This window comes from Equus quagga, chromosome 17, assembly GCF_021613505.1.
Source record: "Equus quagga isolate Etosha38 chromosome 17, UCLA_HA_Equagga_1.0, whole genome shotgun sequence".
NCBI classification, from domain to species: Eukaryota; Metazoa; Chordata; class Mammalia; order Perissodactyla; family Equidae; genus Equus; species Equus quagga.
Genome location: NC_060283.1, coordinates 13,303,813 through 13,360,811, shown reverse-complemented (window position 1 = coordinate 13,360,811; position 56,999 = coordinate 13,303,813). Strand labels below are relative to the sequence as shown.

At 38.2% G+C, this 56,999-nt stretch overlaps 2 protein-coding genes across 2 annotated transcripts; both read right to left on the bottom strand.

Moving 5' to 3' along the window:
• Positions 1 to 5,698: 5,698 nt before the first annotated feature.
• GLYAT (glycine-N-acyltransferase) lies at positions 5,699 to 18,443 on the bottom strand. The gene is made up of 6 exons (XM_046644818.1): positions 18,289 to 18,443; positions 13,336 to 13,431; positions 9,949 to 10,056; positions 8,390 to 8,516; positions 6,574 to 6,745; positions 5,699 to 6,204 (listed from the first exon to the last, which is right to left on the bottom strand). The coding sequence occupies exons 2-6, from the start codon at positions 13,414 to 13,416 to the stop codon at positions 5,802 to 5,804; spliced, it is 891 nt and encodes a 296-aa protein (XP_046500774.1). The 5' UTR covers positions 13,417 to 13,431; positions 18,289 to 18,443; the 3' UTR covers positions 5,699 to 5,801.
• Positions 18,444 to 28,670: 10,227 nt separating this feature from the next.
• Positions 28,671 to 49,419, bottom strand: LOC124229548 (glycine N-phenylacetyltransferase-like). The gene is made up of 6 exons (XM_046644817.1): positions 49,271 to 49,419; positions 43,629 to 43,723; positions 34,249 to 34,356; positions 32,662 to 32,788; positions 31,662 to 31,833; positions 28,671 to 29,964 (listed from the first exon to the last, which is right to left on the bottom strand). The coding sequence occupies exons 2-6, from the start codon at positions 43,704 to 43,706 to the stop codon at positions 29,556 to 29,558; spliced, it is 894 nt and encodes a 297-aa protein (XP_046500773.1). The 5' UTR covers positions 43,707 to 43,723; positions 49,271 to 49,419; the 3' UTR covers positions 28,671 to 29,555.
• Positions 49,420 to 56,999: the final 7,580 nt, after the last annotated feature.

Genomic DNA, 56,999 nt, shown 5'->3' with positions numbered 1-56,999 from the left:
GCAGCTGTGTAATCTGCCCCAACCAGGATCACTGTCCTCTGTTTCTGATCAAGCCTGGGCCCCTCCTTGTGATCACAGTGGCCCTGTGGGGTCTCTCATCAGCTGTGGGGACAATCACGAGAGGGCCTCTGTTTGCTGGTGCCTACTCTCACAGACCACCTAGACATGCTCCCTCCTTAGGGTCTGCAGTGGTGTTATGGGCTTTCTCAGTGGTCGGGAGCAGGTTCACCTAGACTCTCAGCTCTGCCACCGTCAGGTCCCACAAGATCTCACTTGTCCACTCTGGGCCACGGCAGAGCTATGGGTATCTGCTACAGTCTGTGGTTAGCTCACCCAGCTGTGCCACTTATTCCCCAGGGCCTTTCAGCCTTATGAGTACTGGGTGGGGCCTCTCCACTACCACTGAACAGAGGCTTTCCCTGTGGCTGCTGTGGGCCTATGGATTTTCCCCCTGGACCAGGGAGCAGTCAGACTGGGGCCCCAAACTATCACCACCTACTCATGCAGTCCCCCTGGGTCTCCCTTGCCCTCTCTGGGCTACAGCAGGGTGGTGTGTATTAAATGTAGCCAAGGGTTGCTCAGCTGGCAGTGCCCTTTTTTGCCCCAGGGCCTCCCAGACTTCTGATTGCTAGACAGGGACTCCCCACTAATGCTGGGCAGAGGCTTTCCCTGTGGCTGCTATGGGACCATGGATTTTCCCCTTGAAACAGGGAGCAGTCAGGCTGGGGCTCCAACTTGTCACCACCCACTTGTGCCATCCCACTGGGTCTCCCTTGCCTCCTTGGGGCTGCAGCTGGGCTTTGTTTGTTATCTGTGGCTGGTGGGTTGCTCAGCTGGCCAGGCCCCTTTTGCCCCAGGGCCTCCCAGTGGTCTGATTGCTGGTCAGGGCCTCTCTGCTATGGCCGAGTGGAGGCTTTCCCTGTGGCTGCTGTGGGGCTGTGGATTTTCCCCCTGGACCAAGGAGCAGTATCACTGGGGCTCCAAATTATCACCACCCACTCACATGGTCCCTCTGGGTCTCCCTTGCCCCCTAGGAGTCTCAGCAGGGCTTTGTTTGTTATCTGTGACTGGTGGGTTGCTTAGCTGGCAGAGCCCCTTTTTGTCTCAGGGCCTCCCAGTGGTCTGATTGCTGGGTGGGGCCTCTCAGCTAAGGCCAAGTAGAGGCTTTCCCTGCAGCTGCTGTGGGACCACGGATTTTCCCACTGGGCTAAGGAGCAATGGGAGGGGCTTAGGGCTGTAGTCACCTGTTTCCACAGTTGTGCCGCCGATGCATGTGCATGCCCACCCTTGGTGCCATGGTGATGCTATGGGCATGTCAGCTGGTAGAAAGTCTCTTGTAGGTAATAGGCTGTCTGGGAGTCGGAGAGTTTTCACCCATCTCCACTTCCTCCTAGGGGAAGCCTGTCCACCTTCCAATGTATAGCAGCATGGATCTCTCAGGCGTCCTGAAGTACTGTGTGGATATCTTTTGTTGACCAATGAATGTCCAATTAGTTGTAGTTCAAAGGGGGAGAGACAAAGAAAACTGCTCACTCCACCATGTTGCTGATGTCACTCCTCAAATCGCTTTTAACTGTCATAATTTTTAGATTCAATTATCTGGAGAAATTCTTCAACTTTTCTTATTCTTTATGATGTTAAGAATTTTTATGTGTACATGTCAGTTGTATCCTAGAATGTCCCTCAATTTCAGTTTGTTTCGTTCTCTTCAGAAATGTTTAATTTTTTCTTAGTGACCAGATTCAGGTTATGCATTTTGGATAGAAATATTATATTATGATGTTGTTTTTTCTTCAGTGAATCACATCCAGAGACACATGACGTGTCCCATTATTTGCAATGTTAATTTTGATCACTCAGTTAAAGAGGCCTTTTTTAAAACTCATAGGTTGTATCTGAAAGCTCCAAAGCCACATGAAATCTCCAAATTTCAATTGGATATCATTTAAAATATTCTTAGGACTTGTAATGTCAAGGATACAAAGGCATACAAGTGTCCCTCAGTTACCAAAGTCTTAGAATGCCATCAAGTTCAAACGTCTCCGATTTATAGTTTTGCATCTGAAAACTCCAAAACCCAACTAGTTAATTGACCAGGATGGAAGATATAGAATTCTATGAGTAGATAGAAAAATGAACACATGAATATAACTCTAATTCAGGGAAGAGGGTTAAATGGTTCCCCTCCTCTAGAAGTTATGAAATTATTGACATAATATTAAAAATATTGTTCAATCCATTCTATCAGTTTCCTGAAAAATAATCTAGTCAATCTAACTAGTTTTCTGGTAGGAAATACTTTCAAATACCTGGGATGGTATGCATCTTCTTCAAGAAGGTAAGTATTGTTAAGCATTTGGAAGAGTGAGAATTGAATATACAAATGTTTAGAGCAGAGTTTCTCAACTTTGGCACCATGAATATTTTGGACAAGATAATTCTTTGTTTTCAGGGGCTGCCCTGTGCATTGTAGGATGTTTAAAAGCATCCTCCTACCCACTAGATGCCGGGAGCACCACCTCCCCAAGTTGTATCTACCAAAATGTCTCCAGACATTTCCAAATGTCCTCTGGAGTATAAAATTCCCTCTGTTTTAGGGGAATAAAAATATTTTTGAGTTAAGGAGGAAGTTGTCACTATTTAGTATTTCACACACTTTTAATGTGTGAAAGAATTTTCCTGTTAGAGTAATAACCTTTAAATCCAACTTAAAAGGTATAATTGGGTAATTGATTTATATTTATGACTTTTTATAGTTGAAGTCTTCTTGAGGTTCTGCTTCAATATTAGAGGAGCCAATAAAGGTTTAGATTTCCTGTATGTGTAATTTTAAATGGTCAGTTTATTGGAATTACAAGAATCACTTAGTATTTAAGAATAGTTCATTTGTTGCCAGAAACTAAAGTCCTTAAAAGAGAAATTAAATTTACACATATAGCTTAAACTGTTTAGTTAATTTTGTTTATAATATAAATAGTCACAAACATAATATGTCTCCTTAGAGTTAATTGTTAAAAACTGTAGACTTTAAAGGATTTGTAAATAAAATAATAATAGAATTCACTAGCCAAATTTGAGGCACGAATGGAATCCATTGTTTCTCACCATCCTGTCTCAGCTATAGCCTAGAGCAGAAGTCACCCTGCATCATCAACAGAAGAGGAAGTGGAGTCCTCAAAGAGTCCTTGAAGACTACATGGATGTGTGGAATCAATAACCTCATGATTTGTAGTAGGATGCTATCAGAAGCAGAAAAACTCCTCCTCTCTACACCTACTGTGTCCACCTCCCTCAAGGGTCCCCTGCAGCAATGGTAAACAAGACCATCCCCAGAAGACATTTTTGTAGCCTAGAGGATAATAAATATAAATAAATGTATAGATCATATCTCTACAGAGGAGGAATTTTATGAGGGAATCAGCCACCCAATAATAAAACAGCACTACATATCAGTAGACAAAGAAAGATTCAGTGAATTGAAGTATAACTTCATTCTCCTTTGAATGCCTATATTGTTGGTATCCCTTTCAAGAAGCCTTTTAGAAGTTGGCTGACTTATGATACAAAGTCCACTCTCTCTTTGCCTGCTCTGTTCCACAGCATACCCTCTTGGTTTCATGAATATCATGAGATCTCGTCTCTTGTGCTGAAGTGTGTTTTCCTTTACCTCAGCCTGAGGTCTCTCTCCTTATTTCAGTGTCAAAAGCCTTTTTCCCCTTGCTGACCACAGAGAATTCTTAGAGGGGAGTCTTAGCTTGTACTCATGTAGAAAGGAAAGCCTGTTGTTTTAATGTTTTAAGGAATTGGGCTATGGACCCCCATTGTCCATTTGGTGACTAACACTCACTTCTTTCCTTCTTGCAATACAATTGCCTGAAATGCCAAAGTCTTAAATGCTGAAACTGCTGTGCTTCCACCCCCGCCCCCCAACCAACAGCGTTTATGGAGATCTTGATTCAGTTGGATACGTAGTAAGGTGTAGCTAAAATATAAGGAATATAATCTTTCCTACTTGTGACAAAGGTGCTAAAAAAGAGACGTGTAAGAGACAGCTTCCATGTGCTGAGGTCCCTAGCTTAGTTCTCAAAGAATTTTGAAGAATGCCAGATTGTAGACGTAACTGACCTTGGAGTGATATGAAGGAGGCTCAAGACAAGGAACTGGGGAGCTGTGCTGGTGCTGAGCAGTGTAGATGGAGAGTGTGCCCCTGAATGTGGGGCCATGGAGGACAGTCAAGATGTCACTCTGAACATAAAATGTCCTTCAGATCAGATTTCAAATAACCCAGGTGACTATTCATGCTGGGCAATTTTTAGCACTCAAAGGTCTCTGTTTTTCCTCCATACAACACTCAATAGCTGAAGATGCTCTTTTCCTTTATTAAAAGAAAATCTCTAGTGTTGTCTAGTCAGCAGGTTTTATAGGGAAGTAGTGAAAGGATAGTTTAGTGTCTGCCTATTGCCCTGTTTACTGATGTTTATAGAAGCTTCAGAACTTTTTAATGAAATAATATCATGAATCTTTAGAGCACAAATTTACATTATAATACAAAAATAAAACAATATATCCAAGTAACATGGGATAAGAAGTTTCATCTTTAGTTCTAGGGAATAAAATATGTTCTATTACTTCACTAAACCAGTGGTTCTCAAAGCATGGTCCCTGGACCAGCAGTATCAGGATCACCTGGAAACTTGTCAGAAATGTAAATTCTGAGACTCTACCCAAGATCTACTGAATCAGAAAATTTAGGGGTGAGTCCTCACAATCTTTTTAAACAAACCTGCTAAGTGATTCTGATGCATTCTCAAGTTTGAGAACCACTACTCTAAATCTCAAGCAGTGGTGAGTCTCCAGGGGATATTTACCAATATCTGGAGGCATTTTTAGTTGTCATTTCTGGGATAAAGGGTGCTACTGGTGTCTAGTGGGTAGAGGCCAGCGTTCCTGCTAAACATTCTACAAATGCACGGGACAGTCTTACAACAAAGAATTGTCCAGTCTAAAATGTCCATGGTGCCAGGGTTGAGAAACTTGCTCTCAACTGAGCCTCCACACTCTCTACTGGTCAAGAAATTAAACCTTGGTAATTTTTGGGTGTATGTGTGTGGAAGGGTTTCATCTCCAATTTCATAGTCTAATTCTAGGCCTAGATGACTGGAAGGGAATAAGTTCTTAATCCAGGTGACCATCTTCATTTCAGTGCTCACTTTGCTGCCCAGTACTGGTATTTAGGGATGTTTCTCTTGAAGTGATGGGGCAGGAAACTCTCTGAGCTAAGCCATCCCAACCAGGGAGAACATCCCTCCGCACCACCAACTAGATTCTCCTATGAGACAAGTATCTGACCTGCGTAGAATTCAAGCATCCTGAAGCAACGTGCTGAAGTCAAGTGGAACAGTAGGTGTCCATGCTGTAATGCCCTCCCCCTCAACTTCTACCTCTTCTCAATAAATATCCACCAGATAAGAGTTCCAGGAGAAGCCATGTGGGGCAATATGTAGCTAATGAAGGAGTGTCACAGAGATCCTGGTAGTGTGGGGAATCAAACCATGTGGGACACTGGAGGGGTACCTGGAGGTGCTTTGTACAGAAATATCTAAGGGAAACCCATCAGGGATTTGAGTGCAGGGACAGTGATGGGCCTGCTGACCATTCACACTGCTTCCCCAGAGCCCAAACAGCATGCACACCTTTACTGATGATTATAATTACAGTTTATTCTTTTTCTCCCTCCACTTATCTGCTCCTCCAGCCACATGCCCAGGCCCATCCCACACTGTCTTGTGTTTAGGGCTGCTTCACAGAGGGATACAGTTCCACTGGTTCCAGTCACAGGGCATAGGGATATGACACAGACTGAGACTCATTTTCTGCATAATTATGTTACTCTTGTCTGTGTGCGAATAGATGGGGAAGTCGAGTTTGTCAAGAGCCTGCGTATGGTAATAGATGACATACGAGACGAGGCCCTGGGCCCGGTACTCAGGCGTGGTGCCTGCCATCCGTATCTCTGCTGTCTGGTCCATCAGGCACCAGGACACAGGGGTCCCCTCAGGTCCCAGCAGGCATTTGTTAGGGAAGTTCCGGACACAGCGCTCGATGAATCTCTGGCTCCTCTCGTTGCCACCAAAATGCCAGAATTTATTCACCAAGGCAGCGTGGGTAACGTCCAGTGATGAGAGTCTAAACATCTCTTGGTTGCTATGGAGGTTCCAAGAGAAAAGGAAAGTCCATGAGTATGGAGGTTTATATTTGTTCTTACCTCCATTATCTCGAGAGACAGAGTAAGCAGAGGAAAGAGCAGACACAAAGTCCTGGAGTATGGGTGACCTTGTGGTGACAGAAGAACAGAATGAAAGCCAGTGTTGTTGGAGCGAGGGAGTAGGAAGTGGTAGAGTATTTTAAGCAGAGGAGGAACATGGTCTGAATTTCACTTTTAAAAAAGAGTATTCTGGCTGCTTTGAAGAATATTGATTATAGAGAGCCAGCATGAGAGCAGGGAGAGAAGCTGAGAGGCCACCTCGGCAGTGAGAGGTATGGGTAATGCAGAGTGGCTTTTATCAAACTCACATGTCAGTGGGTTTGCCATCATCAGGTGATAAATTCTTTCCATCTAGCAGGGAAGGAGCCAGTTTCTTTGCCATCTCAGGTGTCATATATAGAAGGCATTGTGTTTGCTTGACTTTGAAAGATTTCATGGCTGCAAGATTTTGTATTACCTCATTAAGGCTGGACTGTGAACCTAGACAGGGTTATAAGGAGAGATGCAATGATTTAAGTACATTCTAGAGGAAGCTCTCCAGTGAAGTAGGAAGTTTCTGAGTATGTACGGTCAGAAAACCTTGGTTCTGGGCTTGGTGCTGCCACTGTGTAACTGGGGTTACATAGTCAGGATTTGTGCAATTTTCCCTGTTTTATATAAGTGAAAATGTGCCCAGAAATTCATTCAGCTACAGTCATGCCATTAGTGGCAATACCAGGATTAGAACTAAGTTTTCTGGGCTTTTGATGATCAAAGGAGATGAGTTATAAAAAAAAGTAGTAGCCAACATCTATTGAACACTTACTGTGCTCCAATTATTATAGATTTTTGCAGTAATGGGCCATAATTTGCCCGTAAGTCCTTGTATCCATTCCCTGAAGTGGTCCCCTCCTGCACTGCATCTGCCCTTGACCATATGACTTGCTTTTGTCAATGGGAAAGAGCAAATTTGATGTAGGGGGAGGCTTAAAAGTACTTGCACATTGGATTGTGACCTCTCTTTGTGCTCCTGGTTACTTTCAGACCAACACAATATCAATAGGCCTAGACTAGCCTGGTGAGGACATGTGCTCCTATCATGCTGTCATCACAGCAAATAACTGGCACTGACAGCCAGAACTGTCATTCAGATGTGAGTAAGGCCATGCTGAAGCCAACCAACCCTTAGTCCACCCATCAACTGACTACAGTTGCATGAGTAAACCCAGATGAAACCAGCAGAAGAACTGCCTTGGAAAGCCCAGCCAAAATTGTTGATTCACAGAATTATGAGGTTTGCTATGCAGCAAAAGTTAACTGAAACATCTAGATATTGTACTAAGCAATTCTTATTCAAGATTTCATTGTCTTCTTTTTGGTGTTTTTAGGAAGATTAGCCCTGCGCTAACTGCTGCCAATCCTCCTCTTTTTGCTGAGGAAGACTGGCCCTGAGCTAACATCCATGCCCATCTCCCTCTACTTTATATGTGGGATGCCTACCACATCATGGCTTGCCAAGCGGTGCCATGTCTGCACCCAGGATTGGAACTGGCGAATCCCGGGCCTCTAAAGCGGAATGTGCGAATTTAACCCCTGCGCCACCAGGCTGGCCCCTCATTTAGTCTTTTTACTACTTCCATGTTTTAGAGACCATTATTACTCCCACTTTTATATATGAAAATCATGATCATAGGGAGGATAAATCACTTGGTTAGGATCACATAGCAAGTAACAGGCAGATGCCAACCTAGGGGGTTGGACTCTGGAGGACATGCTCACAAGCATGAAAGCTGTCCTTCATGATCTGGGAGGTGCTCTATGGTGAGTTGTCATTCTTATTGCAGGAACAGAAGGCCCTAGGGAAATTTCTGCTCTGGCCCCCAATCACCCCAGGGGATCTTAGATATGTCTGCAAAATATGCCATAAATCCTTGGCTATCATGGAATTCTTTTATGGTTCCTACATGAAATCCATTCTTTGGAAGCTTTGAAAGTGTTTTTCCCCCTTTACAGGAATATTTGCAGCCAAATAAAAAAACTGACAGCAGATTGAGGGTCTAGGGCTTGGAGGAATGAGATATGAGTCAGGGGAAATTGTTCAGGACAGAGATGTAAGTCAGCACAAATCCCATTCCTCTTACTTACTTTGGATCTGCAAATGCTGCTTCCAGTTGATGACTTCTGGTGAGCTAAGGAATTCCTGACAGTTCTTGAGGTCCTTAGAGTAGATTTGGTAAGTATTGGTGTAGTGATCAAGGTCATCTGTCATCTCCTATTATCATTGGGAAAAGGAGAATAAATCAAATTTCTCATATTTCATGATTGTAATACTTTTTTCTAAATTCCATTATATTGTGATGTTTTTAAGGACTAAAATATTGGTATTTTTATTGATGCCTTACAATTATTTCTGAAACATTTAAGATATTAATGAGATAAAGATGAGAGATTTTGGTATTCAATTTATGATGGAAAATTGCAGAGCAATATTATTGTCTACCAATATATTGTATTAAAATTTAAAATCAAGCAAAACGTAATTATTTATAAAGTATCTTTCTATACCTCCATCACCCTCAATAGGAAGAAGAAAAAAGCAATTGACAAGGAAAAGCTTCTGTTGCAAGAATAATTTTACTACAGTTCAAACACTTACAGAACACACAAACTATCAACATGACAGCATTAAATTTGGTTACAGATAACTCTGGATTAAAATCTACATCTTAATGAAGCCAAAGAAGATGAACATCAGTTAGAAATGCTTTCTTAAAATACTACTATCATTAAACAAATTATAGTTACAGAAAAAGAAAGAAACCACTTATTTAGAAAATTCCCCTCAAATTATTAAATAACAGATGAGATTATCTGGAGGAAGCAGGCACAGGAAAATATTACCACAACTAGTGCAGTATTAGAAACCTTTTTTTTAAGTAGTTGGAAGATGTTTCCCAAAAATACACTCACAAGTCAGCAATGCTATCACTAACACATTTTGTTCCTTAAGATCACATTTAAGATAAAAAGATCAAATGATTTTATTTCAGTTCAGTTTTTATTATTAATATACATTTATTCATTTTATATATTGTTTAATTTAGTGGTTTTTAAGTAACTATTTGTATGAAAGGTGTAATATTTGTAGTTTTATAAATGTATAATTTTACTGGATGTTTTAAAATAAACTTAAGAATTTTTGCCTTTGAAATTTATTCACTATTCAGTTTCACTAACTTTTAAATGTTTCCTCAAAATGTATATAGAAATTCTAGTATCAAAAATTGGTTTTTGTAATCACCCTAAGCCCTGTTTTACACCTTCCTATCTTTGCCCTTACTGTTTTCTTTGTCAGCCTGACAAAAATATATTTATGTACAAAATCCAGTTCAGATGAAACCACCAAGAGGTGTCTCTAACCTTACCCTGTACTCTGCATCTCCAACGTCCATAGTTTGATCAGATGTTGCCTGTGCTATTTATGTATGTTGTACCTCTTCCATTCTTGCACACTTCACACTGAGCTGTAATTTATTTGCTTATCTATTTTTCCCCCAGACTGTGAGGTTCTTGAGGACAGGGACTTGAATGAATCACCATGATTCACTTCTGTATCCCCAGAGTCTACCACATTGCCAGGCACATGGTAGGCACACAGCAAATAAAAACAGATAAGCATATTCATTCCACATCTGGCACCTTACCTGTTCCTGAGGGCGGATAACCACTGTATTAAAGTCAGGCCACTTGTCCACCAGGGCCTTTAGCTTGAATGGGTTTCCGTGAGTCATGTGGAAGACAGCCCCATAAACCTACAACATCCCAAGAAAATGAGAGAGTCGGCTTATTAAGAAGGGATGGCAAAGTGCCTTGTTTGACCAGGATAAGGATTATTTCTGTGAAATCATGAAATTTTGTGGTGGAAAGGGCGAACTATAACATTTAGGTCACACAATCTCCATGTACTACATTTTTTAACCTCAAATGAGACGGGTTTTTTCTCCCCATCCAATATGAAGCATACATGCATATTGTAAAAGATTTAGATGTGTAAAATTAATGATTTTAAGAACACCACTTTCAATTTTAGGATTTAATATTATCTTTTCCCAGGCTTTTCTCTTATTCATATATATAGGGATACACAATTTTACAAGAGTAAAATGACCTGATACGTGGTGTTTTCCCGACTGAATACATTGTGGGCATATTTCCACGTTCATAAACACAAAAGTTTTCAATTTTTGTTAATGACTGCATAGGAGTCCATTATATGAATGGACTGCAGTTTATTTATTATTTGTCTATTGATGAGCATTTCAGCTGTTTCCAACTTTTCACCTCAACAAATAATACCTTTTGTTTTTTTTAAAGATTGCCACCTGGGCTAACAACTGTTGCCAATCTTTCTTTTTTTTTCTGCTTTATCTCCCCAAATGCCCCCTGTACATAGTTATATATCTTAGCGGCAGGTCCTTCTAGTTGTGGGATGTGGGACGCCACCTCAACGTAGCCTGACGATTGGTGCCATGTCTGCGCCCAGGATCCGAACCCTGGGCCACTGCAGTGGAGTGCGCGAACTTAACCACTCGGCCACGGAGCCAGCCCCAACAAATAATTCTTTATAGAACATATTTGCACAGAAATCTTTGCATGAGCACCTGATATTTTCTTAGAATATCCAGAAAGGTATTTGCTGGTTCAAAGGTTATGCACATGTTTAAAACTCTTTAACATATATGTCCACATTACCCTCTGGAAAGGTAAATGAACTCCCACCAATAAACAGAGGCCACAGTATAGTGCTCAAGAGAATGGGCTGTGGGGTCTCCCAGCCTGGGTTTAGTCTTGGATTCCCACCCCCACCATGTTGTACAGGCTGTTGAGAGAGAAGAGAGAATGAATGAGAGCAAACCTGTGGACATTCTGTCCTTGTGATTTGGGAGTTGGAGAATGCAGCAGTGGAAACCGGCATGGGCCTCATGACAATTGTAAATGTGAAGCCTCTGCAGATACCAGCATGGAAACATGCCAGTGACCAAAGGTCAAAAAGATGGTATGTGCTACAGTGGTTTCCAGCATGGATTGATGATGACCAAGGACTATACCAGTATCCTTCCCTCCTGCCACCCTCCATCCGACATGAACTATTGATGTTAGACCAGGGAGAAAAGTAAGAAAAATAATCTCTGAAAGTTGATCAAGTTTATCTGAATTTACTCTGTTTTCAGCCTTGAGGGGAGGCTTGATATAGAAATTCAGCATACCTTAGCAAAATATAGACATTCTCTTTTTACACATTTGCATTTGGGGCCTGTAAAATTGATTTACACTATGATGTTATCCATTACAAGATTTGAAAATATGTGGAACTCTTTCGTGTTCCCATGGCCTAATTAATTAAATCTCTTTTTTTCTTCTGAACTCAGAACATAGTGAGTCAGGCATCTACTCTAAGTTGACTCAACTGGAGTTGACACATGCAATAAACTGTACTTAATATCTAACACTTAGAAGAGTGGATGGACTTTTTCTCAACTGAGATTCAAGTAAGTATTAAGTTCTAAATCATACCTCCGTTAAAGGTACCTGGCTTGTAAATATTCTAGATTTCAACTAGGGGAAAATATATATCTTTAATTTGCAACCAAAGAAGAGGAGTGCTATTTCTTCATGAAAGTTGAGGCGCCAAGAAGACCACATTATCTTACCAGAGATGCTCCAAGAAAGGACATTTGGGAAGCATCAAGAGTTCTCTCAAAATTTGTGGGGTCCACTTAACATCAGGAACAAAGACAAATTTAAATCACAAAATTCTACACTGCAGAGCATGGGAGAAAAACTTTTAGCCTGCAGTTAAAAGTTTAAATAGCTACTCACCATAAAAATACCTTAAGCAAGTGTTCATAGAGTATCTAACTGATGTAACCTCAAAGAAAAATTGACTGTCTCTCTGATAGTTGCCTGGATTTCAAGGATTATCAAGTGAAACCAATTAATTATTAGGTAATACAGATTAATGTTAGTGGGATCTACCAAAGTGAATGACTTTAGTTTTAGATTGGTTGAAGTCAGTTTTTGGTAGTAATTAAAGCACAGGGTCAGTTGCTTCGTTAGTCTATTTCTAATAAACGAAAATTAAGCCATATGATTTATAGGTAAAATAAAGGTAATATTTTTCTCCTTTACACTGAAAAGAGAGAGTAACAAATCTATACGGAGTGAGGGAGGTAAATGCATTTATCTTATCTACGATGTATGCATCTTATAAGAGTGGCTTATAAAACAGAAATAGAAAATCCAGTTTCTATTTCTACAAAAATGTTTCAGGGAAAAATGATCTCCTTAAAAATACACACACACCCACACACGGTTGTACTTAGGTTCCACTGGAGTGGACCCTATCCCTTTGGTTGATAAAGAAAAACACAAGCAAAGACCTGAGCCTATCGTTGGAGTTGTTCTTGCACTGTTCTGGATGTAGGCATTTACGTGCGTGTTTTATTTAATCCTGAGATTTCTGATCAATTTTCCTAGGTTAAGGGACACACTGGGAGTCAACCACAAAATAGCTTTATGTGCAATAATTTCTGAGCAATTGGGAAATTTAAGTCAATATAGAAATTGACATCATTAAGTTCAAAGAAGACTCATGATGGTTAACCTCTCACACAGTAAGTGTTCTTTCAGGGAGAGCGAATTAGACAATGTGCAGTCTCAGCCAACTTTGTAGGAGAACTCTGGGCAAGTTTCCAGTGCTGAAATGGAATGTTTCTTGGAAATGAACAAGGGAATGTTTTTTGCATAAGCACAGAGTAAAAGGCAGTGTTAGGTCTCAGGCATACCTATGTTCATACCATAGCATTGCAGCTCACTATTTGTGTGATTTTGGGCAAATCACTTAACTGAGTCTCCATCAGTGACATGGACATAATAGCAAAGATCTTGTAAAGTGGTAATGCAAATTAAATGAGAGAAAACATGCAATATTGCCTGGCACAGAATAGGTGCTCAATAAATGTTAGTGTCTTTTCCTCTTCTCTCACAAGAGGTTTCGATTCCTTACTCCCCGCAGAATTTTCCATTGTCACCTTTAAGGATACAGGGAGACTCTTCCTCAAGGATTTCTCCAGCATCTGCAACATCTGGACTCCTTGCAATGGGAACATCATGGAAGATATCTTAGCCTAGAGAGACAAACAAGAAACAGCCGGGAATGAGAAGAGCTGGAGGAGATTCAGAAACGAGAGTTTCATAGCAAGTTCTATGCCAGGGCCTTCTTCAGCGCCTTTTCAGCAGTGTCACCTTCACTAAAGGCCCCACCAATTCCAAGGAAGGAGAAGACTGGCAGAAAGCAGAGGCGGTGCTTTCTGAATTTTTCAGTTCACTTTCTGACGCCTTGGTGAATTCATGCCATTAGTTTCACTTTAGGTAAACAAGATAACATCTTTTGAAATTTAGTTGTTATTAGTGATTCTCTTGACTTTACCAATAATAAGCTGTGTAAACTTGGGAAAGCTACTTAGCCTCTCTGGGCCCTGATTTCCTCAAAGGTGGATGGGATAATGGCACTATCTAACTTACGGAATTTTTGTGAGGATTAAATGAGTTAATACATTAAAATGAATAAGTACATGCTTAAAAGAGTATCTGCCATATAGTAAGCACTGAACATCCTCTCCTCCTCCTCTCCTTCACCATCCTTTTCTTTCCCCTCCTCTTCTTCCCTCTCCTCTGTCTCCCTACTTGAGTTAAAATGCTGTATATTGTATGATACTTTGATGTAGCCTTTTTAATGTGGGCACTTGGACATGGTCTAAAATACAAATAGTTAACCTTTTTTTTCTAATTTTCAAGTCATATTCCAAGCTGGTACTGTCACCCTGTCACTGAGCCTCACCCTATTTTTGAGTCTCACTCCATCTCCAAGCCTCAATTTTGGATCTGTGATTTACATTGCACAAATTATTGGTAGTAGAAAAATAGCATTTTTATCTATTTGACACACTGCATCAATTGGGATTATCAAAACATTCCACAAAATCCCAAATACATGAAAAAGGAAGAAAGGAGGCTGTCAGTGTTCTATTTTGGAACCGTGATCTTTGGAGGAGTACAAAGTTACTTCTGAGTGAAGACACCAAAGAAGCGTTCTGACAGCATGTTTCTTTAAAATCAGCCATGCATGAGATGCCACACTCCAGGCAGACCTGGGTAACTGTGATTTTAGAACAACAGTTTTCACATGATGGACATCAGGCAGCCCAGAACTAAAATCTCCGAGAAAAGGAGAATAGAAAAGGTGAGCCTTATGGTTACATCAATCTGAGGGCAGTTTCCAGGCTGCAGCTCAGGGAGATGGAAACTGATCAGAGCACATGGGTCTCACTGATTTGAGCATACAGAGATTTGAGAGGCCAGGGTGGAGCTTCAGGGAGAGAGAAAGCACTAAAGAGGAATCTGGAGATCTTCAGGGAAGAGCGATCTCCTAGAGTCTTCGGCTCACTGTTGATCTGCGTAAGAGGAAACCACCTTAAACTTCATCCTAGGTAAAGAACCACTGGAAAGGAGTAGGTGGAAAAATTCCTATAGCTGATTCCAATAACTTAACTGTGCACCAAGACAAAATACAACACTATGAATAAGTAGAACAAAATCTATCAACTAACAATGTATAATTCACGTTTTACAGCATCCAGTAAAAATGCTAGTCATGTAAAAATCAGGAAAATGTAATCCGGAGATGTTGGAACTAGCAGACAGACTTTAAATAACTATAATAATATTGCTCCTCATGTTTAACAAGATGGAGGAATACATGATTATGATGAGGAGAAAAATGGAAGATATAAAAAAGACCCAGAGTTTATAGAAATGAAAAAAATATAAAATGAAAAATACGTTGAATGTGATTAACAGTAATTTAGACCTTGCAGAAGAAAAGATCAATAAAGTTAAAGACACAGAAATGGAAACTATCCATAATGATACACAGAGGGGAAAAAGGGATAAGAAGACTGATTACTGTTAATATGTCACCATTATCTCCCCAATTGATATATATATATATATTCAGATTAGTCATAAACACCCCAAGTTTTATTTGTAGAAAGTGACAAGCTTATTCTAAAATTTACATAATTTCAAGGCTTATAGAAAACTATAGTACTCATGATAGACTGGTCTTGGCATAAGGATAGACAATAAATCAATGAAATAGAATAGAGAGCCCAGAAATAGCTGGACATTTGTGGTCAACTTATTTTCTACAAAAATGTCAAGACAGTTAAATGGGGATGGGATAGTCTTTTCAGCAAACAGTGCTGAATTTTATTTTTAAACAGTCCATATGAGTTCTTGAGAGATTCAAATGATTGTAAATATCTGAATGTAGATGTTAGATGAAATTCATTGTTGTCTTTACTTATTTGCCCCTCTACTACTTTGTGCTCCCCAAGTCATTTATCTAAAATAGGCCCCTATTCCACTTTGTGTGTTTGATGAATTTGAGAAAGAAAAATGGCAGTTCCTAACACATAACACTTTCACAGAACAGCAACATCAGGCAAGGTCACTCTGTGGCCATACCGAAATGAGTCAAAAACGAGACCATTTCACTAACATGTTTGAGCATGGATAAAAACAAAAAGGCAGTCTTATCTGCAAAAATGGCCAAATAGGGGGCCGGCCCTGGGGCATAGTGGATAAGTTCAGCATGCTCCACTTGGTGGCCTGGGTTCTCAGGTTTGGATCCCAGGTGCAGACCTATGCCACTCATCAGCCATGATGTGGTGGTGACCCACATACAAAATAGAGAAAGATTAGCACAGATGTTAGCTCAGGGCTAATCTTCCTCAAGCAAAAAAAAAAAAAAAAAAGAATGGACAAATAGTCCTCTCCCCACTTAACAAACGGCTACTCCTTCTTTACCCCTGCTTCTCTCCTCTTGCTTCATGGATACAAGTATTAAGTCGACTTGTAATGCTTTCTGATAGTATCCAAGCCAGAGCAAAGACATGCTTCCTTGAGCCCTTCTCCAAATCACCCAAGTCAAGTCCCTCTTGACAGACTGTTATTGAGAAGCACCACGTTCCCCACGGTGTGCTCTCTCTCTTGTTGCAACAGACAATAAACTTAACTTTGTTGGATTGCAGGTGTGTTCCACAGGGTCTTTGACTAAAAATTATTGACAAACTTAAGCAATTAGCTCTGAGGCATCTGTTCCTACTGAGTTGTCCTCTGTGTACTTTGACTTCCTGGACCTCAGGACCTTCATTTCAGCTTAACTCCTCATGACCAATGGTTCTCTGGGATGGTGATGAAAGATTTGGACTTTCAGAAATGGAGCCAATATTAGTTTGTGTCTATGGAAAAACACGACTGGGTTCCAAAGATTTCACTGCATTTTTGGATCCTGATTTTTCCATGCCAGTGTCCCCTGTTCCCTTTCAAGATCCTTGTCAATCATTAGACAAAAGCAACAGGTGCTTAATTTATTCTTGCATCTCTGTTATGAAGTGAGGAGCCTCTTGACCAGAATATGTAGGCTTTGGTATACTTTGACCATAGCTTCCGAGCTTATTAACATTCACATCAGCTACTTTGCATTGTCACATCTTGAAGAAAAGTCCATACCAGATTAAAGGCACCCTTGTCTTATATCTGAGGGTCTTAGCACTGTAAAAATATAGCATTCCTGAAGGTCAATCTTATCTTTGATCTAGAGACAACTCACAAGGAAGTTACATGAGTATAAGATGTAATGTAGCGTTTGATGTCAAATCTGTGAGGCATAATATTACTGAGAAGTGTAGACTTTGGAACCATCCTCCAAGGATGTACACACAGACTAACAACGAAGCATAGTGCCCAATAAATAAAGTAGATTGAACACAACTGAGATTGAGATTCTCCAGGAAATCTGACACACTCACAGTGAGCTGGCTGTATGGGGCCACAGGCAAAGTCCTTGTGAGTTAACTTCAGAATCTGACATCCAGTCATCCCAGAAATAGAAATTAAGCCAAAGAAAACAATTGAAAAGAAGACAAAGTCTCTAAACAGAATTTTGTAAAGCTACACAAATATAAGCAGGGACAAAAAAACTCCCCGTGTCCAGCAATAAGCAAAGATAATATAAAATATGATCTATTGGGTGATGCAACTCTCAGGTATTAAAATTACACATATAGATACGTGGGAAAGTGGTAAAATAAAAGGAGAAAATATAGGACATAAAACAGTTTGTAGGCCCGGGGTTTGCTGGTTCAGATCCCGGGTGCTTACATGGTACTGCATGGCAATCCATGCTGTGGCAGGCGTCCCACATATAAAGCAGAGGAAGATGGGCACAGATGTTAGCTCAGGGCCAGTCTTCCTCAGCAAAAAGAGGAGGATTGGCGCAGATGTTAGCTCAGGGCTAATCTTCCTCAAAAAAAAAAAAAAAAAACCAAACAGCTTGTGTACCACATAGATAAGCATAAATTTAGAAGAGAAAACAAACGAATAAATAAATAGATTGTGGTAGAGACAGTAGAGGTGAAATCTTTAAAGTGAATTTGTTTATTATATGATTTAAATAAACAACAAATCTGGTCTGCATTCTTGTTCTTGTTTATCTATTTATTTCCTCTCTGACTTAAAGTACAACAATCTTCTTATTTGTCTTGCAGGAAAAAAGTCTGCCTAACTTATGATACAACCAGAAGGATTAAATATAGTAATCTTTGCAGTGTCTCCACATATTAATTGCTTTATTCACCCACCTGCTTCCAGGAAGTGTCTAAATCTCTCCTCATTCATTTGTTGGTTCAGATCAGAAACCTTTAAGAATTTTTCACAGTACCTAACAAGCTGACCTTCACAGAGTAGGTGCCAGATATATGTTTTTTAAATTGGAGTTATTCCTTTCCTTAGGTATATTTGTCAACATATTCTGAGCATGACACAATATAAGCATTTTGATTTGCATCATTTAAATGGAGAGGATGTCATAAAGAAATGGTTATCCTTTTCATGTGTTTTTTTTTGACGTGAGTCCTCACCTGGAAAGCTGTCTCCACACCAACCTTTGTAGCGTCTGCAGGAACTAATGAAGAGGAGAGACCTCTGAATGATGAAATTTCCCTCTGATGCAGTTAGTTCAGCAGAGTCTTGAAGAGGATGTTTAGTTGTGTCTCCTCCAGAAATGGCCAAGCAGAGGTTTGTAATGTGGACCTTGCACTAAACCAGAAATTCTGGGTGTCAGCTCACATGACATTCAGCCCTCCCCTTCTGGGTCTCATGCTGAGGGGGGTGGTTCTGCCACGTTGGGAGGCTGCCAGTGTGCCACCTGAACTTCTCTTTCCAAAACACCGGGTTGCGTTTTTTTAAAAAAATTGAGTTCATAATAGTTTACATCATTGTGAAATTTCAGTTGTACATTATTTCTTGTTTGTCACCACACAAGTGCTCCCCCTCACCCCCCGTATCCACTCCCCACCCCTCTTCCCCTGGTAACCACTGACCCATTTCCTTTGTCCATGTGTGTGTTTATATTCCACATATGACTGGAATCATGGTGCTTGTCTTTCTCAGTCTGGCTTATTTTGCTTAGCATAATTCCCTGCAGGCTCATTCATGTTGTTGCAAATGGGATGATATTTTCTTTTTTCTGGTTAAGTAGTATTCCATTGTGTATATATATATATATATATATATACCACCTTCATTATCCACTCATCAGTCGATGGACACTAGGATTGTTTCCATGCCTTGCCTACTGTGAATAGTGCTGCAATGAACATAGGGGTGCATATGTTACTTTGGACTGCTGCTGTTCAAGTTGTTTGGGTAGATACCCAGTAGTGGGATAGCTGGGTCATATGGTAGTACTATTTTTAGTCTTTTGAGGAATCTCCATACTGTTTTCCATAGTGGCTGCACCAGTTTGCACTCCCACCAGCAGTGTATGAGAGTTCCCTTTTCTCTACACCCTCTCCAACATTTGTTATTTTTAGTCTTAGTCATTATGGCCAATTTAACAGGTGTAAGGTGGTATCTTAGTGTAGTTTTGATTTGCATTTCCCTGATGACTAGTGATGTTGAACATCTTTTCATGTGTTTATTGACCATTTGTATATCTTCTTTGGAAAAATATCTGTTCATCTCCTCTGCCCGTTTTTGATCGGGTTGTTTGTTTTTTTGTTGTTCAGTTGTGTGGGCTCCTTATATATTAAGGAGATTAACCCCTTTTTGGATATATGATTTGCAAATATTTTTTCCAAATTGGTAGGTTGTCTTCTTGTTTTGATCCTAGTTTCCTTTGCCTTGAAGAAGCTCTTTAGTCTGATCAACTCCCACTTGTTTATTTTCTCTTTTGTTTCCCTTGTCTGAGAAGACATGATATTTGAAAAGATCCTTTTAAGTTCGATGTCAAAGAGCATATTACCTATATTATCTTCCAGGAGTTTTGTGATTTCAGGACTTGTCTTCAAGTCTTTGATCCATTTTGAGTCAATTTTTTGTGTACGGAGTGCGATAATGGTCTACTTTCATTCTTTTACATGTGGCTGTCCAGTTTTCCCAAAATCATTTATTGAAGAGCCTGTCTTTTTTCCATTGTATGTTCTTGGCACCTTTGTTGAAGATTAGCTGTCCATATATGAGCGGTTTTACTTCTGAGCTTTCAGGTCTGTTCCATTGATCTGTGTGTCTGTTTTTGTACCAGAACCATGCAGTTTTGATCACTATGGCTTTGTAGTACATTTTGAAGTTAGGGACTGTGATGCCTCCAGCTTTGTTTTTCGTTTTTGTTTTTTTTCTCAGTATTGCTTTAGCAATTTGGGGTCTTTCGTTGCCCCATATGAATTTTAGGATTCTTTGATCTATTTCCATGAAGAATGTCATTGGGATTCTGATTGGGATTGCATTGAATCTGTAGATTGCTTTGGGTAGCATGGGCATTTTAACTATGTTTATTCTTCCAATCCATTTGCGTCGAACTCTTTCCGTGTCTTTATGTTACTATCTATTTCTTTCAATAATGTCCTATAGTTTTCATTTTATAAGTCCTTCACCTCCTTAGTTAAATTTATTCTTAGGTACTTTTTTCTTTTTGTTGTGATTGTAAATGGAATTGTATTCTTGAGTTCTTTTTCTGTAAGTTCGTTATTAGAGTACAAAAATGCACCTGATTTTTCTAAGTTGATTTCGTACCCCGGAACTTCACTGTAGTTGTTAATTATTTCTAATAGTTTTCTGATGGATTCTTTAGGGTTTTCTATATATAAGATCATGTCGTCTGCAAACAGTGGGAAGTTTACTTCTTCACTCTGTATTTGGATTCCTTTTATTCCTTTCTCTTGCCTAATTGCTCTGGCCAAAACCTCCAGTACTCTGTTGAATAACTGGGTGATAGTGGGCATCCTTGTCTTGTTCTTGTTCTCAGAGGGATGACATTCAGTTTTTGCCCATTGAGTATGATGTTGGCTGTGGGTTTGTCATATATGGCCTTTATTATATTGAGGTAATTTCCTTCTATCCTCATTTTGTTAAGTTTTTATCATAAATGGCTGTTGGATCTTATCAAATGCTTTCTCTGCATCTATTGAGATGATCATGCGGTTTTTATTCCTCATTTTGTTAATTTGGTGTACCACATTGATTGATTTGCAGATGTTGAACCACGCCTGTGTCCCTGGTATAAATCCCACTTGAACATGATGTATGATCTTTTTGATATATTGCCATATTCAGGTTGCCAATACTTTGTTGAGGATTTTTGCATCTATGTTAGTCAGTGATATCGGAACACCAGGATGCTCTCTGCCCCCACAGGTCCTGCCATTACTCTGAAAACTAAACCTGTGTGCTAGTAATGGGCCAGACACTGGAAGGAAAGTCACGTTGTGTAGGTAATACCTTCTTCCTCCCTTTTCCATTCTCAAGTATGTGTATCTACAATAGGTGCAAGATGGTAGGAAAGATATGAATGAGGTCTGATTTGCAGAATCTGATCTCTCTTCTTACACATATACAGTGGAAAATTACTGGCGTGGAGTAACTAACAGTGTTAGGATCCTCCCTTCTCAGGATAAGCTGTACCCTCTCCCTTGACCATTCTGAGGCTGCAGTTAAACATCCCAACAATTATTCAATGTGGGCACTTCTTGGTCTCACTTTTATAGAGAAGGAACCTAAGGCACAGTGTGGTTGAATTAGATAGAATTTAAACCCAGGATCTTTTCACTCCAAAGTGCCCACTACCCCCACATTAACATTTGTTCTGCCATGCTTAGAAAAGAAAGGAGGTTCATAGAAAAGATATTCCCAATTCCACTGTGTGAAACAACCAAGGAGAGAAGTTTGACATGTCTGGGTCTTTGTCCTCATCACCCTTATCCTTGTTTACCAGGTTAGTGGATAGTTTCATTTTGGAGGGATGAAGAGTCATTCTAATCAGAGGAACAGGGACAGGGGTTCCTAGTGTCTAGAGAGAAAGTTGAAAAAGCTTGTATGCTCCTTCAGTCCACGGACCAGCATGGTACAAGTTTGCATATATTTTTCCTCTGTCCTCTCTGGGAGTTTGTCCCTCCTAGAATATTAATTCTCAATCTTATCTCCTGGGATAGAGATCATTAAAATCATTCATTACTCTTTATCCAAAGTCAAAGGCCAATGAAACCGTGCATCACTATCAGGCTCCTCAGCCCCAATAGGGTCCATATCTCACAGAGGTGGAGTACAACAAAGAGTAGGGTCCTCCTGTGCCCTAGTCCCAGAAAAAGCCCCCTAGTCCTCTATCACCTTCAGCCCTCATACTCACTCTCTCATCTCTCACTCAGAAGATTCAAGGGTCTCTACTGTCCTTCTATCTTGAGCTAGTCTTTTAAATTCTCGAGTTGTCTCCCCAGCTGTAAAAAGAATGTTGTCATACCAGGTAACCAAGGATTTTTCCTGCTTTTCCTTGACTCTGTAGTTTTTATTCTTACTGTGTTACATGAGATAATGAACATAAATCTTCTCCTACACTTTGGGGTCAGGTACAACGGAAAAGATTGAGGAGCACTGGTGTCAGTCTTTATTCTAAGTGTTTTCCTCTGGGTGTTGGGTTGAGGTGCTGGCAATGATGATAGAAGTAGCAGTGTCTAGTGGCTCAGAGGGAGGACTATGGGGCCAAACTAAGAGGATTGAGATCCTGACCACACCCGTTATCTACTGTGTGACCTTGGACAAATTATTTCATCTTTCCATGCCTGTTTCTGTATCTAGAAAAAGGAGTAAATAACAGTACTTACTTTGTAGGGTGTTGAGGAAAAATTATATGTTCTTCCTGTGCTCTGCCACAGGTGACATGGTCTGTGTGTTCTTTCTTACCCATGAATGGCCTGTCCTTAATTAGAATTCAGGTGAGTGGGTTGTCCTGTGCCTGCAGATCCCTAATGAGTTCCAGAAAATGTATGATATTATAGCTTATTCAGCCTTTTCTCATCATTAGTGTGGGAACAGTGCTCTTCCCCCTAGGTAGAAGCAGAAATAGGATTGGGTAGCTTTTCTTAATTTGGATATGCCTAGTTATAATTGCTCAGACAATAATTGCTTAGACAAGTTCCTGGTACACGGTAAGCATGTGTAAATGTTTTATTAAACAAATAATTTAACTAATACAATGCAGTATACCTATGCAAATTTACATACAATATTTATTGGAAATGATTCTTTTCCTAGTGTTCTAAGTCCAGTCCCTTTCCATAAGGCTCATATTCATGAGATGATGGAGAGAAAAGTTTCTTTGAAAGTTTCCATGTTGTTCTACAGAGTAAGTGTGTGTCCCTTCCTGCGACCTTGAAATATCTCATTAAATCCCTAAATTAATTAAATCACAAAAACTCATTTTGGGCTTTTCTGACTAGTTTATCCCATACATCTGTGTATACATACTTATATCACAGTTTCAGATGAAGCTTGCCTCTATGTGTAACTCCTGTTACCCAAAAATTAGTACATGATAAAATGTTATCAAAATATAGACAGACAGCCAAATAAGCCAACATAGGCCTTGATAACACATAAAATACATAGAAGTGAATCACCTCCATCTTCTCAAGAGCTGAATTTGGAGTGGAAGAAAGATCTTTCTGTTGGATGAATAAGAAGTCTCAATAGAGGTTAAAAGAAATGAGAAAACCAGACTAGGCTTACTTCCTTAAAATATTCAAAAATATTTTCCATTGTGTGATGGAGAGAAGAAGTTCTAAGCCATGAAAGTAAGAGAAAAATGAGTTCCCAAAATCCGTATTTCTTGAGCACTTGTTGAAGAAAGAAGCCACACTTAGTATCTGAAAGAAAAAGCTTGTTATTCAATTTTTTTCATACTGATGATGTGGGAGCAGGACAAATTCTCTTTTGTCTTGGTTTCGCCTCAGTCTTAGGCAGGCCCTGTATGCCTTAGAGCTGGGACTTTCTCACTGTCCCTGTCACTCCTGCCATGGCAATCAACCTCAGCCTTGTCTCCATGGCAGGTATTGCATAGAAGAGTGTTTCTGCCACCACCCTGCCCCCAAAGTGGTGCATAAATTTACTAGTGTTGGAATAGGATCCAGGGCTCAGGACAACTTCCTGTCCCTCTTCAAGGGTATATACCCTTTTATTTATTTTCCTCTTCCTCAACAACAATGGGTCTTACTTGCTCCTTGGGAGTGGTAGAGTTTGTGGCCTCTCTCACAGAAGCTTACAGGTTTTGCTCCACAGGAGAAAACAGTCCAGACAGGGATTGGGTTTCATTCCTTTCCTACAATGACAGTCCATGCAAAACCAACGGAGGAACTTTCTGGTCTTCTGCTTGTCCCCAATGTTTAATATTAGCACCTGGGGAAGGCTCATGGAAAAGACTCTGTGATTACATAGACCTCTTGTGTCTGGGCCTCCCAAGGGTTCTATATAGTCACACTGGCTTACATTCAACCTTTAGCAATTTAATAAAATTTAAACTGACTGCTTCTTACCCGCATATATGCAAGCCACCTTGTTCTTCCTGTGCTCTGCCACAGGTGAGATAGTCTGTGTATCATTTCTTGTCTCAGAAGGGTCTGTCCTTCCTTGGAATTCAGGCTACTTGGTTGTCTTGTGGCCTTAGATCCCTAATGAGTTTCAATAAATTTATGATTTTATAGTTTTATCTAGCTTTTTTCTCATCATTAGGTTGAGAGCCATGCTTTTTACAGCTTTTAAGTCCAAGGTAGAAGCAGAACCAAGATGATCTTTTCTTAACTTAGATATGCATTGTTCCACCTTACTTGATATTAATCTACAAACTGTGTAAAGGGTTAACAATGGTTAGCAAAAAAAAAAAAAATCAAAGCTATGCCATTACTCAATACGACCATCCTACATATTTATCTTCTTTCAGTGAGAGCATCAATTGTCGACTCCATTCCATCATTTATAATGGGTACCCTCAGGAAGGCTTTTTCACTTCAAATTCTTTGTAGGGAGAAGTAATCCACTAAGGATTTTAGACAGTCAAACACTGGAATGGTCTGAGAAGCACAGAGACAAGGACTCTTTATCCTTGATTGGCACAGAAGAGCCAGATTCCCACAAGGGCAAAACATTCAGACACTCCCCAAGAGAGTGATCAACTTTAGTGGAGCTGCAGGTTTATTTTCTCTGGGTTTTGACATAACAAACAGTCTCAGTTACATCTCAAGAATATTTGTACCTCCTCTTTCAGCACAAGGGCATTTACTTCACTTACGTGTTGCTTACAAAAGGCACATTGTCAACAAAGTTAGCCTAATATACCATTATCCCAACCTCAGTTTTTTCTGCACCTAAAGTGTTGAACTTCTTTTTATTTTTTTAGGAATTATTCATGGTTTCAAATGTCTAATCTCTTTGTTATTTGACTTATAGTATCTCTAAAAAGAAAACACGGAAAATTGAGAAAAGGAAATATCTTTTGAGACTGAACTGATTCATATGATTGGGTTAAGTAATTGTACTTACATAAGTAGAGTTGTGGCAACTCTATCCTAGATACTTATCTATAATTGGGCATTAATCACAGGTATGGTCATTAATTGGGTGTTTCCAGTTGTTGTCATAACCCATAATTCTCTAAACTGATTCTACGAGCAATAGCTGGGAATATCTAAATTGTAGGCTGACCCTATCTAGGTCATTAACATTAGTAAATATAACATTCTAGGGAAAATCAAAATTGCATAACGTTCATCCACTAAAAATGAGAAAAGAATAAAAAGCAAGTGTGTGAAAGACAATGAGGCAATCAGTGCTTCCATGCATCTTGAATCATCTTGTTCTGGGTAGAATCTATCTGTTTCAATGGGATGTCTTCATGTTGTGGAAATCTTGAGTCTTCAATCAATTTCTATGGATTATCCACTTTTTTATTTATTTATTTTTTTGGTGAGGAAGGTTGGCCCTGAGCTAACATCTGCTGCCAATCTTCCCCTTTTTTGCTTGGGGAAGATTGCCCTTGAGCTAACATCCATGCCAATCTTCCTCTATTTTGTATGTGGGATGCCTTCACGGCATGGCTTGATGAGTGGTGTGTAGGTCCGTGCCTGGGATCCAAACCCATGTACCCTGGGCCATGGAAGTGGAGCACGTGAACTTAATCACTATACCACTAGGCTGGCCCCTGGATTGTCCACTTTAAGAGGTTCCCTGGAGAATTTCATTTTAAGATTTCTAACTGATATAAGTTTTCAATTGTCTTCTATTGAGGATGGATTATTTTAGTAGAGAAACGTGTATCCAAGGACTATTTCCTTGCAGTTTAGCAGCTATACTCATACACAAAATTATCCTGATGAGGTCACTTCTGGTAAGGCTCAAGGGCAGCCTTTCTCTGGTGTCTTTTCCAGAACACCAAATTACCTAATTTCAGGTAATGTCAGGGCTGCTTGATTAGGTGGTTGATGAGAAATTCATCCTATACCTGTTGATATTAGAACTGAGTATATTAGGCTAGTCATTCTAGCCAGATCAGCTTATATGGTGGGACTTAAGTAAGGTTGGAGATATTCCTAATTAAATGGGTTATTGGTGACTAGCTAACAGGATGACGCTACGTGACTTTTTGAATAAAAATAATGAAGGACTATGAGAGCTAAAAGTAATATGTTAGGCCAAGGGAGTTCATGAATGTCTCATAATTTAGCCAATTCCAGCTCTAAAATTCTAAAATTCTGAATAAAATAGGAATAGATTCCCAGTGATTTGTGAGATTATATCAAATTATCTAACTATATCTAATTATGTCAAATATATAATTGGAGTCCTAGAAGGAGAGGAGAGACAGAGAGATAGAAACAAAACTTTCTTTTTTGGTGAGGAAAATTAACCCTGAGCTAAAATCTGTTGCCAAGCCATCTCTTTTTTTTTCTTGAGGAAGATTAGCCCTGAGCTAACATCTGTGCCAATCTTCCTCTACTTTTTGTATGTGAGATCCCTCCACAGTATGGCTGACGAGCAGACTAGGTCCACACCCGGGATCCGAACCCACAATCCCAGGCCTCCAAAGTGGAGTGCGCAGAACTTTAACCACTCAGCAATGGGGCCAGTCCCACAAAACATTTTTTAATGGCCAAAAAATTGCAAATTTGATTAAAAATATCAGCTTACAGATCCAAGGATCTCAACAAACCCTAAGCATAATAAACACAAGGTAAAACAAATGCAAGAATATGTTAATTAAATTTCTCAAAACCAAGGATAAAAGGAAAACCTTAAAAGCAGTTAGAATCAGTAAGATGCTCTAGACTCCCCAAACCCTAGACATACCAACTCAAAAATAACACATAGCTTAATTCCCCTTGTGGGAAATCCAGAGACCAGCTGAGAAACTCCTGCACACCAGGCGAGTATGAGACCAGCTGTAAAAGAGCCAGTAGGAAAATATGTGGCACGTTCTCACCATAATCCTTCACCCCAGCACAGCACTTCATGGTTAGAAGGAACCCCCCAACTCCTACATTGTCCCTGGGGAGAGAAGGAGAGGACTGGACCATACACCCAATGATCTGACTTTTCAGGAGCAGCCTGAGGGACTTCTCTTTTGTCCTGCCTGAGTCTGAGTGCTGAGAGGAAAGAGCCCCAGGTTGGGGACCACCAAGAACAAAGGTCATGATTTGAACTAGTGAGCATTCACTGGAAATAGCTTCCCTCCCCTGGCTTAAGGCAGAGTGAGCAGGCAAAAATTCTCAAATTCTAGCTTTCCCCCCAAACAAAAAATAAAAAATGTTGGTAAGGATGTAGAGAAATTGTAACCCTTTTTCACTATTGGAAGAAATGTAATATGGTTCAGCCACTATGAAAAACAGTAGGACAGTTCCTCAAAAAATTAAAAATAGAACTACTATATGATCCATCAGTCTCACTTCCGGATATATGGCCAAAGGAATTAAATCAGAATCTTGAATAGCTGTCTGCACTCCCAAGTTCATTGCAGAAATAGTCACAATGTCCAAGATGTGGAACAACCTACATGCCCATTGACAGATGAACAGATAAAGAAAATGTGGTAAATCCAAACAATAGAATATTATGCAGCCTTAAAAAAGAAGGAAATTCTGCAATATGTGGCAACATGAATGAAACTTGAAGACATTATGTTAAGTGAAATAAGCTAGTCACAGAAGGACCAATACTGCATGATTCCACTTATATGAGGTATCTGAAGAAATGATATTCATGGAAGCAGAAAGTGGAATGTGGGTTAACAGGAGCTAGGGAGAGGAAAAGATGATGAATTGCTTTTAAATGGGTATAAAATTTCTGCTATGCAAGATGAAAAAATTATAGAGATCTGTACAACATTGTGTTTACAGATAATACTATGTGAGACACTTAAATATTTGATAAGATCTCATATTATGTTTTTAGCCATAATAAAAATAAACAAAAATTGAAAAGGGGGGAAAAAGAAGTCAGACGCAGAAAGATAAATTTCATCCAGAGAACAATGGTAAGAATTATGGTCAGCGTCTCTACCCAGAGTAGTCTTGTCTTTATACGAGTAATTCATGTTCATACTGCAACTTGGAAAAATTTGATAACATGTCAAATGTTTTTTATCTTGCCAATTTAGAAAACAAGTCATATTTGGTATTTACCATTTTAATCTAGTTTACAGAATGTATAAATGTAATGTGATAAAATTCCACAAATTAGATACACGTTTGTAGATTTTTTCCTGATTAACCTTAAATTTAAACTATTTTTGCTATATAGCCTTTAACAATTATTACAATTTTAGTTTTGCATGTATGTTGTTTCTGGATATCAAGACGTTAAATTGTCCTGCTATTGTGATATGACAAAGTTCTTAAATTCCTTTGTTCTGTATTCCATGAACACACTCTAAATAAGGATAAATATGATGCTACTGGAAAGAAGAATAAATGACACTACTAGAATAGTGGGTTGCATTTATTCTTTATTGATTATGGATATTTTCCTTACTAGTCATATGGATTAAAAGAAAATTGTAAACCAGTGAAATAAGCCAGATGAAGAAACACAAATACTGCATAGTATCATTTATATGTGGATTCTAAGAAAAACAAAAAAGTGGAACTCATAGAAACATAGAGTAGAATGGTGGTTTCCAGGGTTGGGATGTGGAGGAAATAGGGAGAGGTTGGTAAAAAGGTACAAACTTTCAGTTATAAGATGAGTAAGTGCTGAGGATTTAATGTATAGTATGATGACCATAGTTAATAATATTTATCACTGGAATTTCCTAAGAGTGTAGATCTTAAGCGTTCTCACACACACACACAAAGTAAGTATGTGAGGTGATGTATTAATTAACTTGGTTGTGGGATACTTTCACAATGTACACATATATCAAATCATCATGTTGTACACTTTAAGTAAATTATAGCTTTATTTGTCAATTATACCTAAATAAATCTGGGGAGGGGGTGAAGGGAGGATAATGGAAAAAGAGAGGGAAAATTACACTATTCATAAGATAATATCATTTTGTCTCTAGATAAGTAGGTATCTCTAGCTCTTGGCAAAACTGACAAGATATGTCTATTGTCAGCAATCCACGTGTGAGATAGGAATTCCAGGAGAAGCATTAGGGCAGATACAGCTGAATAGAGTCTCACTGAGATCCAAAAGTGTAGGAAACTGGACAAGACCAGAGTTCACTACAGGAATGTCTGGCCATGCCAGTTCTGCTGGACCCAAAGGGAAGTCTATGAGTGGTTTGCGAGCAGAGATGGTGGTGGCTCTGTTGACCATTCACACTGCTTTCCCAGAACCCAAATAACATGCACTGCTTTACTGCTAGTTACAATTTATTAGGCACACAATTCCACTGGTTCCAGTCACAGGGCATGGAGATATTATGCATATTGTGACTCATTTTCCGTATAATTTTGTTGGCTCTGTCTGTATGGTTATATACAGGGAAGCCAAGTTTGTCTAGAACCTGGGTATGGACACGCATGATATGGGAGATGAGACCCTGCCCCCGGTACTCAGGCACAGTGGCACCCATCCGCATCTCTCCTGTCTGGTCCACCAGAGACCAGGACACAGGGGTCCCCTCAGGCCCCAGCAGACATACGGTGGGGAAGTTCCGGATACAGCGCTCGATGAATCTCTGGCTCCTCTCATTGCCACCGAAATTCCAGAATTTATCCACCAAGGCAGCGTGGGTAATGTCCAGGGATGAGAGTTTAAACATCTCTTGGTTACTACAAGGCAAAAGAATAGCCTATGATGTCACACATACTGTGCAATATTATATTTGTTTTCCCAAATCTGTCTTCAGATCATGCAAATAAGGGCCCAGGTAAAGGTATAGAGTCTGCAGCCTGACTGCCTGGATTCAAAATCTGACTAGCTGTGTGATCTTAAGCAAGCAACATAATGTCTGTCTGCCTCCAATTCTTCTTTATAAATTGGGATATTAGTAGCACCTCCGTCAAAGAAATATTGAATATTATAAGAGCTATTGCATGATAAGTACATAGGACTTATGCCACATAAACAATAAGAATTACCTAAAAATTAAGTGTTGTTCTTCTTGACGTTGGTAACTCTCCACTTAAGATGGAGGAATTTTAATCATCCCCATTTTACAGATAAAAATATAGGTAAACAGGAAATAAACGAGTTCCTAAAAGCACATGCTAGCAAGTTGTAAAGCCAGAGCTTCGAATCATGGAATTTTAGAACGTTGGCATCAGGGGGCAGTGACGTGGAGTGTAAACAGCCCCCAAGTTACAGAACACTGAAGTCTGAAGGCTTCTGCAGTGGTGCAAAGGGGCTTTGGAAGGAGTCCTGGAAAGAGCTCACAATGTGGAACTAGAAGATCTAGACTCAACCCCAATTATGCCCTTAACCATCTATGTGACCTGAACAGGCTATTTCATCATCTGAGCCTGTTTTCTTTCAGGAACATGTGGATAATATCTCCTACCTTGTCTATCTCATGAGATGGACACAGAGTCAAATGAGATTCTAGATGTGGAGGTGCTTTTCTGGTTGCAGTGTGATCCAATGTGAATAAAGCTTTCCAGGCATATTAACACACAGTGGGCCGTGGGTTTGGGCATCTCTAGATCAAATCCCCACTATCAGTGTTCAGTTCTATTCACATTAGATTGGCTCTCAATGGGGGAAAAGATATAATTTGTTGAAATTCTCTCTGTTGGAAAACTTGTGCTCTGTGAAGTAAATTCATTAAGTGTGTATTTATCAAGCATTTACTATGTGTTTTGTTCTGGCTATTGAGGATCTATGAGTGAACAGCATAAAGAGGATCCCTGCATTAGTGGAGTTTAAAATATTGTAGGAGAGGATCAAACAACAAACAGGTTGATAAATATACAAATAAGCTGATTTCAGATAACAATAAGGGCAACGAAGAAAATAAAAATTGGTTTTTCTGATGAAGAATTACAAGAGGGGGTGGTTTTAGATGCTTTGAGAAGAATTCTCTAAGGAAGTGATACTTAAGCATATGATTGACAAGAAGGGACAAATATGTGAAGATCAGAGGGAAGGTCATTTTAGACAGACAAAGAGCAAATGCAATGACCCAAAGGAATGGGTGAGTGTATGAGATCAAGTTGCAGAAAAAAGGCCAGAGCTGTTGGTGGGAGTAAGAAAGAGGGGCAAGATGAAGCCCAAGAGGTGACGTGATGGGTGCCAGGTCTTATAGGACCTTGAAGGTCATCCATAAAGGAGTTTGGATTTTATTCAAGACGAGCTGAGAAACATGAAAGACTTTTAAGTGAGTGACTTGACATGATTTATGTTATATACTAAAAGGATCACCCTGGAAATGGACTTTAGGGAGGCAAGAGTGAATGTAAAGAGAAAAGTTGGGAAGCTACATCAGTAGTGAAAGCTGTGAGCCGTGGAGAGCACCTTTGTTCAAACTCACATGGCCTTGGGGCTGATAGATTTAAGCGGTAAATTCTTTGTCTCTGGCAGGGAAGGGAGCAGTTTCCTCGCTGTCTCTGGCATCACATAGAGAATGCGTTGTGTTTGCTTGACCTTGACCAATTTAGTGCTTCCAAGATTCTGTATCACCTCATTCAGGCTGGACTGTGAACCTAGAGAATGGTAAAGTTAGGAGAGAAGTAATTGCCCATTTAGATGCTACAATAAGCTTCCCAATGGAGGTAGGCAGAATTTGAAGTCAGGCAATGTTGCTTCTGGTGTGACCAATAACCATGTGACCATGGCCACGTCACTCTCTGAGCATGTTTTCTCTTATGCAAAACAGAGATAATACTAGAAATCCTGACTATATCAGTGTGAAACCAAAAGAGAAGTGATATTTAAAAAATAGTAGCCAACCTTGCATGTGCACACATTACATGCCCAGGTATTAGTCTAATACTATATTTAATTCTTACATTGACTCCATTTTTTAAGTACTTTTATTATCCTCATTTTTAATATATGAGGAAATTGAATAATAGATAAGTTACATCACTTGTACAAGATCACAAAGCAAGTAACAGGCAGAGCAAGGGTGCCACCTGAGGGAGTAACCACGGTAGTTATTCTCACGACCAGGGAGGTGCTCTATGGCACAAGGAGCTGTCATTCTCATTCTAGGAATGGAAGGCAAGAGAGGGGGCTCTGCTCTCACACCTAATCTTAAGGGATCCTGAATATATCTGCAAAATATGTCAGAAATCTTCAGCTAACAGTTCCTTATATCAACCCTATAGTTTACAATGATTGAATTCTATGCCACTGAAGAGGTAGTGGCAGCTGATACAAGGAATGAACAAGGAATCAAGCTGAGTGTCTGAGGTTTGGTAAAAGGAAATAAACATTGTAAGGGAATGTGCTTGGGATGAAAAGTGATCCTGCTGGTGAAAACATGAGCAGTTCCAGCTGCCGGCTCACATTCCAGATCTCTTACTTACTTTGGATCTGCAAATGTTGTTTCCAATTGATGACATCTGATGTACCAAGGAATTCTTGACAGTTCTTGGGATGCTTAGAATAGATTTGGTAGGTGTTGGTATAGTGATCAAAGTCATCTGTCATCTCCTGTTTGGTTGGGCAACATGGAATAAATCAGATTGATTATATGCAGTGGTTGGGATATTTGTGTTTAGTATTTCATGACAGTGTACTATTTTACAAACTTAAATATTTATATTTTTCTTGGCCTACTGTCATTATTCCTGAATCATTTACATTATGAGAACAATTCAGGGATTTAATCAATTATTCAATTTGTGATTAAGAAAAACTTGCTGAACTAGATATTTGTATGTTGCATTACAATTTCAAATCAACGAAAGGTGCACCAGTTTAGAAAGCGTTCTTCTGTAATTCTGTAATCCTCAGGAGAAAGAAAGAAAGTATTATTGTCAAAAGCAGGATTTCATTGCAAGAGTAAATCTTATTTTATTTCAAAGAGTCTCAGAACAAATGGATTCTGAATAAGACAATATTGAAACTGACACAGGTAACCTTGTATTAGAATTTTCACTTACGATAAAGCTATGCAAAACGAAGACACATGATGTCTTTGAAATGTAAAACACGATGAACTGTGGTTTAAAAAAAATTCACATTCCCAGCAAAATTGCCACACAAAATTTGTTCAAAAAGATCTTCTCAAAGTTAACAAATAACAGATGGGATTATCTGAAGATGAAGGAAGGAGCTAGAGAACAACTCAAGGGTAAAAGAGTTGGGGTGTTGCATAGGAAGGCGTTCATCACTTAGCATTAATGCCACTGATGATCTGTGTTTTTATTAAATCACATAAAGAAAGCAAATATTATTCCACTTTTAGATTTAAATAATTGATCTATCTTAACTTTTGTATTGTGTTTAGTTTGGTATTTTTAAAAAACCACTATACTTTTAAATTTTATTTGTAAATAATTTACATCAAAATGATACTATATGATTACATATTTTTGCATGAGGGAATTTCTACTGTGATATTTTTCAATATGCGTATAATGTACTTATATTTGAAATGTATTAACCACTTAATTTGAGTGATTTTAGAAGTCTGGCACTGAAAATATATTCCCAAATACAGGCATTGTAATTTGTTTTTTATATTTTCCTGACATTCTTCATATTTGCCTTCACATACTTTTAGGTGCTGTTTTCTTTGCTTAGAATGCATCCTGTGTTCTTGTCAGTCTGTCAAAACCTATTAATCTTCAAAATCCAGTTTTGGTGAAATGTCTAACAGAAAGCCTATCTGATTCTCTCCCTGTACCCCCTGACATTTATAGATTTAATCACCTCTTGCCCAGCGTTACTTCTGCATCTTGTATGTCCTCGTATACTTTCGTAATTTTCATACCATGTTATAACTTATTTACTTTCCTCCAGGCTGAGAGTTTCTTAAGGACAGGGACCGTTCACCATCACTGTGATTCATTTCTGTATCCCCTGGGTCTACCACACTGCTGGGTACATGGTAGGCACACAGAAAATAAGAACAAAGAAGCATATTTATTCTTCGTCTGGCACCTTACCTGCTCCTGAGGGCGGATAACCACTGTATTAAAATCAGGCCACTTGTCCACCAGGGCCTTGAGCTTGAATGGGTTTCCCTGATTCATGTGGAAGACACTCCCATAAACCTGCAGCATCCGGAGAAAGTGAGAAAGTCAGTTTATTAGGAAGGGATGGCAAAGTGCCTGGTTTCATCAGAACAAGATATATTTCTATGAAATCAGGGTAAGTAACTGATAAGGCATCAAGTTCAAGCAGTCTTTGGGTTCTATCTTATTATTCCAAATATAAATGGATTTGGGGTCAAACCATGAGAATATTATATGATAATAGTTAAATAAACAGATAAATGAAATGAATAAATCAGAAATCATCCACGATTACATTGTAGAATTTAGGGTTATAATTTTCCAATTTATTTCATTTATTTACATATACACACAATTTTTAAACAATAAAATTGCCTAATATATATTAGTTTAACATCTATCCCCTCCCACACACACATACATGTACTACTCTATGGGCATATTTCCATGTCAATAAACCTACATAATCATTTTTAATGACTGCATAATATTCATTACATGGAAGTTTTGGAATTCGCTTTTCCTGTTTTCCATTGCTGGTCATTTCAGTTTTCTCTAACTTTTTAGTTTAAAGGTTTATTCTTCAAGGAACACTTATTTTACGTAAATCTTTGCAAATGTGTCTGTTATTACAAATTTTAGAAAGAGAATCTCTATGTCAAATGTCAACTTCTTTTAAAGATTTTTTTTTCTTACACATATCTCCAAATTACTTCTTGGAAAAGTTAAATGAGCTTCTGCCTATTTAATAAGTAGAGACAGAGCATAGTTTGGTGACTAAAGTCCGAGACAGAGAATAGTTTGGTGACCAAAGTCTGAGAATATCATACATTGGGCAATCTGTTTAAACTTTCCAACAAACATCTGTTCAAACATCAGTGCCCTCAAGAAGAACACTGAAGAGACTGATAAAGAGAGATCCTCCAAATTGGAAGGGGCCTGTGGTTGTGGGGAAAGAAAAAACAGCAATGAATACTTTGAGACCTAAGTGCAGTGGAAACATGATGCCTCAGCACATGGTATGAGAAGATACTAAAGACCAAAGACCAAGGGAATGATGGATATTTCAATGACCAGGGACTATACGCCACCCTGTGCTTCCCTATAGTTGCCATGAAATGTTTACGTCAGACTTACAGAGAAACAAACTGACTTTACTGAGTTTTTATGAAGTTATTAAATTTTCTGCCATCAGCAGGGACTCAATATAAAAATTAAATGCAGTTTTAGGAAAAAGAAAAAGGTTAAATTTTTTAAATATTGAGGTTTGGAACCAATGATATTCATATACACTAGATTAAAAATAATCTGCATGGAAAAATTTTTTCTATGCACATGGTAGCACCACTAAGCCAGACCATAGTGACCCAGGTAGCCACTACAAATTGAATGAATTAGAGTTGACATGTGAGATAAACCTATTCAGTGTCCGCTATTTAGAGAGATAGATGGGAAGTCCTTCAGGCCATGATACACAAATCTTTCTCTCACCTGAGACTTTAGTGAGTATTGAATGGGAATGATTTTTAGGTTATACCTTTGTAACAAGAGCCATTTATACAAATAGTCTAGATTTCTACCTATGCAAAGAACTATGTCATCAAAGATTCATCTGAGGGGAGAGGAGAACCATCTACTCATTAAAGATGAGGATCTAATATTGAAGGTTACCTTGCCTCACAATAGAGTTGGACTCAGGGTAGTACCAAGAGTTTTCTCTAAAAAGTTGGAATCCACTTAACACAAGAAGTGAAGAACGATTCAAACCCCAGAGATTCCCCCTATAGAACATAGAAGAACAAAATTTTAACCTGGAAAACTTTTCACAGCAGCCACTCAAGATAAAAATATCTCAGTCCACAGAGTATCTAACTGATTTACTTACCGTGCCCTCCTAAAAAAAGGAAAGGTCGTTAATTCATTGGATAGGATTGCCAGTTGAAGACCAGTTGAAGTGTTAATACAGGCAACTGTTAGTGGATGCCTACCAAAATAGATGATTCTAGTTTCAGCATAGTTGATCTGGAGTCACTCTTTATGGTGGTAATTAAAGGGCAGAACAGGTAGGCACTAATCCACATCTAGTAAAGGAAAGTCTGATGATTTCCTTTTCCCCAAATGCATAGTCACCCTGGTAAAAAGGGGTAAGTCCCTTTGGAAAAGACTGGAAGAAAGATTAACAGGATACTTTTTGTTCTTTTGGTGAAGATTGGCCTTGAGCTGGGATCTGTTGCCAATCTTCCTCTTTTTGCTTGAGGAAGATTGTCCCTGAGCTAACACCTGTGATAATCTTCTTCTACTTTTTATATGTGGGAAAGCCACCACAACGTGGCTTGATGAGCAATGTGTAGGTCCGTGTCTGGGATCTGGGCTTGTGAACCCCAGGCTGCCGAAGCAGAGTACACGAACTTAACCACTATGCCACCGGGCCAGCCACTGACAGGATACATTTTTGGCAGTGTGGTGAGTCCTTCCTCAAGTGTACCATCTTTCTCTTCATTCAAGGGGTTCTGGTTCTGTAAACTGGCTCAAGTCTAGGAATTAAATGGGAGGTTGTGACTCTCTCTCTCTCTCTGTCTGTCTCTTTTTTTGGTGAGGAAGATTGGTCCTGAGTTACCATCTTTTGCCAATCTTCCTCTTTTTGCTTGAGGAAGATTGTCCCTGAGCTGACATCCATGCCAATCTCCCTCCATTTTGTATGTGGGGCGCCCCCACAGTGTGGCTTGATGAGCAGTGTGTAGGTCTGCAGCAAGGATCTGAATCCATAAACCCCAGGCTGCCAAAGCGAGTATGTGAACTTAACCGCTATGCCACCAGGCAGCCCCGTGACTCTCTATTTTTATGATTCAAGTTAGACTTTTGAGTTCATGTAAACTACATGGTGTAGTTCCTGATATTTAGTAAGTGTTCAAGAAATGTTGGCTATTAATTTTATCATTATCATTTTATTTAATCCTCCTAATAACTATGTGGGGTAATGATAACCCTGTTAAAGGTTGAGGAGTTTCTACCAGAAGTATTTACTTTCCGGTTTTACTCATTCTACCTGCAATAACACTGAGATTCAGAGATGTTTAATTTTTCAGTGTTATCCAGAAAACAGTGAACTTGTGGGGTCAGAGCAGTCTGACTCCAGACCCTGTCTCCCTTGACAGTTGCCCTACCCTACCTCAATCAGAAGGGTCAGTGACTCAGAGTTACACTAAGTGCCTGTGGCTTAGTCTACAAATGATCCCTTATACAAGGTGTCAGAGCACCAGGAAAAGGAAGAAAAGGTAGACTACCATGTCATTCCTTCCAGATTTCCTATCAGTATGATAAGTATAATAGCTACATTAGATTATACATCACACTCATGCTTCTCTAAGAAGTCCAGATACGGGATTCATCAACAAAAGTAATGGCATTTATTTTAAAGGCAAGCTTTGTAAACAGAGTTTATACCTAACGTTTTTTTTATTGTTGTTTTCTGTTTTATTTTTCCTTTTTGTGCCATTGTAAACAGTATTGATTTTTAATTTCTAATTCCAATTGTTCATTGCTAGTATATAGAAATACAATTGATTTTTCTATTTTGTATATTGACCTTGAATCCTACAACTTTGATAAACTTAGTTATTATATCTAGGATTTTTTTCCCCTTAGATTCCCTAGGATTTTTTACATTAGACAATCATCCCATCTGTGAATAGACACTACTTGATTTCTGTCTTTCCATTATACATTCCTTTTATTTGTATTCTTGCCTTATTGAACTGGCTAGGATATCCAGTACTACATTGAACAGGAGTGGTGACAATGAATATCTTGGCCTTGTTGACAAGCTTAGGGGGAATATTCTGTCTTTCACTATTTAGTGTGACGTTAATTGTAGATTTTTCCTGTACACTTTTTATTAAGTTGACGATATCCTCTTTTATACCTAGTTTGCTGAGAGCGTTACTTTTATGAGAAATATTACATTTTGTCAAATATTTTTTCTGCATATATTAAGAGAAGATCATATGGCTTTTCTTCTTTAGTCTGTTGATATGGTGAATTACATTGATTGATTTTTGAATACTGGACGTGCCTTGCATTCTCAAGATAAATTCCCCTTCATTATGATGTATTACCCTTTTAATATATTGATGAATTTGACATGATAGTATTTTGTTGAGGGTTTTTGCTTCTATGTTCATCAGAGATATTGTTTTGTAGCCTTCTTATAATATCCATTTCTGGCTTTGTATCAGGGTAATTTTGGACTCTATTCTGCAAGAGTCTGCATAGGGTATTATTTCTTCTTTATATGCATAGTAAAAATTGCCATTGAAGCCATCTGGGCATGGAGTTATCTTTGTTGGAAAGTTTTAAATTACAAAGTCAATTTCTCCAGTAGATATAGGACAATTTAGGTTGTATATTTCTTCTTAAGGGACCTTTGGTAATTTGCGCTTTTTTACAGAACATAAATTTTAAAATTTATGGGCACAGTGTTGATAATCATATGTCCTTATTATCCTAATAATGTTTATTGGGTTTGTAGTAATGTCCTCTATTTCATTCCTGATGATGGTAATTTGTGTCTTCTCTCTTTATTTCTTGGTCAGTTTGGTTAGAAGTTTATCAACATTACGATCTTTTCAAAGAACCAGATTTTTTTTTTTTTTTTTATTAATGTTATGATGGATTACAAGCTTGTGAAATTTCAGTTGTACATTTTTGTTAGTCATGTTGTGGGTACACCACTTCCCCCTCCGTACCCTCCCCCCACCCCCCCTTTTCCCTGGTAACCACCGATCAGATCTCCTTCTCAATATACTAATTTCCACCTATGAGTGGAGTCATATAGAGTTCGTCTTTCTCTGACTGACTTATTTCGCTTAACATAATGCCCTCGAGGTCCATCCACATTGTTGTGAATGGGCCAATTTCGTCTTTTTTTATGGCTGAGTAGTATTCCATTGTGTATATATACCACATCTTCTTTATCCAATCATCAGTTTCTGGGCATGTAGGCTGGTTCCACGTCTTGGCTATTGTAAATAATGCTGCGATGAACATAGGGGTGCAACGGACTCTTGAGATATCTGATATCAGGTTCTTAGGATAGATACCCAGTAATGGGATGGCTGGGTCATAGGGTATTTCTATTTTTAACTTTTTGAGAAATCTCCATACTGTTTTCCATAGTGGCTGTACCAGTTTGCATTCCCACCAACAGTGTATGAGGGTTCCTCTTTCTCCACAACCTCTCCAACATTTGTCGTTCTTGGTTTTGGATGTTTTTGCCAATCTAACGGGTGTAAGGTGATATCCTAGTGTAGTTTTGATTTGCATTTCCCTGATGATTAGCGATGATGAACATCTTTTCATGTGTCTATTGGCCATATTCATATCTTCTTTTGAGAAATGTCTGTTCATGTCCTCTGCCCATTTTTTGATCGGGTTGTTTGTTTTTTTCTTGTTAAGCAGTGTGAGTTCTTTGTATATTATGGAGATTAACCCTTTGTCGGATAAGTGGCTTGTAAATATTTTTTCCCAATTAGTGAGCTGTTTTTTTGTTTCAATTCTGTTTTCCCTTGCCTTGAAGAAGCTCTTTAGTCTGATGAAGTCCCATTTGTTTATTCTTTCTATTGTTTCCCTCAACTGAGGAGTTACAGTGTCCGAAAAGATTCTTTTGAAACTGATGTCAAAGAGTGTACTGCCTATATTCTCTTCCAAAAGACTTATTGTCTCAGGCCTAATCTTTAGGTCTTTGATCCATTTTGAGTTTATTTTGGTGTGTGGTGAAAAAGAATGGTCGATTTTCAGTCTTTTGCATGTGGCTGTCCAGTTTTCCCAGCACCATTTGTTGAAGAGACTTTCTTTTCTCCATTGTAGGCCCTCTGCTCCTTTGTCGAAGATTAGCTGTCCATAGATGTGTGGTTTTATCTCTGGGCTTTCAATTCTGTTCCATCGATCTGTGCACCTGTTTTTGTACCAGTACCATGCTGTTTTGATCACTGTAGCTTTGTAGTATGTTTTGAAGTCAGGGATTGTGATACCTCCCATTTTGTTCTTTTTTCTCAGGATTACTTTAGCAATTCGGGGTCTTTTGTTGCCCCATATGAATTTTAGGATTCTTTGTTCTATTTCTGTATAGAATGTTCTGGGGATTCTGATTGGGATAGCATTGAATCTGTATATTGCTTTAGGTAGTATGGACATTTTAACTATGTTTATTCTTCCAATCCATGTGCAAGGAATGTCTTTCCATCTCTTTATGTCATCGTCAATTTCTTTCAAGAAAGTCTTGTAGTTTTCAATTGTATAGGTCTTTCACTTCCTTGGTTAAGTTTATCCCAAGGTATTTTATTCTTTTTGTTGCAATTGTGAAAGGGATTGTGTTCTTGAGTTCTTTTTCTGTTAGTTTATTGTTAGAGTATAGAAGTGCTACTGATTTATGTAGGTTAATTTTATACCCTGCTACTTTGCTGTAGTTGTTGATTATTTCTAATAGTTTTTCTGTGGATTCTTTGGGGTTTTCTATGTATAAGATCATGTCGTCTGCAAACAACGCGAGTTTTACTTCTTCGTTACCTATTTGGATTCCTTTTATTATTTTTTCCTGCCGAATTGCTCTGGCCAGCACCTCCAGTACTATGTTGAATAGGAGTGGTGAAAGTGGGCACCCTTGTCTTGTTCCTGTCCTCAGAGGGATGGCTTTCAGCTTTTGTCCATTGAGTATGATGTTGGCTGTGGGTCTATCATATATGGCCTTTATTATGTTGAGGTACTTTCCTTCTATACCCATTTTACTGAGGGTTTTTATCATAAATGGGTGTTGGATCTTGTCGAATGCTTTCTCTGCGTCTATTGAGATGGTTTTTGTTTTTCATTTTGTTGATGTAGTGTATCACGTTGATTGACTTGCGGATGTTGAACCATCCCTGTGTCCCTGGTATAAATCCCACTTGATCATGGTGTATAATCTTTTTGATGTATTGCTGTAATCGGTTTGCCAAAATTTTGTTGAGGATTTTTGCATCTATGTTCATCAGTGATATCGGCCTGTAGTTCTCCTTCTTTGTGTTGTCCTTGTCAGGTTTGGGGATCAGAGTGATGTTGGCTTCATAGAATGTGTTAGGGAGTTCTCCATCTTTCTCAATTTTCTGAAACAGTTTGAGGAGAATAGGTATTAAGTCTTCTTTGAATGTTTGGTAGAATTCTCCAGAGAAGCCGTCTGGTCCTGGACTCTTGTTTTTGGGGAGGTTTTTGATTACCGTTTCTATTTCCTTACTTGTGATTGGTCTATTCAGATTCTCCATTTCTTCCTGATTCAGTTTGGGGAGATTGTAGGAGTCTAGGAATTTGTCCATTTCTTCCAAGTTGTTCAATTTGTTGGCATATAGTTTTTCATAGTATTCTCTTATGATCGCTTGTATTTCATTGGTATCTGTTGTGATTTCTCCTCTGTCATTCCTGATTTTGTTAATTTGCGCTTTCTCTCTTTTCTTGGTGAGTCTGGCTAGGGGTTTGTCAATTTTGTTAATTCTTTCGAAGAACCAACTCTTTGTTTCATTGATCCTTTCTATTGTCTTTTTTGTTTCAATATCGTTTATTTCTGCTCTTATTTTTATTATTTCCCTCCTTCTACTGACTCTGGGCTTTGTTTGTTCTTCTTTTTCTAGTTCTGTTAGGTGTCATTTGAGGTTGCTTACGTGAGCTTTTTCTTGTTTAGTGAGGTGAGCCTGTATTGCGATGAATTTCCCTCTTAGGACTGCTTTTGCTGCATCCCAAATGATTTGGTATGTCGTATTCTCATTTTCATTTGTCTCCAGATAATATTTGATTTCTTCTTTAATTTCTTCAATGATCCATTGTTTGTTGAGAAGTGTGTTGTTTAGTCTCCACATTTTTGCACCTTTCTCTGCTTTTTTCTTGTAGTTGATTTCTAGTTTAATAGCGTCAAAGAACCAGATTTTTAGATTCATTGATTTTCTTAATTGTTTTCCTTCCCTAAAATTCATTGGTTTCTGCTCTTATCTTTTATAATTTTCTTAATTCTGTTTGCTTTGGGGTTAATTTACTCTTCTTTTTCTAGTTTTTAAGGTGGAAACTTAAGCATTGATTTGAGACCTTTATTCTTTTTTATTATATACACTTAATGGTATATATTTGCCACTTATCACTGCTTTAGTTGCATCCCAAAACTTTTGATATGTTGTGCTTTTTATTTTCATTCCACTAAAATATTTTCTCATTTTCATTGTGATTTTGAAGCATTGTTTATTTAGAAGTGTGTTGTATAATTTCTAAAATTTGGGGTATTTTCCAGATATCTTTCAGTCTTTTAACTTTAATTCCATATTGTTCGATAACATATTTGGTATGATTTCACTTCTCTTAAAATTCTTAAAAATATGGTACATCTTGGTAAATGTTCCATGTGCACTTGAAAAAATATATATTCTGCTGTCGTTGAAGGAAGTATTCTATAAATGTCAATTAGTTCAAGTTGGTTCACAGTATTGTTCAGCTCTTCTATATACTTATAAGTTTTCTGCCTATTCTATAAATTACTGAGATAGGAGTGTTGAAGTCTTTATACCTTTGGGTTTATCTATTTCTTCTTTCTGTGCTATCAGTTTTATCTCAGTACTTTGAGCCTCTGTTGTTAGGTGTGTACATTTCAGCATTTCTTATGTCTTCTTGGTGAATCTATGCCTTTATCATAATGCAATGATACTCTTTATTTCTAATACTTTACTCCCTTTGCAACAAATGTAATTGCAAAATACCTCTCTCTATGGTACAAGATCATTGGTCCACTTCTTAAACATAATTTCTATCTCATCCCAAATTAAACAAAATGCTTTTGGGGCTTGACAAAATAGAAGTTGACCTATTATTAATTTCAAAGAAGAATCATAATAGTTAACCTTTCATCAGGTGCTTGACTGCTTAGGAAAAATTAAACATTAATGTGTTAGTTTCAGTGAACTTTGCAATTCTGGAAAAACATCCAGTGTTGCATAACATAATTCTTGGAAGGGCACAAAAGAATGTTTTTGGGTCATCACACAGTGAAGATCATAGTGTTCAAATCATAGTCTTACCACTCACTATTGGTGTGATCTTGGTCAAGTCGTATAACTGAACCTCCATTTTATTTGTGGTTCCATCGATATAATGCACCTGCCTTGCAGCAAAGTGATGTAAACTAAATGAGATGCAAGATGAGCACCTGGCACAGAATAGGTGTTCAGCAAATGCTCATTCTCTTTCCCACCTCTTTTATAGGCAGTTGCTAGCCCTTTCTTTGCCTAAGAATGTTCCACTCTCACCTTTAAGGACTCAGGGAGGCTCTTCCTCAAGGATTTCTCAAGCATCTGCAGCACTTGTGGGCCTTGTAAGTGAAACATCTTGGCAGTTACCTTACCTAAAGAAAGAATCAAGAAACATCAAGGAATGAGAAGTACTGGAAGACATACAAAGACACAGAACAGACACAATTGGCAGTTCTAGCTAACGGCCTAGCCTTCATCCCTGCCATTTCGTTGGTGCCCCATTCACTAAACTTCTCACTAACTTCAAGGAAGAATAAGACTGGCAGAAAGCACAAGTGCTTCATTCTGAAATTATTTTTTAAACTTTAAAAAAATCTCGCTTAAATTTTCATACCACTCAGAATTCAAATACTTAAAGATGGACTGATATTAACATGTATATATAATCTAAGCATGCATGAGTACCCTTTGAGATTAAATTTCCATCCACGACAAGGCTGACTGCCACTTAGAAGCTATACGACATTGAGCAGGTTACCTAACTCCTCTGTGCCTTGGTTTCTCATCTGTAAATGGCAATGACTATAGTAACTGAGCCATAGATTAGTCTTGACACTTAAATAAATCAATATATGTAAGGTGCTTGGGACAGTGCCTGGAACATAGTAAGCACTCAGTTAATGATTAATATTATTATTACTCTTTTTATTATTATCTTTTGCAGAAGCAACAGTTAACCCATACTGTCATCCAAAAAAGTCCATTGGGTAACTTTTCTTCTGCACAACAAATTGTTGTGAGGATTATTGGGGGTAATTCATGTAATCTGGCACGTGGTAGATAAGATAATGAATTTTAAGTCTTTAGCAGAGTGCCTGGCACAGAGTAGTACTCAATATGTGTAAGCCATTTTAATTATTGCTATCATTACAACATAAATAAAGCATGTCTTTTCTTGATTCTAGAGCTCCTCCCAAAAAGAAAAAAGATTTTGCTATGAGCCCTTATACAGGGAACAAATAAATGATGTAGCACAATATTTTCCAAACTTGACTACATGCTAGAACCATCTGAAGAAAAATTTTATTTAATCCTGCCCCTGCTATATATTTTTTAGAAGGTCTTAAGGAAGTATGAGATCTAGAAATCTGTATCTTAAAAAAGCTCTCATTTATTATTGCTGTTCAGCTTATTTGGGTTATAATTTACATACAATAAAATTCACCAATTTTAAGCGGATACTTTGATGTGTTTTGAAATATATATATATATTAGTGTGACTAGCACAATAATAATGATATAGACAATCTGAATATCCCCAAAAGTTTACTTACATCCCTTTACAATCCATCTCCATCTCTTACTCTCAGCCCATAGCAATCATTAATCTGATTTCTGGCCTATGACTTTTCCCTTGACAGAATGTCAAATAAAAGAAATTATTTAGTATGTAACTTTTTGAGACTATCTTCTTTTGCTAGCAAAATGCCTTGAGCTTAGTTCAAATTCTTGCATAATCAACAGTTCATTTCTTTTTATTGCTAAATACTATTCCATTGCTTGGATCTAACAGAGTTTGTTCATCCAGTCACCCATTGAAGTACATTTGGGTTGTTTCTAGATTTTTGTGGTTATGAATAAAGATTCTGTGAACATTCACGTACAAATCTTTGAAAATATGCTCTTATTCCACTTGGGTAAGTATGTAGAAATGCATTTGCACGGTCATATAGTAAGCATATGTTTGACTTCATAAGAAGCTGCCAAACCGTTTTCTCAAAGTGGCTGCACTCTTTTACACTCCCAAATCAGTGTATGAGAGCTCCACTTGCTCCACCTTCTCTCCAACAGTCCCCCAGCTGATTTTCTCATGCCACCATATTCAGGAATTGTTGATATAGTAGGTAAAATGTTCAACAACACTCTTCAAATCAGTAAAGCTGGAAGATTTTGAGAACTAATTCTCAAGGCAGGACAGAAAGTTGAGGCCAAAATGTATTTCAATAGATGCACTTCTCTGAGGGACTGACCACGTAAACTTTACCCAAGACCTGTTAACCTGTTCAGTTATATGGGGACAAAAACAGTCCCTTCACTTAACCTGAGTTCCCTTCATGATGTAAGGGGAGGACAATCTTGAGAAACACTAAGGTGTGATTGTATCTTTTTTTTCTTTTTTGCCAGCTTTGTTGAGGTATCATTAACATATAACACTGTGTAAGTCTAAGGTTTACAATATGATGATTTGATACATATATATATTACAAAATGATTGCCACAGAAAGGTTGTTTAACACTTCTATCGCATCACATAATCACTCTTTTGTTGTTGTTGTGAGAACATTTAAGATCTACTCTCTTAGTAGCCTTCAAGTATATAATGCGGTATTCTTCATTATAGTGACCATGTTGTACATTAGGTCCCCAGAACTTATTTATCGTGTAACTGGAAGTTTGTACCATTTGACCAACATCTTTCCATTTCCTCCATCCCGAAGCCCCTGTTAACCGCCATTCTACTCTCTGTTTCCATGAGTTCAGCCTTTTTAGATTGAACAGGTATGTGAGATCACACAGTATTTGTCCTTCTCTGTCTGACTTATTTCACTTAGCATAATGCCTTCAAGGTCCATTGATGTTGTCACAAATTGCAGGATTCCCTTTTTTCTCATGACTGAATAATGCTACATTGTATAGATATACCACAACTTCTATATCTATTCGTCTGTCTATGAACACTTAGCTTGCTTCCACAACTTGGCTATTGTGAATAATGCTGCAAAGAACACGGGAGCACAGATATCTCTTCAAGATAGTGATTTCATTTCCTTCAGATAGATACCCAGAAGTGGAATTGCTGGATCTTATAGTAGTTCTGTTTTTAATTTTTTGAGGAGTCCCCATTTGTTTTCCGTAGTGGCCACACCAATTTACGATCCCCCCAAAAGTGCATAAAAGTTTCCTTTTCTCTACACTCTCACCAACACTTGTTACCTCTTGTCTTCATGACAGCCTTTCTAGCAGGTGTGAGGTGATACCTCATTGTGGTTTTATTTCAAGTTCCAATTTCTATTAGATTTAAAATACATTCAATAGTATAATTAGAATAAACATAACACAGATAAGAGAAGATTTTTTTAAAGGCATTAATATTTGTTGAAAATGTACATATGGCTGATTAATGTGGAAAAGCACTCTGACTTTTGCAACTTTTCTTTTTGCCTGCCAAGCATAATTTAACAAAAATCTAGTAGCCAAATAGTAATTCCCCATACTAAATACCTATATACACAATTTGAACAAACATGATGTATAAGATTCAAAATTTAAAACAAATTTTGTGTTTTACAATCAAGGTACAGTTTATTAGTTTTCTCTGCTGTCTTCTTCCATACTAGACAGAATATTTTTTTTCTTTAATTTTATTTATTTGTTTTTAATTGCAGTAACGTTGGATTATAACATTATATAGCTTTTGGATGTACATCATAATATATTTTGAATTCTGTGTAGATTACATCATATTCATCACCAAAAACTAACTATAGTCCATCTCCTCACATGTGAGCCTAATAACCCATTTTGCCCTCCCCTCCTCCTTCCCCCAAGGTAACCGCCAATCCATTCTCCGTTGCTGTGTGTTTGTTTGTCGTTGTTTATATCTTCCACTTATGAGTGAGATCATACGGTATTTGACTTTCTCCCTCTGATTTATTTCACTCAGCATAATATCCTCAAGGTCCATCCAGCATATTTTTTTAACTCAGTATCTGATTTAACACCTCTGGTCTGTCTTCATTTTATCTATGCCCTACTTCAAGACAGCTTTCAGAATCTAACTTTTACTACTCTGTCCAAGTCTTACTTAAATGTCAGTTTTTCCCCTATAGACTCCCCTACTCCCTCAATCCAAGCAGAAAAAATCACTCTCTTTTCTGCACTCCCCTAGGATTATGTACATATTTCAGTTACAAAACTTGTTACAGCGAATTACAGTTTTTTAGCCTCTAGATTGTGAATCCTCTGGGCGGAGATTCAAGTTATTTATTCTTTTATTATCAATGTTTACCACACTCTTTGACAGCCAATAAGGACTCAGTAAATTTCTGTTTAATGATTGAATGTATGAAGTATTTATATCAACATAACCATCTATTTAGTCAATCCACTTACCAACAGCATAGACTCATTCGTTCATTCAACAGGTACCTATTGAAGGCTTGCTATGTGCTGTGCATGGGAATTTGTACCAGAGCCTTCTTTGAAAAAAGCCCCCGACCAAAATAGAGGGACCTGTGCTGTGTGTTGAAAGATCTCAGACAGTAGCAGTATAATATTTCTGAAGATTTATCTGACATTTTAGCTAGAGGTATCTCACAAAAAAGTTACATGAAAATAAGCAGCAAAACTGAGTCTGATGCCAGATCACTGGGGATTTATATTGATGTACTGCCAAGTACGTTTCGGACAACCTTCTGCACATGCGCGCGCACACACACACACACACACACACACACTGAAAACACAACCATGATGCTCAATAAATGCAGTTGACAAAAACTGAGGAGACCCAAGGGAGCTTGCACATTTTGGTGGGTTGCCAGCATTGATAATGGGCAAATTCCTCTAAAGGGCAATTTGAAACCATTGACATAGTCATTCCAGTACTTGGAATTTATCCAAAGAACATAATTCAAAGGACATAATTCAAAAGAAAAATGCTCTGTGAAAAATTTTTTAAAGCAAAATTAACTTACTGGGAGGTACTGGATGCAATCCCAGTGTCTTTCTGTAAAGATAACTTACATAAGCAATGAACTTATTATTTTACTACTCTAAAACACATTACTGTGAAAGTTATGATATATATGTTGCTATATGGGAGTGTCTTGAACACGAAAAAGGTGGAAAATGGTAGTACAGATGAGATTTTTTAAATTACATTTCTTTTTCTTTTTTTTTTGTGAGGAAGATTGTCACCGAGCTAACATCTGTGCCAATCTTCCTCTACTGTATGTGGGACTCTGCCACAGTGTGGTTTTGTGAGTGGTGCCAGGTCTGTGCTTAGGATCGGAACCTGTGAACCCCGGGACATGGAAGCAGAGTACACAAACTCAACCACTACACCACCCAGCTGGCCCTTACATTTCTTTTCATGGTTTTAAATTAACAATCTCATCTGTATTGTAGTCTTTGTACTAAAATCCACTTTGTCTCTTTGAAACTTTAAGCAGGGCACTTAATTTCCCTGGTCATCGTGTATCCAGAGAAAAATTGACTACCTTAGAATGTTACTAGAGCGTTAAATAAGACAATACTTGCGTAGTCTACAAATTGTGTTATATAACTATCACCAGAGCAAGCACTTTCCTTCCCAAAGGCTATTGCATCGTCTGTTCCCCTTCTGCCAGTGGCAAGCTCCCAAATCTCTCCACATTTATTTATCAATTCAGTCAAAAGCCTGGCTTTATCCAGTCAAGAATTCCTCGCAGAACTAGAATATTGCTGTATACACAGTAGGTGCCTAACACAGGTTTCTCAAATAGAAGAGTTTCCTTTTCCCCTAGCATAATTCTTGACACAAATGAGCTGACCAATTCATATCCACATCTAACAGTAGCATTTTGACTCATTCCACTTCAGCGGGGAAGCAAAAGGAGATGAGAGGTCCCAAAGCAATGATTCTCCTTTGTTCTCACCTGCAAAGCTGTCTTCTCATTCAGTCTCTGCAGAGATCCCCAGGCAAAGACAAGAAGAGCAGACTTTTCTAGAAGATGAAATATACTGCCTGGGTATAGTGATCTTGAAGAGTGTACTTTGATGTGTTTTCCCCAAAAACTGCTGAGCCAAAGTTTTTAATAGAACACATGCACCAACCTGTGAGAACTTCTGGCAACAGGGTGTGAGCTGGAGCCCCTCCCTTCGAGTCCTATTTAGGGAGGTGGCTCTGTAATATTAAGAGATTGGCAGCATGTCCTCTGAGGCTTTTTTTCCAGAAGGCTGAACTGCTTTCTGGTTCCAAAGGTCCTGCCATTATTCAGCAACTTTGAGCTGAAAAATCAGCTGGTTAAGAACAAGGAGGTAGGTGGATTTGTATAAGAAATACCTCTTTCATTCCTTCTCTGTTCACAAGTACCTGCAGCAGAAGCAAGAGACAGCTACTGTTCAGATCTGATGTATAGAATCAGAGTTCTCTTCTTAACCATAAGCAGAGAAATTACTTATTTAGAAAGACAAAAGGGTTTGGGACCCTCCTGTTTTAGAATAAGCTCAGTGAACATCAAGCAAGATAAACAGAAAGAAAACCACACTCAGACACATCATAATTAAACTACTGAAAACCCAACATAAAGAGAAAAATCTTAAAAGCGGCCAGAGAAAAAAGATGTATTACACACAGGGAAATAAAAATACAAATAATGGCTGACTTTCAGAAGATATATAATAAGGTCTAGAAGATAATAGAATAACATGTTTTTAATGCTGAAAGAAAAATAACTCTCAACTCTCAATAAAATTCCATATAGAACAAAATATCCTTTCAAAATGGAGGCAAAATATAAACGTTTTCAGATAAACAAGGCAGACTGCCTCACAAGGAAGAAAGTCCATAGGCAAACAGAAAATGAAATTCAGTGACATTTTTGGAACCACAGTTAGGAAGGGAAAGCATAAAAATATTAAATAGTTTAAAACTTATTTTTCTTTCTTTTCTTAAATTGTTTAAACACAATTGACTTTTTAGTTCAAACATAATAACTGTATACTACAGAGTCATAGCATACGTAGAAGTAAATTATTTAATAATAGCATGAGGGGGAGCAAGTGGAATTATCTTGTTGTTAAATTCTTATGTGTGAAGTGGTGTAACATTAACTCAAGATAAAATGAAATAAGCTAAGAATGCTCATTCGTAATTATTAGAGGTCTAAGCCATTAGACTGTGACATTTCCCTGGGAAGTGTAAGACTAGTTGGAATTTCTCTCTCTGTGTCTCTCTTGCTGCATGTTAAGAAGCCCTATACTGGCAACCAAATCACAACCATAAAAAGAACCAGCCTTAGGATGAAACCAATGGTGATCAAAGAAAGAGAAAGAGGGGCTAGCCCCATAGCATAGTGGTTAAGTTCAGCGTGCTCTGCTTCAGTGGCCCACTTTGCAGGGTTGATTCCCGGGTGCAGACCTATACCACTCATTGATGGCCATGCTGTGGCAATGACCTATATACAAAATAGAGGAAGCTTGGCAACAGATGTTAGCTCAGGACAAATTTTCTTCAACAAAAAAAAAAAAGAGAGAGAGAGAGAGAAAGAACCCGACTCCTTGATGACATCATTGGGCTGCTGATAGGCATCAGCCTCAAGGCTGATCTACATTTAGACTTTCAGTTTTGTGAGATAACAAATTTCCTTCTTACTAAGACCATTTTGAATCAGGGTTGTTTTTTTCTCGCTTGAAGCCAAAAGCATCCAAACTAATATACCATATGATAATATCATGGAATCATTAAATTGTTTATCAAAAGACTTTAACAATATGGGAAATATGTAAGCCATAACAGTGAGTATAACAAAGTTAAATATAAAATGTCAGTATTTTTCTTTCAAGGTTTTGAGAAACTGAAGGATCTAATATTACTTCATAAACTTCTATTATATTCCAGACACTGTATGTATTAGATTTATTTATATCCTTTCTTACTTTATCTTCACAACTACCTTATGAAGTTTCATTCATTCGTTCATTCACTATTTATATTCATTCACTACTCATTCATTCAGCAGGCATTGACTGATAAATCTCTGGCTAGGTCTTTGGACTAAAGTTTCAATATGCTCTTTGCTTTCGTGCAATTTACTTTCCAGTGTCAGGGAGTGGACAAACATTTAACAAATAATTGTACAAGTATTTAATTGCATTTGAGACAAGTTATATGAGGGAGAAATACAGGGTGCTAGGAGAACATACACATCAGGAGAAACTGATCTAGTTGGGATATTAATGGTGGATGGGTCAAGGAAAACTTCCCCTTGGAAGTCATCCTTAAGCTCATATCTGAAGGCTGCACAGGTGTTTTCAGGGATGGAGTAAGAGGAGGCATAAGGAACCAGAAGAGCTATAGACTGTATAGTTTCTGATGTCTGTCCCAGCTCAAACATCCAAAGATGTGGCGTAACAGATTCAAGGTTTGACATGCATGTAATAGGTCTCATTAACTTATCAAACAAAAGCAAGGGGCAGGTATAATAGAAATTGTATGATAAATATTCTTGGACTCCAACAGACTAAGATGATTTGGGGCCACCAGTGGAGCCAACCTGAGTAGGGGTACATTTCCATTAATGCCAGCTACAGGATGCAACTCAGAAAATTGAATGTTCCATGATCCTTAGGGGTTGTTCATTTTCCTGTCACATGTAATAAAATGGGATGACTGTTCAAAGACGTGTTTCACTGTGTGTCCTGTGACCTGCCCTGAGAAATTCTGGAGGTGGAGATCAGGGTGGGTAAAAGCCATTCTCACTTCTCAGGACTGCTCCATCACGCTCTAGGAGATGGGATATCCTTTTGGGCCCAATAGGCTGGGAAATTTCTGACGCAGTGTTGGACGTAACTCAGGCTGCATTCATTCTGACCAAATGTCCAGTTACTGTTCACCAGCCCTTCATGGAAGACCTCTAGAGAAAACATTGTGAAGCCCGTGTTTGCTTTGCAAAGAAAAATTCCCAAGTGAGAACCAGGTAATATAGAGATTAAGGAAGAATATTTTCATTCTGGCTCATTCTGCCATATATCCTGCACATATGCCCACAGGTTCCTCCTCATATCTGAACTCCATCACCCTATATCCAAATTCAACCACAGTCCTCAATTCATATCTCAAACTGGCCGCTCACAGGCATGACAATCCAAACCAGTTTATCCCTATACCTCCCTCCTATCCAACACACCCCAAGCAACTCTACCCTCTGGTGCAATTTTAACTCCTCGGGCTATTGAGCAATGTATTTATGGTAAACAGAGGTGCCCAAGATCTATTCTCACCTCTTTTGTTCTCCATCATTTGGGCTGTGTACCTCAGAGGAGGTTCCAACTTGAATTTTTGGGAATCCCTGAGTTGGTTTGGGTAGCATCCAGTAAGCAGTAGATTTTTCACATAGTCCATTTGAATTAACTTTAAAGATACAGTTCTTCTTATCACCTGATCCAAACTCTCCTGACAACCCTGACAGATAATAACAATAAACAATGACATGGAACGTTGAATGTTCACTATGTTCTAGGCACTGTGAGAAGCACTTTTCATGCATTATCTGTTTTAGTCATCATTATCACTCCATAAAGAATCTTCCATTATTGTCCATGTTAAGATGTGATAACTCAGGCTTAAAGAAGAACCTTCAAAAAGAGAAGAAATGTAGCCTAGGTATTAACTCAAGACCATTCTCTGTCTCCCACTCCACATACTCCTACAGCTATTTTATGGGCCAATAACTTAATTTTAGTGTATCTGGAAACTTTAAAAAATAAAGTCCAGCCCAATTCTGCCACCTTACTATAACTGCTTCCAACCACCCCCACTTCCACCTCAAACACACATGTATTTGTTCTTTGCCTCTTTCCTTGTCTTAATACTAAAGACAAGGATAAGTATGTGTATAGGTGGAAAGGTGTTCAGCAAACTCAGACAGGACTGGTACTAGTGGAAAATCCAAAATACTTTAACTTACTTTGTTATGTTCCCTTTCAATGCTCTTTTCCTAACTCATCTTCTGGAAAACCATCCTCTCCCTTTCTTTTGCTCCTTTCTCAGAAATAATTCCTTGTTCTCTGGTTGCCCCATCATAGTCCACTGTGTCCCCTGTTCCAAATGTTTCCAAGTTACCCTAAATGTCCCTTTTGCACTAGATGTTAGGAATGCAAACTAATCACATCACACTATTACAACCAACTGATAAGGTAGCTGTTTGTATCCCACTAATTGGCTCACCCTCGTACCCCCATCCTCTGTTCTCACCAGCTGCCACTTCTAAACTATCTCTTTAAATGTTCTTTTAGATAGATTTTGTTTGTTTGTTTGTTTCATTTAGCTTCTATTATTAGAGAAAAATATTATTTGACACAATAGACTCAGAGCATTTGTCCATTTTTACTCTCTTCCTGGAACTCCTATAATCTCAGTCATTTCATGCTTTTGGATATTGCGTCCACCTAGCCAGCTTACAAAAAAGAACAGTAAGGAAGAGGGGACAACTAGTACAATTTCTGAGGGGCCTCAGCTTCTTCTCCTGGCATACAATTTTTTAAAGCTCGGCCCATTAATGCTTGGTTTGGCTACACTGAGATAATACTCATTGTTTTCATTTGTACAAATTAACATTTATGCCAAATGGCCATGCAATCTTGTGAACAACATACATACTTTAAAATAGATGTCATTTTCTTTTGTTGCAGGTTTATTTCAACACCAGACTCCACATAATGTCAGTCTTTACAGTCTATAGTACATGGCGAGCTGCTCACAATACACAACAATTTGAACAAACACTGAGACTGAGATGGAGGACTCTTTTTCTTCTCTCTTTCTCTGGTTACCATGGATTTGGAAGGCTCATTTCAGTTGATAACCCTATGAGAATCCAGGGTTTCCTGGAGTTTTTGAGGAGCCCTGATGAAGATGTGATATGTGTTGTAATAATGGTTCAAATTATCTGTCATCTCCTGTATGGAATGGGGAAAAAGTAAGGGAGATGTGAGTAACTGCTGCTTCTCTCTCACTCCTACATCTATGCATCCAAGTCTATCTTGTCTTATTAGGTGGCAGAGCCAAGATTTCAAGCAAAATAAACATAAAGAGATTATAGAGAAAGAACTCAGTGTAAGGAAGCAGCATGTCCACTCCTGTCCCCCAGACCCTAGAACACTGTCTGACACATAGTAGGCATGCAACAGGTATTTGTTAGATGAACTTAAAACATTTACACTAGTAATAATAACTGCCATTGATTGAGTGCTTGTTATATATCAGGCACTGTGCTGAGTAATTTTTACATTAAACAACATCCAAAGAAGTATGATTCCCATTTCTCATTTGAGAAAATCGAGACACAGAAATTATAAAAGACTAGTTCAAGGCTTGTAAAAGTATTTGAAACCGCCTCAGTTTGACTTGAAGAACTCACCTCAACACTGCTGTCCCCACATAGGCTCCAGGAGACATTTCCTTTCTCTTGAAATGAATTCCTTCCACTTAGAATCTTTCTATGATAATCACTTCTTCCCAGTTCCCTCATGGTTCTCTGAAATTTTTATCATAATCATGATGGCATTGCACAAAGCTAAATATATTAACAATAATTTCTTGGTACCTTCTCATTTCCAGTCAATGTTGAATTTCTTAAAATTGTCCTATAAATATCTTGATAGTCAGTTTGTCCATTTAAGGGTACTTTTAATGATGTGTCATTTTCACTGTATGCACATACTTTGGGGAATAGCCATCACATAACCTGTAACTTTAAGATAGAGATTTTCCCTAAAACTCTACTTTGCTAACAGAATCAGATCTTTTCCAAAGTGGTAATGCTCAATGTCATTACTCATTATGGAAATGCTATTCAAAACCACAACGAGATAACACTACAAACTCACTAGTATGGCTATAATTTAAAAACTGTAAAATAACAAGTGTTGGAGAAAATATGGAGAAATTGGAACTTTTGTACATTGATGGTGGGAATGCAAAATGAGGCAGATGCTGTGGTTAAATTTTGTGGTTACTCAATAAGTTGAACACAGAATTATCATATGACCCAACAATCCCACTCCTAGGTATACACTCAAAATCATTGAAAACAAGTGTTCAAATAAAAACTTATACATAGATGTTCATAGCAGCACTATTCACAATAGCCTAAAGGTAGAAACAACCCAAATGTCCATCAACTGAAAATGAAGAAACAAAATGTGGCATATCCATTGAGTGGTAATAAAATATTGCTTACTCATAAAAAGGAATGAAGTACATGCTACAGCATGGATGAACTTGAAAAAAGCCAGACCCCAAAGGCCACGTACTGTATAGTTATATTTATCTGAAACATACAGAATATGCAAATACATAGAGGCAGAAAGCAAATTATTGGTGCCAGGGGCTGGAGGGAGGGAAAGAATGGGGAGTTACTGTTTAATTGGTAAGGGATTTCCTTTTGGAATAGTGAAAATATTTTAGATCTAGATAGTGGTAATGCTTGAAACCCATTATGTATATTCTAAATGCCAACAAATTTTACACTTTAAAATGGTTAAAATGATAAGTAACAATAAAAAAATATTGTCACAAAAGCTTCACATTTGAATAATGTGCTCAAGGAACTTTATACTTCTGGATTACTCAAAACTGGATAATATATCCTAGCAATACACAATACTCTAGCAATACTAGCAAAAACGCAATTTGATTTTCACTCTCCTCATAGAGGATCTTCCAGTTCTTTAACTGAGATGAGGTCTTGTCTGTATGGCTTTCCTGTGCATTCAGTGAGGGGAAGCTAGGAATTTGAAAAGTTGGCAACCTAATAAAACCTATAAAAATCTAATGTCAACTCCCAAGTCTCTTTGTTGTATGCTTCTGTGTACAAACAAAGAGCTTTCTCTATTGAGCATAAATTAAGGAAAATTTAATTTCTTAGAGGGTAGGGAAAAGGAACAATGAAGGTAAATTTTTCCCTTGGGTGAAGGAGGTTAAATTAACAAAATCGTAAAAAGACACATTCCCATCTGTCAATATGTTGCTTGCTGTGGAGTCATTGATTTGGAAAGGAACCATGGATTGGTCATTAACTCTCTTTTTTAAATTACTATTGTTTACTATCAAAACTAGACAAAGATATTACAAAAAAAGAAAATGACAGATGAATACCTCTCATGAACATGGATGCAAAAATCCTAACAAAATATTAGCAAATCAAATCCAACAATGTATAAAAAGAGTTATACACCATGACCAGGTGGGATTTACCCCAGATATGCAAGGCTGGTTCAACATTTGAAAATCAATTAATGTAATCCATCACATGAACAGACTAAAAAAGAAAAATCACGTAATCATGTCAATCAATGCAGAAAAAGTACTTGACTAAATCCAACACCCTTCGTGATAACAATTATCAGTAAACTAGGAATACAGGGGAACTTCCTCAAGTTGATAAATAATATCTACAAAATCCTGCAGCTAACATCATACTTAACAATGAGAAACTTGAAGCTTTCCCACAAGGTAAGGATGTTCTCTCTCACCATTCCTTTTCAACATTGAGCTGGAAGTTCTCGCTAATGCAATAAGACAAGAAAAGGAAATAAAATGTATGCAGATTGTGAAGGAAGAAATAAAATTTTCTTTGTTTGCAGATGACATGATTGTCTATG

What these genes read in the sequence shown, in the direction of transcription:
- GLYAT (XM_046644818.1), bottom strand. Translation starts at nt 13,416, where the DNA reads ATGATGTTCCCATTGCAAGGAGTCCAGATGTTGCAGATGCTGGAGAAA. An exon ending in TTATCCGCCCTCAGGAACAG is followed by an intron (nt 8,517 to 9,948) that starts GTAAGGTGCCAG and finishes CAATGATAATAG; the next exon opens with GAGATGACAGATGACCTTGA. An exon ending in GCAGCATTTGCAGATCCAAA is followed by an intron (nt 6,746 to 8,389) that starts GTAAGTAAGAGG and finishes AACCCTGTCTAG; the next exon opens with GTTCACAGTCCAGCCTTAAT.
- LOC124229548 (XM_046644817.1), bottom strand. Translation starts at nt 43,706, where the DNA reads ATGTTTCACTTACAAGGCCCACAAGTGCTGCAGATGCTTGAGAAATCC. An exon ending in GCCTCCCTGAGTCCTTAAAG is followed by an intron (nt 34,357 to 43,628) that starts GTGAGAGTGGAA and finishes CGGATGCTGCAG; the next exon opens with GTTTATGGGAGTGTCTTCCA. An exon ending in ACAACATTTGCAGATCCAAA is followed by an intron (nt 31,834 to 32,661) that starts GTAAGTAAGAGA and finishes ACCATTCTCTAG; the next exon opens with GTTCACAGTCCAGCCTGAAT.